Source organism: Bidens hawaiensis, unplaced genomic scaffold (genome assembly GCF_021521415.1).
Source record: "Bidens hawaiensis isolate Kalapana, Puna unplaced genomic scaffold, B.hawaiensis_p1.1 tig00036884_1, whole genome shotgun sequence".
In the NCBI taxonomy this organism is placed as follows: Eukaryota; Viridiplantae; Streptophyta; class Magnoliopsida; order Asterales; family Asteraceae; genus Bidens; species Bidens hawaiensis.
In genome coordinates, this window is record NW_027496449.1 from 12,455 (window position 1) to 84,543 (window position 72,089).

Consider the following 72,089-nt stretch of genomic DNA (forward strand, 5'->3'; position numbering starts at 1 on the left):
TTAGAGTCGGGTCACGAAATTTCACAGAGATGATCTACACATGAAAATATGAGATCTGTGAATTTTTGGTAATTTTTGGATAAAATATGAATATTTGGTGAATTTAATGCTCGGTTTTGGCCAAAAATAGTGAAAAATAGCAAAACATGATGAAAAATTCCGGAAAATTTAAGATAAGCTTTTTATAACATATAAAAGTCACCCACAAAATTTGAGCTCAGTTGGAAAAGTCTAAGTAGGCTTTTCGGTGAAACGAGTTCTAGGGCTTTCTAGCTCGGTTTTGGGTGAAAATGGCTTGAAAAATAAGTTTTAAATTCTGGAAAAATTCCAGAAAGTTATGAGGATGATAGAGATCATCCCAGAAAAATTTGGGAATTTTCTAAAGTGTTTTGGTATTTTTGATATATTTAGTATTTTAATAAGATTTAAAAATAGATAAATAAATGTAAATATAGGAAAATAAATCTGGGAAAATTCCAGAAAGTTATGAGGATGATAAAGATCATCCCAGAAAAATTTGGGAATTTTCTAAAGTGTTTTGGTATTTTTGATATATTTAGTATTTTAATAAGATTTAAAAATAGATAAATAAATGTAAATATAGGAAAATAAATCTGGGAAAATTCCAGAAAGTTATGAGGATGATAAAGATCATCCCAGAAAAATTTGGGAATTTTCTAAAGTGTTTTGGTATTTTTGATATATTTAGTATTTTAATAAGATTTAAAAATAGATAAATAAATGTAAATATAGGAAAATAAATCTGGGAAAATTCCAGAAAGTTATGAGGATGATAAAGATCATCCCAGAAAAATTTGGGAATTTTCTAAAGTGTTTTGGTATTTTTGATATATTTAGTATTTTAATAAGATTTAAAAATAGATAAATAAATGTAAATATAAGAAAATAAATCTGGAAAATTTTTACAAAATTCCTTACTGTCAAATTAAGTTTTGTGCAAAATTTCAAGACCCGAGACTAATCGGGTAATTATTTGTGCTAAAAAGAACATAAAAACAAGTTTTTAAAGCTTAAAACGTGTAAACCGGCAAAGTTCGCATAAGCGAGCTGACTGGTACATGAAAACTCTAAAAATGGACTATTTCATAAATCTAAGTAAATTAAGTAAAAATAAATCATCCGAAAATAATTCGGATGATTTGGGTAATTTTACCCGATTTTACCGTTTCCGGCACCGAAATATCGGGAACGGGCCCCACGGCCAAACGGGGTGTCAAACCGAGCTATAATTTCATCACCTTAACTAAATTGACTGTCAAACTCTAAGCAATGTCACAATCTTAGTCCTTAGAAGTGTCACGGGGTTAACATAGTCCCCGAATCGAGTACAGTACTGGGTTAACAATGTTCCCAGATGTACCGATTGATACGTATTTAAGTTATGGGAATTATATAGTAACGACTAGATATTATATTACAGATCCAGGCACGTAGCTGTTCCTTATATTACTCACCGACTCACAGAAAGGTGAGTTTTCACGAGCCCCTTTTAATGAATTGTTTTAATTATATTTTCCCGGGGCGGAAAACATGTCTTATTTAAAGTATTTAAGTACATACCGATCGTATGGAAATACTTGTACATTTATATATATATGGACTGATGCACAGAATATATAAAATGTTTATCATGTATTATTGATCTGGGGTAACATAGTTCCCAGGGGTTATTATTGTTCTGGGGTAACATAGTTCCCAGGGGTTATTATTGTTCTGGGGTAACATAGTTCCCAGGGGTTATATTGTTCTGGGGTAACATAGTTCCCAGGGGTTATTATTGTTCTGGGGTAACATAGTTCCCAGGGGTTATTATTGTTCTGGGGTAACATAGTTCCCAGGGGTTATTATTGTTCTGGGGTAACATAGTTCCCAGAAAGTTAATGGAAATGTTCTGGGGTAACATAGTTCCCAGCATGATTATATTGCTAATAAATGGTTATTAAAATGATTTGTCAGTGTTTATTTAAATTAGTGAAACTCACCAACTATTCGTAGTTGACCCGTCTTCTTTACATGTTTTCTAGGTATGCCCAAGTTGGATTGATTAAAGTGTGCTTAACTATCTGTGCTACCTGTTGGAAGCTCGCTGCTCTATGTTTTGTAATGAATTTATTAATGTCTTATCGGTAAAATATGTGTGTAACACCTAGACAGTAACGAAACTCGCAACAATGTAATATGTTATAAATTAATGTAGTGGTATTTCCTTTATAAGCAATGCTGTTGATATCAGATGTGTCTGTTGCATCCCGTGTACGTTTCCGCTGCGGTTACGGGGTGTTACAATTAAGCAGCCGGATTAGTTTGAGGGATACCCGAAAACTGACCTGGGGGCATTTCTTCTAAACGACGATCAATATCACCAACAGTCCTTTGAATATCGAGAATAGAAGATTGTTGATTCTTGAAGAGAAAATCGTGTTCGACAAAATTTTTCTGTGTAACTTGATCTCTCTCCAAGATTTGCTTCATCATCTCTTCCAAACGCCCAATTCCACCGTTCGAATCCTGCACATTATGTTGAACATTAGTACCATCGGTGTTATTATTATTATTATAATACCGACCTTGTCCTTGATTATAAGAGTTTTGAAATCCGGGTGGTGCACCCGACGGACGCTAATTAGCATTATTCTGATTCGGGTTCTTGTAAGTGTTCCAACTCTGATTATTGTTATTATAATTGTTGGGAAACCTAGTATGACCATCAACAAAATCGACCTGTTGATTCATCACCGGGCACTCCAACATACCATGTCCACCCCTACAAAACTCACACCTGTCCACCTTGGCCTTAAGTTCCTTCACCTCTCGGGTTAGTGTTTCCAAAGCAGTAACCACACTAGTATCTAGATTAACCTGGTGTACACCTCTAGCGGGCGATGATGTACCAGTGACGGGAGTGGAATTCCCGCGATGTGGCTCTTTGGCATAATCGGATTGAGCAAAGCTCTCAAACATCTCGTTACATTCTGTGACATTCTTCTTTGCCACTAAACTTCTTCCTGCGGCGGTGTCGAACCGAACTTGGGTTTCGTAGTTCAACCCATTGTAAAATTTCTCCACGAGAGCCCATGGTGTGAGACCATTCTGTGAGAAACGAGCTAGCATGTTCTGAAAACGCTCCCAAGCATGACAATATTTCTCCCCCGGCTCCATGTGAAACGAGTGAATCTGATCACGAAGAATAGTCGCTTTAGCCGGTGGGTAGTATCTCTTGATAAATGCAGAACGTAGTGCTTCCCAAGTGGTGAACGTGCCAGGTGGCTGCGTGTCAAGCCAAGTAGTTGCTTTACCTGGAAGTGAAAACGAAAACAGATGTAAGAAAATAGCATCTTCGGTAGCACCTTGTAAATTAAAAGTTTTAAGAACACAGTAAAGTCGGTTAATGTGAGCCGGTGCATCCTCGTCATCACGCCCTGTGAACTGATTAGTCTGAACGATGTTGTTCATGACGTATGACGGACTCTGCCATGAGTTGGGATTGTCGATCTGGGGAACAATGATGCATGACTGGTTTCCGGTTAAGCCATCGAAGGCTTGAGCAGCAATTGTTCTATCGTCGGCCATTGGAACTTCTGGTTGACTTCTAGGACTTTCAGGTGGTGAACTGTGCGTAGATGAATTTTGTGACGAACTAGCCTCAGACTTCAATGGAAAAAATTCAAGATCAGCCAGTGGTGGTCCTTGCGAACAAAGATGTGGCATAAACCTGAAAAACGCAAAAGACCAAGTGAGTAGACTCGAAAACTTAAAAATAAATAAAAATAAACTAAAACTTAAATTAGACTCCTACGACTCAAACAAAAATAAACAAATAGCACGAATATAGCAAATAAATCCAATTAAAACTAAATAACGCAATTGCCAAGAGTCCCCGGCAACGGCGCCAAAAACTTGATGTGGTTAAAACAGTCAATTAAATATTAACTAAATTAAACAAGTAATAAAAACTAGACCTAAGACTCAACTACACAAAACACCGGCAAGTGAACCGATCAATTGTACTAAAGCTAAGTAAGTCCGGTACATCGAACCCACAGGACTCTATAAATTACGTTAATTAGCTAATTAGACTCGACTTACGACACGACTATTTATTATTAATTTTTAAGGGGTTTTTTAAACTAAAATTAAACTAAGAAATTAAATGAACGAGTAAACTAGAAATAAGCAATAAAACACAAGATCGAAACCAATCAGAGAAGGAATATACCTAGGTAAGAATCCCATGCATCAACAATCATCAAGCAATGGACAAATAACATGATATGGAAACCGATTTCTAAACGTATTCATCTAACAAACCCTAAAGGACTCTCAATTGCATCAAGTAAAATCCTAAAGAATAGTTATTAGATTATTAAGCAATTAGATATATTGATTTCCTTACAGTTATCAATTAGGGTTAATTAATAGTATCTAAAGCAAACAATCTTACGAAACACTAAGCCCTAGATAACTTGATAAACTAAACACAACATCATGAACAAGGATCAACACAATAAGCAAGAATATTGTCACTAATATATCCTAGCATGCGATTGACCAAGACACATGAACAACTCCTCACCTTACAGCTATTGGAATTCAGCAGAACATTTAAAACCCTAACCAACTATCAACAAGATTCTATGATCTAATGGGCCCATTCAATCACAATAATCAAAACACCAAGTAATGATTAAACATAAACCTGAATCTAAAGAACACAATAAAGAGATATAAGATCTATGTGAAGCAATAGTTAATAATTAATCAAGATAAAAAATACTCATATGCATCATGAAAGCAAAATCAAGTCTTTTACTATTAATAAAACGAAACCATAATCAAAACATTAGTCCAAAGCAAGAATCAAGTCAAAAACATGTTCATCAAACCTAGGTAGACATGAAGTCTAGCCTAGAATCATTATTAAAAACAATCCCAAACAAAGAAAAAAAGGAGATTCATGATAAATAACAAGAACGAAGAAAGTAGAGCGATAAAACCCTTAAGACTCCTTTCTTGTTCGATTGAATGAAAGCTCCTTGATCTCTAATGATTCCTAGCTTCAAAACCTTCACAAACTTGCTCTTTCTCTTTCAAATCGGCTGCCCAAGAGTCTCTCCCCGTCTAGGTTTGCAATAGTATATATATATATATATAAACGAGCTGGTTTTTAAAATTTGCAAAATATGGCTAACCAGTGGCTCTAGGCGCCGCGCGACCGGGCCTGGCCATCCCGTCGCACGGCGCGGCTTGCTTTAGGTAGGGGCTACGAATTTTTGTTATTAATTGTTTCTTAATTTGGTTAAATATCTTTCTCGAACTCCAAGTAACGCTTAGAACCTTCTAGACCTTATTTTCCCTGACTTTCAAACCACCATCTACATGCAAACAAATCAAAACACTAAGTGGAATAATCATGTAATCATTAACGAGCAAAACGAACTTAAACCTCTTATGAAATGACAGAAACAATTAGATTTAACGTGCAAGACACCAAAAGATAAAAAACACGATAAATATCAAATACTTGACTCAAAAACCTTAATTAATAAAAGATAAACGAAACATGAACTAAACGGAACTCAAAACATTAAATAAACATAACTTTACAAGGGATTCGAGATGTATAAATACATGTATATCAAAGACATTAACATAAACCAGGGGAGTAATACGTTCTTTTATTTTATTATTTGCTTTTGTTTCTAGTTATATATTTATTTAATTATTTTTTTTTTATTTTTTTTTCGTTTCCTAATGCTCATCGAGGACGATTCGTCGTTCTAAGTGTGGGGATGGGTTTTATTTTACTTAGTTGTAGAAAAAAATATTTAAAAATAATAAAAAAAATTTAATAATAACATTTTTCACTCTTTCGCTCAAGTTTGAGGGACATATACTTGTATATGTTTGGTTCTGTTATCTACTTGTAGACATACGATTGGGATACTTTTTTATTGAATTATACACCTAGTTAGCTCGTACTTAATATTTAAAATTGATGTTGAAGCTTATTTGAATTAATATAGTATAAGTACTACTATGTAATATTAATTATAAACAGGTGTTTAAATGAATTCTAACAATTATTAATTTGGTTTGTTCAAGGTGTTGGAGTTAGAAAGATTGGTGGGGGCTCATCATTATAAAAGAAAAGGAAGAAAAATGGGAGGAGTCAGGGGCTACTAAACTAATTTGTTGGACTCTATTATTTTGTATGAAGGCCACGTGACAATGGTCTGGGAGTTTGAACCGACTTTCACAAAACAAATAAAAAGGACAAGAACCTTACAAGTCTACAACGATTGGGAGGAAGAATAATATATATTTTAGGCCAAGGTGAATATTATTATTGACGGCGGAAGGTTAAAAAGAGGAATATATTTGATTTGGTGTGGAGACTTTGGAGCAACAGTGGCATACATCAACGAGATTATATATATATATATATATATATATATATATATATATATATATATATATATATATATATATATATATATATATATATATATTCTTCTCATTATTGAGTTTGGTGGTTGGGTTTATTGAAAGACAAAGCAGCGGAAAGGTTTTTGTTGGCAGAATATTATTTCAATTCTTGAGGGAAGGTCACGAGGAATTATTAGATGAAAAACACGGCATGTGACGCATGGAATTGATTGGAGCAGAGCACCAACAAGTTCAAGTATTCATCAAATCAGTTAATTATCTGGTTGGACTTCTCTTTATTTCTTTATATAAACTCATTTATATTTGTTTTATACTTGAATATGAGTAGCTAAACTTATTAGAATTACCTATGTTTGGTTGATTGACAATGTGTTGATGATCGTTTTGGGTTGATTAACGAACATATAATTGATTTTCTATTGCCAAGTTATTTAATCTTTAATATTGAATTACCCCTTATTCCCTAGGTTTGTTAGGATTATAAGCCTTAGAGGAATTTGCAATTTTGATAGGGACCAAGTAACGAATCATTAGGGTACTTAGAAAATCAACCGTGCTTTATCATTCTTTCTAGACGTTTTTAGGGGTCTTTAGTAAAACTGACCATGGGGACCTATTTTCCCTTTTCATTGTCTAGTTAGATTATCTTTAGAACCCGGTTTTATATGTTCGTTGTCAACCAAGCGTCGTTGATAGTCGTTAAGATACCTTACCTAGGTGGTTCCCCTTCATAGTATTTGAGAGCTCCGTTGGTGTCGTTAAGTCTCATTAAGTTTTCTCGTTATTTTCATTAAGATAAGTTAAGTTAGTTAAAATTAATTAAAATATAAAAAAATTTATAAAATCAATTAAATATTATTAGGTAGGACTTGGATTAGGGTTTATAATCTGAGCCGTTCTCATGTGTTTTCGAGTTCGATGTCCGGACTTTCCTGATCTTTGCTATACGCGACCGGTACACTTCCGTTTGTGTGAACTAGGATAGGTTGTTTGGTTTTTTAAAGCTTAGTTGCGATTCGTGTTTAATTTATATATATATATATATATATATATATATATATTCGCACATCAGTATTTAAATAAATATGCATTGAATTATATAAATATAATATAAGTAAATAAATGTTTAACAAATTTTAATATATGTGATAATATTGCTTAAATAATTATACTGCAAAATATACTTATAATCATTTAAAATAAATAATAATATGTAATTATACATAATATCAACAAATAATTTATTCTAAATCTTTTAACGACAATTACCGGACAATTAACGGTGTGAGCGTATTTAACAGTATAAAAATACATGTGTATATAAATATACACACACACGTAAACGAAAGCTTTTAACGAGATTTTGACAAAAGACATAACTTAATGTTGTTGGTTTAACAATATAAAGTTTATTTTGTATTTATTATTAATTATAAATGAATTAATAACCCATTAAAACATTATAATAACTTAAAAATAAATAAAAGAACAAAACAGGGTGTAAAGGGACTCGAACCCGGGTGGTGGCTGATGTTGTGTGCACGGTGTGTTTAAAAGTTGGATGATGGTTTTAGTTTCCGCACAAGATCGTTCTTTAAATTTATAAAAGTGATTTCTAAGACTAAATACGCACAAAATAGGCAAGTGCACCTATCATATATGTAGAATAATATTGGTAAGAACCAAGTATCAGTTCGTGGACACAAATATTTCTAATAATAAATCTTCATTTTAATTTAATTGGAGAAGATAATCATTTGATTTTTAAACTTTAAAAAAAAGATATATATATATATATATATATATATATATATATATATATATAGGTGAACAAGAAGAGAAATTCTAAACGAGTAAATCAACTATATGAAGGTTACCATCTAAGATCAAGAATTCACTCAATTCTTCCTTGATGATTATAAAGTAAATATGTGATAAACTTTCTTTAATAATGTATAATAGAATAGTCACTCATTTCTAAGTGAACATACCCTATGACATAAAAGAAAGTAGCATGCATAACTTCATGTCTACCACAAGAATGTCAATTTAAATAAGCAAGTAGTTTTAGTAAAGTATAAAGATTAGGATTGAGTTTGATTTCTCAAATACCAATTCTAACAACTTCGGGTGGTTATAGTTTAGTCACACAACCTCCCTTCGGTTGATTTAAGTGGGTTATAATTACACATTCCTTTAACATATGATTTCTTTAACTAGTATGATAACCTAAGCAATCATGTTAACAATGTTATTTCAAAATTACCAAAACTAGAGAAATAGACCATAGCTTATATCTCATCATTTCTAAGTAAAATATAAGGATCCATGTTTTATCATAGATAAGTTATCATGATATTCTTTTTACCATTTCTAGTCTCCAAGAACTTGAGTGAATCATGAATGATTGTTAATCATCAACCTTGATTTGTTGAGTTAAAGTGATAAAACATTTTTTATCAAAGGATAATTGCAAAATAACGATGTACTTTACTAAAACTAAATCACATATTCAATATAATTATCAAGTAAAACAAAGATTCTTCATAGAAATTAGATGGTAAATGGAGTTTTAACTCATAATGAGCATGGTTACGAACATCAAAGGAGATAAAGATAAAAACACATGATTAAACTAGAACAATCTAACCACATATGGATGAATCTTTCTTCTTCAATGGTGATGGATGATGATGATGTAACCTCCAAGCCTTCAAACTCTCCACAAGATCTTTAATATGAGTGTAAAGTGGGTATTTTTATAAGTGAAACCCATATAGAACTCTCTTCAAGCACACCCCATTATATTTTCTTTTTTCTTTTCTGAAAGGTCATGACCACGGCCCCATGTTCTCTGAAGCACGACCTCGTGTCCAGCTGTCCACTATTTTGTCTTTTCTTGCAAATTTTTGTCTTTACTTACACAGGAAAGCATGGGGGCGTGTTCCATGAAGCATGGGAATGTGTTTTGCTGTTTTCTTGGGTTTTTCTTTGCCTTTTCATTCGTTTCTTCTTTGGAGGCTTGGATTCACCTGAAAATACATTTTAGCATGATAAATAGTTATTTGAACTATATTACCTAATAGAAGTTGTAGTTTTTAGAGATTATTTTATGCTAAAAAGATATATATTTTTATATACATTAATGGTTGGCTCACAAGCCTTGGACACACACACAAACAACTGTACTAACAAGTCAGTTGGTTAAAGTATAAAAACGAATCTTGATTACAATACCTGTTAAAACCCCCAAACTGATAATAAACCCTAGAATCAAAATCAATTAATCCCTTTTATGTTTGTTCAATTAACCATAGGGTTATTGTAATGCAAATTACAACGAATATTCTACACAGTTTAATTACCTTGATTGATGATGAAATCATAACAAACGCCGAGATGAACAACCGTGACCAAACGCGAAGAGATTAGATAATTTACATGTTGTTATAAGCCAATTAAGCATAGTGTTTTGATTCTCTAGGTCTAGAAGACGGTGTATGCCAATTTAATTGTGTTATTATGATATGTATATTGCAATTCAAGAAAATGTATATGACGTTTTGGTTAATATTGTTAATCCGTATCTCATTGATCTAGTTTTCCCAATTCGTTAAGTCGGTGTATTTGTTTAGGCATTATAGGTGATTTACAATGATCAATTCCATATATAACGCGATGATTAATGTTCAAGAAACAATATGGGTATACGGGTTACGGGTCTGGGTTAATAGGTCCGGGTTAATGGGTTTGGTTATAATATTTTATAAAAATTGCATATTAGTCCTTAAATTTATGTTTGCATACAAATTGGGTTAAAATACCTTTAAGGGCGGTATTTGTATATTATTCAAAGTTAAAATATTAAAATATTAATAAAATAAAGAAAAAGAAAGTATAATTAAATAATATAAATATTTTGTTAATTAATTTACCCGAAAACGAAAATTGTTTGAGTAAATATATAAACGAAGATTTCGAGTTATTACAAACATGAGATCCATGACTTTGCTAAATTACATTTCCTGCAATAATACGACTAACTGAACCATTTTACAGGTTAGTAAAATATAAGCTTATAACCTTATACCTTGCACACATCAAAATATTTATGTTTAACTCATTTTGATGCCTCTTTACTTGTTACAAGATAAAAATAAATAATATATCTAGTTGTGTATAACTAGCAAGAAATATTCCATAAATTGCAATAAACTATAATACTTTTTGACCAAAAATTCCTATTAAGAATAAGGGTGTTTTATATGAGATGAATTTCATTCACATTAAAATGTTTTAACATATTCTAAATGAAGTTTGATTGATATAAAATATAATTATACAAATGCTCGACCCGCATACCATCTCTTTATTAGACACGACGCAATAAACAACATGATATTATTGATTTAATATTAAAATATTCAAGACATTGATCGAATACATCATATTCATATCTCTTTCCAAGCCTTCTCCAAAGGACCTGCAAAATATCCATTGACTCTGAATAACTTTTGTCATCATCACTTCCATTTGAGTTTCTGGTCTAATTGGCAGCAAGCTTGCAAATTCTTCATTGACGAGACAGCTTAGGCTTCGCGTGATCTTATGAAGAACACGTAAAATACGTTTATAAGGATTCTTAAATAGCTTGAGTGTCGTTTATTTGCTTTACACCATTTGAAATCTCCATCTGGAATTCATTTCAAGGACGAATTGGTATAACAAGTTAATAAAGTGTACAAATTTTATCACTTAAACAAAATTAGATTCGATTTCATTAAAGTCCTAGATTACATTTATTCCTAAAATCACATAAAATATAAACAAGAAAATAAAAGCAAAGAAATAAAAACAACAAATTAAAAACCTTAGCATGGTTGGTCCTAGTACTAGGTTATAAAGTTTTTAAGAATTTTTTTCTTAACTTATCCCTAAAAAGTAAAAGTAAAAAGAAAAACTAAACATGCTAATTTTTTGTCGGAGTCGATAGCTTGACTCACGGTTATGTCAGTTTAATTCATGGGATAAAGGTGGAGTACCTCCATTGCGGTTTCTACAGCTTCTCCTAAGTAAAGTTTATGTCAGTGAACGTTTACCTTATACTATGTCCATCTTTTTGAACTAGTTCAACGGTTCCAAACTCAAAAACTTCATTAACTATGAAAGGTCCAGACGATCTAGACTTCATTTTTTTAGAAAATAAACTAAGTCGAGGGTTATATAGAAGTACCTGGTCTCCCGATTTAATTTTTTATTCACATTTTATACGTGCATTGTGAATTCTTTTCGTCCTTTCTTTGTAGATCCTTGAATTGTCATAAGCTTGTGCCCTCAGTTCGTCTAGCTAGTTCAGCTTCATGAATATGTTCTTCCCAGCGGATTGCAAATCAAGGTTGACAGTTTTAAGTGCTCAATATGCTTTGTGTTCGAGATCGAATTGAAGATAACATGCCTTTCCATACACCAATTTGAATGGTGTTGTGCCTATACGAGTTTTTTAAGCGGAAAGGAAAGCCCACAGTACGTCGTCTAATTTCTCCGACCAATCTCTGCGTTTATGTCTTACAGTTTTTTCCTTTGTTTGTTCATTTGATACCCTGATTGGTGACTTTCACCTGACCACCTGTTTGTGGGTTATAATGTGTAGCGAGTCGATGATGCACTCCATATCTTGTTAATACTTTCTCCATTTGCGCATTACAGAAATGTGTTCCTCGATAGCTTATCAATGCCTTGGGGATACCGAAATAAGAGAATAATTTCTTCATAAATTTGACCATCATCCAAGCATCATTATTTGGTAAAGCTTGATCTTCAACCCATTTAGATACATAATCTACTACAACTAGGATGTAATGATGACCAAATTGTAAGGCCCTACTTTAGCGTTGAATTTAAAACACAGTTTTAAATATCATAGTGAATTAAAACTTTTTGCGGAATATAAAACTTCAACCATATATTACATAATCATGATTCAAATCTTTTCATAACAATAAAAATCTTGTCAACATAATATAAAAAGCCATATTAGAACATCATAACATTCTTCTAAAGATGTCAGCCTCTTCAATCTAATGTCATGTGTCTTCACTCAAGCTAGTTGCCCTAACCTATTCACCTGTGTGCATACTAAAAGTCAGCTACGTTGAGTGAGTTCTAGTTAATCAAGCAACATACATTCATACACATACTTACATATAAGCATCCGAAGACACATATTATATACTTAACCTGTTATCCTTCCTTCGTACTTACATATAGTCCTTTTTACATGCATACATTCATTCATACATTCATACTTTCATACTACATGCATAACTATCTTTACCATTTCAGATATTTGTAGGGTTTGATCCCTCCTATCTCAGATATTATTAGGGTCTGGTCCTTTCTTTCCATACAACTATTAATATATTTCATTATACACACACACACATATACATGTACTATCATACATACTCTTAATCTTTCCATACCATTAATTAAACATTCACATAACATACACTTACTACTTAAGGTAAGTGTATTAACTAATCACATCGAGTATGCACACAGCCCCGAAAACATAACAAGGAAATGGGGCTAGAAACTCACCTGTGTCCTTTTCTTCTCCGAGTTAACGGTAATACCCTTCCTTAGTTGTGCATGGCTAACTGTGTAATAATTATAAATATCAATTAGCTATCTCTAACTATATCATACTTGTAGGTTAGTAAAATCCCTAACTAACAGGGTTCAGGGGGCAGCGCCCCTACCAGCGGGGTCTAGGTGTGGGAACCCCTAGCAGGGTTCAAGGGGTAGAGCCCCTGGCTGGGGTCTAGCTGCCAGGTCATCTTGGAAAAGTTTTATTTTCATTAATAGGTCTTTACTAAAAATCCATCAGAAAACTGAAGTTTGAACCAATCGAATCGAACCACAATTCTAATCGATTCGAATCAAGGATTCTAATCAAATAAAATCACAATTCTAATTTAGTCAAATCACTGATTCTAATCGAATCGAATCAAATCACTGATTCTTCTCGAATCGAATACTAGTTCTAATCGAATCAAATTGTTGATTCTAATCGAATCGAATACTGGTTCTAATCGAATCGAATCACTGATTCTAATCGAATTGAATGCTGGTTCTAATCTAATTGAGTCATCTTAATCGAATCGAACGAAAATTCCAATCGAATCGAATTACTCATTCGATTCGATTCGTTAGTTGATTCGATTTGTTTACTTTTCATTTGAATCGAGTTCCTCAAGGGCTCGATTCAAATCTGGTTTCCATTACCATAACTTTCCAGCCTTTCCTTTCAACTCGTTTTACCCGTCTTGCATAAGAAACGAGCCTTGGAGTATAAACATATTGTTTCCTTGCACTAACCCGGTCCAAACGTTACCCTTTTGGGCCAGTTTCGACTCACACATGCTTTTTCATAACCAAATTTATATTTTTCTTTCATACTGAAGCCTGATTTGTCCTAATATCGAGCCCTAGGGAAAACCATTCTTAAAAACTCAACCTTTAAACCTAAGCATACGTTTGGTTTGGTTCAGATCAGGATCAACACACGTATCTGGTGTCGATGTGTATGATTGAACACAGACCCTAACTTTTCTTTCAGCTCGTATCAAAGTCCGGATGAAGTGAGAGCTTTTGAGTGTGTGTAGGAGGCTGGATGAATGAAATGAGGGTTTTGGGTTTTAGGGAGGTTTAAGGGTCTTTATATACCCTTAGCCCATGGACCTAAGGCGCATCACCATCCCTTATTCCATCTTTTATTGTCCAATCTTACACTCTATAATTTTATTTAACTTAACTAGATAATAACACACCATTAAGTAAACGAAAGTCTTATATTTATTATTATCAAAAGTAGGATGTTACACAAATGATATTGGAAATGGTCCCATAAAGTCCATTCCCCAAACGTAAAATATTTAGCAAACATGGATTGGTTTTTTGCAGCATTTCATCTCGTGATGAGATGTTGCTAGCACATTAGCATGCATCGCACAAGTGGCCCATTTCATGTGTGTCTCAGTAAATAGTAGGCCAATAGAAGCCAGCGTCAAATACTTTCTTTGTTGTTGCCTATGCTCCATGATGACCTCCTACTGGTCCATTATGACATTGTTTCAGGATATTGTGTGCTTCTTCTCCATACACGCATCTTCAAATGATATGATCAACCCTTATGCAGAATAAGTAAGGATCCTCCCAAAAGTAATACTTTATATATTAGAGAAGAATTTCTTCCTCTGCTGATAGGTCATTCCTTTGAGAACGATTCTGTTGGCTTTGTAATTTGCCATGTCAGCGAACCAAGAATGACATTCTTTACAAGTTTGGATATGCATAAGAAATTCGTGGGGAAATTTGTCGTTTACCTTGAACCCCGCCATTTCTTATGAAGCTGGACATTCTAGACGAGAAAGATGATCAGCTGCAACATTTCCAGCACCATTTTTGTCCTTGATTTCGATGTTGAATTCTTGTAGAAGCAAATCCATCGGATCAGACGTTGTTTAGCATCATTTTTGATGAACAAGTACTTGACCGCCGCATCATCGGTGTAGACGATGGTTTTTGAAAGGAAGTTTGATTTCAAAGTTTAGAAGAATTTGGGGTGGTGCAACGCTATTGCCATAGCCATCTAGTGTTGGCTTTCCATATTGGATCATGTTTAGCTCGTTGTTTAGTACCACCATCATAGGTTCCTCTTGGTTCTCATCGGTTGTTGTATCTCCTTACGGTTAGTCCTTAACTCCTTCAGAACTCGAACCCTGGCAAGTGTAACATCCGACCCCTCGCACCACCAATATTGTCCGCTCTGCCCACGAAGAGCTCACAGATTTGTTTTTGGTTGCCCGGATGGAGACTTCCCAGGAGGTCACCCATCCTAGTACAACTTCCACCTAAGCACGCATAACTATGGAGTTTTCATGTGCTCCACAGCCAACTAAGCCCAAAACGCGTTGTTGATTGAAGAGGCAGGACATTTACTTATGAACCAAGGATCTCTCTTGTCCACGGCCGATGTGGGATTTTCCTAAGAGTGGGACGATGTTGTGTTTGCCAAGGGTGTTACAGACAACCCCCCTTTGGACTCATCGTCCTCGATGAGGCGTCTCCCATCATCCCGAACGGCACAAGAGTGACTCTGATACTACCTGTAACATCCCGGCCTCTCATACCACCAATATTGTCCGCTTTGCCCCTGATGGGTTGCCCATCCGGGAACTCACGGCTTTGTTTTTGGTTGCCCAGGTTGAGACTTCCCAGGTGGTATCATATTTTGTACGCATTTGCAGGTTATAGATTGGATTGCTTATCGAACTGAAGCTCACGTAGAGATGACCTTAGGATGTTAAACATAAACAAGAATAGTTGGTTTTGTATTGTAATTTTCTCTATTTTTGTTGCACTTAAATGTTCGTTGACAATTAATAAATTAATTAGATATTGTCGCTTTACAATTGCATGATAGTACCTTGTGAGTTGTGGCAATCAGTTCGCGCCCCCGCATTTTCGCCGTAGGTTGGGGTGTGACAGCAAGCCAGGGTCATCCCTCATATCTCTCATATAAATTGGTGATAGTGAGGTTTGAACATCCTACCTCTTACTAGTAAAATGAGTGCTCTACCATTGAGCCATATCCAATTTATAAATGTAACTTTAATTAAACACGGATCCAAAAAATTAGGAGTTAGTAACCATCACAAATTACCATAGTTAATAAAAAATTAAAAGACTAAAATATCCTTGTGTATTTTAGTTGTTCTATGTCACATGTCATGATTTAGTGCTTCCTAGGCTTTTAAGGAATACTTCATTTTTTATTATAACCTTCCTCTCTCTCTCTCTCTCTCTCTCTATATATATATATATATATATATATATATATATATATATATATATACTGCATAATAAATAAAGGTTCTTAATGACACATGACATCACACAAGATACATTCTTACAAAATTTTCCCACCTCTCTCTCTTATTAAATACATTTCCCTTTTTATTAATATTTTATATTTAACTTTTTTTCCCTTCTTAATCAATTATTTTCTCTTTCTTATAATCATTTTTTAATTTAAAACTTTAATACAAACGTAGATATATTATTTAGTTTTATATAAATATGTTATATTAGTTATTAATATTAAGCTTTTATAAATAACAAATTCTCACGTTGATTTAGATAAAATAATTAATTTCAAATAAAAATTTTTAACTTTATGTTTGTGTTGCAATGAAAATTAATAAAAGCTAAAGTCAATCACTATAAATGCTTTGATTTGTTTTTGAGACAACATGTTAACGCATGGTAGGTTATGTGTTTCATTATCTAAAGTTGAAATAGAAAACAAAGCGAAACTACTAATTTTGATATGTAGGTTAAAATTACAAATATTGTATACAAAAAATATTTAGAGATTTGTGAATTTTCAACAACTTTTTATTTCCATATTGTGTAATATGTAATTTATTCTATCATATATTATATTTTTATATCATTTGAACATATTTACATTGTGTTATTATCTAAACAAATTTATTTATTCTAACTCGTGTTTTACACGAGTCTTAATGTCATATGCCATTACACATGAGTGATCTTTACAAATTTTTTTCATTTCTCTCATGTTAAATATATATTTCTTTTTCTTAATAATAGTTTTATATTTTATTCTTTTTTTTCTTTTCAATCTATAATTATTGAGTGAACTTCAGTTTTCGTCCATATGGTTTGTCGAAATCTACGGTTTTAGTCCAATAATTTTCCCTCATCTCTCTCATATTAATTATGTTGATCCTTACAAAATTTTCCCTCATCTCTCTCGTATTAACTACATTTCTCTTTTTAATATTTCATTTTCCATTTTTAATAATTCCACCTAATTTAAAAGAATTAATACCATCATAAATATGTTAATTTGTTTAATATAAAATGTATTGCATTAGTTATTAATATTAGATTTTTTATAAGTAACCAATACGAAACGGGTGGTTTATTTAACCGATTAAAGTATCAAACATTGTTCATGTCAAAAGAGTTTAAGATTATAATGAGTTTTGGTCCACGAGTTGGTTTAAAAAAGTTTCCATTTACAACTAAGTTTTGATATAGAAAATAAAAAGAAATAATTTATGATTTATGAATTTCTAACAACTTTTTATTTCCAAATTGCATAATATGTAATTTATTTTACTGTATAATATATCTTTATATATGTGATACATTTTTTTTTTGTATTTCACATTATGTTATTATTTAAGAAAAATTACTTATTCTAACCCGTGTGCTACACGGGTAATTAACCTAGTATATATATATATATATATATACACTAGTTTGATTCTCCCGTGTTACGGGAGTTTATTTAAAGTTTTGTTTTTAATCGTTTTGTTATTTTATAATGATTTATCTTATTTCTAGCGTAGTTTGTTTTAATTTAATACATATATATTAGTTTGTTATTATATTTTTTAACGTTTGTGTTTTATCAGTTGAGATGTTTAAGTTTTTTAGATTTTTAACGAACAAACATAAACGAACACGAGCATGTTGATTTTTTTAAATGTACAAACATGAACACAAATATTTGTCTAATGAAAAAAAAGAGGCGTTGATGTAGTTGACGATGGTGGGTGCTATCGGAAGTTTAACCGAATATGGAGATGATAGACCGGCAACGAAGAACATGTAAAGCATTAAATTAAATTAGGGTTTGATAATGAAAGTGTCAATAAATGAGATCTTATAACCCATTTGAGGGCTATTAGAGTTTGGTAAAACACATAACATGTGAAAATTATTCTTTGATAATTAAGGAAAATCTCACAAATTAATGAGATGTTATAACCCGTTTAAGGGTTATCCGGGTTTGGTGAGACCCATGACCCGTGAAAATTATTGTTTGGTTATAAAATATTTTACAAATAGATGAGATGTTATAACCCATTTAAAGACTATCCGGGTTTGGCGAGACCCATACCCGCGAATTCGGGTCAAATACATGAGAAGCCTCCATTTATAAATCAAGCAATCTTGTGGCTCTAGAGAATGGGGGGAACAACCTGAGAGCGACACCTAGGATTTTATGGTAGGCAATTATATAGATAGTTAGATATATATAAATATATATATATAACCATATATATAGGGTTATTGTAAAAATAGATAGTTTTCTAAGAAGCATAAGAATAAATATAGGTCATCAGATCTATGCATCAATGGTTGAGATTGAAAGTGGTTTAAAAACCACATAGTGTCTTAATTTTGAACACTTATAATGTTTTCAAAAGGGTAGAATGGTCTTTACTCAAGATTAATAGTTAATTGCAATATGTGTATATCAGATTTTAAATCCAAATTTTAACTTTAAAATGAAATAAGAAACAATAAAAACAAATTAAAACACACTGAATAAAAAAAACTTTTGTTAATCCTGATTTTAATACAAACGGTGAACTAAAACATAAAAAATATTTTTTTATCTAGATTTTAATATAAACTATGAAATAAAACACAATAAGCTAAAACAAACACAACGTTTAAGAACTAAAACATAGTATCAATAAATTAAAACACAATAATCATAAACTATGAACTTATTCATAATCCATATGAACTAAGACACAATAACAATAAATCAAAACACAGTGATCTTATCCATAATCCTTATGAACTAAAACACCATATATAATCCATAAGAACTAAAACACTTTTCTTGAAAGCTATGAACTAAAACACTATGATTGCTATCTTTCTCCTGTGTTGATTGCCTTTGATGCTTAATCAGTTGATTCAATATAGTCTTCATTTATTATAAAAAAAATTCAAATAAAGCTTTATAAATATGACGGTGAGAAATAAACCAGATACCTATAACAGGGAGAATGTTTATCACGACTTCCAAATCATCATAATCATGAGTTGATTTTTGAAAATCATTCTTAAAATTGTGGAAAAGTTTTAAAAAAAAATTAATATATTTTGAAACCGAAAAACCTACTTGCTTCTTTGTAGCCGTAAATCTCCAGATCTAGAGAGAAAAAAAAAACAAATATGATAATTCAAGTTGTTTAGGCGTATACTTCAACGGTTTATCAATTGATTTTTGGAAACCAATTTAAAAAGTGCAATTATGATCCACAAAAATAGGGTATATTAGTAACTGATTTATTTATTTAAAAGACCAAAACACCCTTTTCTTTAATTTAATTAAATTACTAAAAGGAATTATGTGATTGGTTCTTATCATTATTAAGAAGTAGTTTATTTTTTATTTAAAACTTTTTCTATATATATATATATATAATTAGGATCATGTGAGAACTATTTTGAAATTGAGAACTTTGAGAACCATTTTAGACCATAAAAAACACTCTTATTAATAAAAAATAAAAAAAATTATTAAACAAAAAAAAAACTCGAAACTAAAAAAAGTAAAAAAACCAAAAATGTTTATTTTTCATCCCGGTTTTATAAAAAAAATTAAAAAAATATCCGTTTAACAAAATTATACACATATATAATACTTATTTTTTAAATTTTATACACGTTTTTTTATACACATATGTACAATTTAAGGTAAATGATAATGTACATATGTGTACATTACGTAACTAGATATTAAATGAAATTATACACATGTGTATAATACAAAGTATTTTTTTTATGAAACCGAAAAGAAATAAAAGAATTTTCGTTTTTTTACTTTTTAAAAATTTTTGTTTTTTTCGTTTTATGATTTTTTAAATATTTTTTTAGATGTTTTTTTTGTAGCTTAAAATGGTTCTTAAAGTTCTCAATTTACAAAGAGTTCTCTTAGGATATATATATAAATGAAAACCCAAAAATCCTAGATGTCGCGATATGGTCGCTCCCCCTTTTTTGTAGTCACTAGATTTGTTTGATTTTTAAACTGAGGCTTCTTATGCAATTGACTCACATTCACGGGTATGGATCTTATCAAACCCAAATATTTCTTAAACGGGTTATAACATCTCATTAAATTAAAAACTAATCTCACCAAATATTTGATTTAAAAATCCTATAAAGTAGGGATATACCCAAAATTAATACCTGGTTTATTTAAAAAAAAGTTATATATTATTTATAATTATAAAACCAATTTTATAGTAAAAAAAATAAACGGGTCTTGTGTCTCATCAAACTCATATAGCTTTTAAACCGGGTTATAACATCTCATATATTTATAAAATAATTTATCATCAAACCATAAGTATATTATTAACTTTTATACAATAAAAAATAAAAATGCAAAAATAAATAAATATTATAAACAGATAAGATAAAACAACCCCCGTAATACGGAGGATAAAAACTAGTGTGTGTGTGTATGTGTATATATATATATAGAAAATGGTTCAAATAAAAAGAAGTAGTTTCCTAGGATTTGTAAGAACCAATAAGATTTTGACATTTGGCATTAAAACCTATGGTGAAAGATTAATTCTAGGAAACTATGTCGATTATAATGATGAAAGAGTAATTCTAGAAAACTATGACGGTTTTTGGTAATTTTAAATCTCAATCATTGATTGATATGATCCAATGGCTATGATTTATTCTTAGTCTTCCTAAAAAACTACTTGTTTTTAGGATAACACTCCCCTATATATATATATATATATATATATATATATATTCTTTATATTGATTGGGTTCTAGTGTTGAATTTTGTCTCTTTTATTCGAGCTTATACATTTGTGTTTTTTTTTGAAAGTTGAGGGTCTCTCTATATTTCTATATTGCAATATTTTTATTCATTGGGATAGAGAGATGATTTGTTTTCATCTCACCCTCCTAAGACCCTGTAAATAGCTCTACTATTTGTGAGATTTTTAATGAATATGATTGTTGTTGTTTCTGACTTCTTAATTTATTTACTATATGGATATAGAATGAGTTTTCTATATATTGATATCTCCGGTTTCAGCCTAGTAAATTAAAAAAATTAATTGTTGCAATATTTAATTAAAAAAGATGTTATTTTGGAGTAATCTAAAATAGGCATATGTTAAATTCATTGGAAATTTTATATTTTGTTTTAAATTTATGAAATCAGATAAGCCATAAATAATAAATAATGACGATAAAAGTAAAAAAATGAAATTAATGAACTTTCAAATTGACTTTTGAACTCGTTTTTATTTAACTCACCAAAACGAAACGTATTTGACAAACTCCAAAACACTTTGGTGATCAAGAAATATGACTCTAAAACTTGATACTGTTGTCTCTACCATAAACACGGTATATATAGCAAGCTTATACAAGTTGAGCCACAATTAACTAATTCCATAATAATTATCTAACACGCATCTTATCATAGCTCAAATAGGATTATAAGACTATCTCCACTGGGGGAGAAAAAAGAAGCTTTTACATACTCTTGATGATATAGATTGATGACATGGATGCGAGAGAGATGAGAGAGAGCGTGAAAAAATCCCTTAGCTAAGGGCTTAAAAAAAGAGAAGAAAATGATGTTTGTGAGTGGAGATGAAGGACCCACATGATAATGGCATGTTGCAAATGAAAGCTATTGAGGTTGTGCAGCTGATGTGGCATTAGGCACGTGGTAATGGCACCTTGTATTTTGGATAGTCTAAGATAACTATCCACAAACTAATAAATTAATTATTAATGTTTATTGATTAACTTACACACCAAACAATCGAGTCTCCTAGTCGGTCCATGCTTCTAGCCAAAACTGACTAAGAATTCCCAACATCATTTTCGGCATTCCTTCTTTCAAGTTCAGCCTGTCTAGTTAGGTTCTCCTCATGGCATTTTTGGAATAGTCTCATAAGATTGAAAGGATTTGAGTAGCTGCCCATATATAAAACACACATAATTAGTTATTCGAAAATTTGATTTTACTCTAAATAGTTATTCGAAAGCTACCTTGTTCGAAAGGGCATCTGGCAGGGTCTTCACCAAAATATAAGGCCAACCCATCAGCAGATTTACCCTGTAATGTAAACAATTAATATGGATTATAATGTTAATCCAAAAGGCAACTTTCTTACAAATTATAATAAAAGAAAATCATCTGTGAAAGGAACTTAAGAGCCTATTTTATAATCTTATAATGGTAAAATGTATTGAGATTTACCACGACACAATAGTAACTTGTAACATTTGTCATTTCGGCCTCGGCATGCTTAATGAACTGCTTCAATGTCTGACAACGTCATGGAAGGAATGAAAAAAACACAATGTAATGATATATTATCATGTAGTCTTTATAGCAAGTTTACTTACCGTGTGAAAACTTGCAGATATAGGGCCGTCGTTTGCACACGCGTCTAGTTCTTGCTTCACTTTTCTTAGTCCAATGCTAAGGGCCAGCATTTCTTCTGCTAAAGTCTTCAATTGTATCTGCAATTTAACGCATTCATAAGTCATCTACTAACAAGTCTATGCAAAAAACAGATTAGTTTAAACCTTTGTTGCAGCTTCTAGGCTAACAAGATCATCTGGGAATTCTAAAAGAGCTGGTGATTTGTTGGCAAGAAGCTGTACAATATAAAAATGTTTATTTAGTATGAATCGTAAATAGAAATTGTTAACTATTAGGGGCTGTTGTACCTTGCAGAGATAATGCATTAAGGTCATCCTGCTGTTTGAAGCGCGTGTATCTGTCAATTTCAAAAGACTATCCAACTTGAAACCAACTGCTGCACCTGCAGATTCCGGATCACATTAGATAAATACGTATGATCTATCACTTAAGACGGATTTAGTGATGTTATTACCTCTAGAAGCTCCTGGATATAATGTATTCCCCAAATATAATATTTTCTTCATAACTTCCTTAAATTTGACAGACTTACAGACCTGATAAACCAACAACAGAACTCGATCAGGTACAAATTATAAAAAAAATAGGATCATAGCATTAGTTTATAACAATGTAACACCTCGTCACACGCAGCTTTTACAGTATTTAAATTATTCTTGAATTCTGCAAGCTGATAAGAAGTCGGATTGAGATAAAATATAAAGGACCAGAACATGTAAGAATTAGCAGGCACATCACAAACCTGAGAATTAAACTGAAATATGAACAAAAATATATTTAACTTTGCCTCTATACGTGGCACCTTCATTAGCTCCATAAAAGACTGCAATACAGTTAAATTCTTGGGTGTTAGAAGGCATGATCATATAACCAAAACTATTAAATAAATTTTCATTTGTGATAATAAAAGACTAAGGGGGTGTTTGGGATTCCTTATTTTACTTCCTTATAGCTTTTCATTAAGTTAATAAGTTATAAAAGTGTAACTTATGGAACTTAACATAAGCAATCTCAAACACCTTATTACTTCTCAAAAAGTTTATAAGTTATAAGTTGGTGAAAATAAGCAATCTCAAACACCCCCTAAATTACAATCTTTTTCCTTTAAACATAGCCAAATTATGAATTGGCTCCTTTAAAGTGTTCATTTACACTCGTTGTCGTTTATATAGCAAAGTGCCTCCTATTTAGTCATTTAACTTAACGTCCATTAAATTAACGAGTTAAGTGGCAGCATGTGCTAGCTCATGTAAGAATAGTTACCTTGAGTTGCTCCATCTCTTCTTTTGTAGGACAGAATTTGAGAATAGTTTCTACTTGTTCAGCATCTAAAAGTGTGTCATCTATAGCCAAAATTGCTTCCTAATTATCCATATTCAGAGGAATTTGTAATTATCATTAAACCTCATGCAAATTTAAAGTAATTATCCAAATTGAGAGATACCCACACTTACCACCATACCAGGAGGTGGCATTTTAACCTTTGTAAGCATGATATCCGTGATACTGGCCCTCAGATAAATACAAGCATGCAAATTGCATATATAATTTTGACTAGCAACATTCATTATTGTTACAACAAATTATATATATATACCTTTGTCTTCGCGGTGACTCACTTAAGCATTTTGGACACTCACAACCGCTACAACAAGATCGATCCTCTGGGGCTCTGTTATGAATAAGTGCCTTGAATTCTGATACATCAAGTTCTGGCGGACTAGAATTCAATAGCATAACATCATCAATATTGAAAGTTAATCTTGAAACGGTTCATTAAGAAAGTTGAAGGGGCTAAGTGAAAGAATTTTAGTAAAGTTTATTTTGGTACGTTTATTTAGTATGGTAAAAATAAACTAGTTATTTAGTTTCCTAGAATGAGTTGTCTTGTTTTGCAAGTTGTTAGTTTAGTATAAATAGATGGTTAGGGTTTATGTAATTTGTAAAAGTCAATAATTATAATAAAACAGAGAAATAGTCGATCTTGGTTGAGATCAAATATTGTGTTCTTGGGCTTGATTTCCAACAATCAATAGTAGTTAGAATACATGGTATACATACATGCATGCATGCATTGCAATTTAAAGAAATAAAACTATGATTTTGACTAGCAAGATTGATTAGAATGAAACAAGAAAATATAGAAAGAAACCAAAGACGAATGATGGTTACCTTCGTCTTTGTAGTTCCTCCCACAAGCTTCCTCCAGGTGTTGGCGGTGGGGGAGGTGCACGTGAACCTCCAGGTGATGGCCATGGGGGAGGTGCACATCCTAGCGGTGGTGGTGGGGGGATGCACCTCCTGGAAGCGGCGGGGGTGGGAGAGGTGCACACAATCCTCCAGGTGGTGGCGGTGGGGGAGGTGCAGGTGCACCTCCACTAAATGGCTGCACCTCCACTAAATGGTGGGGCTTCATACATTGGAGTTAATTTCAAAATTAGACAAGGGATGCAAATTTTGGATGTGAAATTAATGTGCGTGTAGGAGATCCACCAACAATTAATGTTGAAATTTATCAACCAGAATTTCAATTTCTCTTTTAAACTTCATCCACCAATATAATTAACAGAATACATGCTAAAAAAGGAAGTTTAGTGATGAGGTGGGGTTTAATCCTCTTATATAACGTACCAAGTAGGGCTGTTCAAAAAGCTCGCGGCTCGTGGTTCGCTCGAAAAAAGCTCGGCTTGAAAAAAGCTCGAACAAAAACGGCTCGGCTCGGCTCGGTTTCGAATCGAGCCTAGCCCGAGCCATGGTCGACTCGGCTCGTGGCTCGGTGGTTATATATATATAATTAATAATGTATATATATGTATATATTAATTATTATATATTTATCTCTTATATATGGACTTGATTTGAACATCTATCTATTTGGCTAAATTTTTTTTGCATATGGTTTATTAAATTAAATATTATATATGTTAAGTTAAGCTATTAAGTTTAAAATTTGCATTATTTTTTTGCATTTCGAGCCAATTCGAATTGAGCCGAGCTGGCTCGTTTTAAAACCGAGCCGAACTCGAGCTCAGGTTTTCAGCTCGATTTTGAATTCGAGCTCGAGCCGAGCCAACTGGATCAAAATTTGAGCCGAGCCCGAGACAGCTCTGGTTCGAGCTCAACTCGGCTCGTGAACACCCCTAGTACCAAGGCTTGTTTTAAACCACATCTTAACATTTATTAACTAAACATTATATCTACAATACTCAAGACTTGAGAACACCCATTAAAGTGTTTTCAAGTGGCATCTTTAAAAGATGTGTATGGTATAATATTTTCAGTGGTTCGTTAACAAAAGGGGATCCCACCATTCTCACATGGGGGCTGGGTGGTAAGGTGGTTATGGTGTAAAATAGGAGGTCAAGAGTTCAATTCATGTAAAGTATAACATTTAGCCGTTCAAAAATCCAAAGCAGACTCCCGGGGAGATTTACATAGTTAAATCATAATATGTATCGATTAAACAATTTGGGACAAAACTACATTAGACCCGATTAGGATGATGAGCATGAAACCATACATTATACATGGTTGTCTCAATGTTCTTGATCGAAGGTCTAAATCGAACTAAAATGTTGAGGCAATTTTCAAAAACTCTATGATATGGCCCCTCCTCTGTTACCCGAGTTTGAGACCGGCAATAATAAACTAATAAGTTTGTAGTTGGCGGAGTTAAAATATTTATTTTTTTAATTATTATTTTTGTGTGTATATATATTTAAATGAAATTTACTCTTCTTGTTTTATTTGATATAAACTGTTTAATTAGACTTTCATAATCAATTAATAATAAAGTTTATAAAAAAAACTTTTTTCAAAAGACATATAAGCAAGTCTTAAATAATCAGAAAAAATAATTAAGAACAAAATTAACAAGTTAAAATATACATTCTTATAACTGTGTTCATTTTTATTCAATATTAAGGATATTCAATTTTGGTTTTCATGATTTCATTTTATATAAAATTGGTCATTTAAAACTAAATGAAAATAACGCAATAATTGTGCGTATAATTATATAATCAGTAAGTTATTTTAACATGAATAAAACTATAATAGTAAAGATATATATAATAAGAAACATAATCAAATACATTTTATTCTTAACATGAAAACAGTGAGAACCAATTTGTTGTTATTTTTATGTTTATTTTTATAGGTGTTTGTTGTTATTTTTTGTTCGTATTTGCTAGTTTTCGATTATGAGACGATAAGTATTTCCTGATTTATATTTTGTTATTATTATTAGATTTTTTTCTTTTGCTATTATAAGTATTTGTTGGTATTTGCTGTTATTATTTTGTTCTTGATTTTTATTATTTTGTTGTATTTTTTAGGTTTTTTTATTTGTTATTATAAATCATGTTTATGTAGATTGGTATTGTAGTTGGTATTGTTTCTTACGTTCTCATTTTTTTATAAATTATTATTATTTCCTACGTTCTCATGTTAAGATTAAAATGCACATGAACCTTCCCCTATATAATAATATGTTTAATTATTAAGGATGATATGCATGATCCATGACATGAGCCTTTCCTATTAATTTGTGGCCCATCAATAAGTATTAATATACAATAAAGGCCCATTTCAAAAACCGAGATACATAACCTATATTTTGATGAAGGCCCTAAAATTTGAAGGCCTAAAGCAAATGTATTGCCAATATTCTATATTAGTTTTAGGATTGTGTATGTCTTTATATTTTCTTAGAATTGATGTAATACGTACCTTAGTACATTTATTTTGTATCATGTTATGTAAACTTGGAGAAATTGGGAACCCTATATAAAGGGACACTTAACCCATTTCTCCAACAATCTTTGTGAAAAAACCCTTTGCAAAATATACTTTCCATATACTAAAAACTCTCACTTCCTCCCTCCCTTTCCTAGCTCACGGCCACCATTCCTACACCACAAGATCCGAGATCTCGGTCCTTGCTAGTTGTTCCCACCAACTAGTAGAGAGGTTGATCCAAGACAACTGGTTCTTAGTTTGTTGTGTTGTTTGATCCGGTCACGGGACCTGCAATTGGTATCAGAGATTTCGGGCTCTACTAGTTGTAAATCTTGGGTCACAACCTTGGATTTTGGTCTTGTGTGTGTGAAAAGACGGATTTTCAAGAAAATAAGTGGGTTCGTGTTCATAAGTTCTTAAAATTTTCAAGAAAATAAAGTTTGTTTATCTTCAAAAATGATAAAGTTTGGTTGAAAAGTTGATTTTTTGGAGCTTGAATTCTCAAAGTTGGTGTTTGTGTTGGTACATGTGAAAGAATACTTCAGAAATTGTGATAATCATGCAAATGGGTATGTTTGAGAAATGTTTTGGAAAGTTGGTTGGTGACATTCTTCTTTTAGTTTAAAGAAAATTCGAATACATTTGGATTGGTCGAATACTTTATCCAGACTCGATTACAACTCACTAACTCGAATACACTGATTTCACTCGATTACAAAGCTTTGATTCTCATACAATCATTCTCATTTGATTACAAGTGTGAAAATCGATTAGAAAGCATGTTCGATTCCATTTGGCCCATTCGAATACACTTGGGCCACTCGAATACACTTGGGTCACTCGCATACACTTGGGCCATTCGATTACAACTTCCCGATTCGCATACAAAGCCTCATTCGATTACACTTGCCCACTCGCATACAAAGTTCATTCGATTACATAAGTCTCATTCGCTTACATCTCTCCTGTTCGATTACAATCTTGATTCGATTACAAGTGCACCACTCGAATACAATCATTGACTCGCATACTTTCATTCCATTCGCATACATTGTCCCAATTCGAATACACTGTTCCCACTCGCATACAACTCTCTGTTTCGATTACAATACCTCAATTCAAATAGAATTGTTAAATTCGAATACATCTTTGTTGTCCATTTTTCTAAGTCAATTGTATTTTAATCAAAACTGATTTAAATACATTTTCATTAGATTACATTACACTTAGTTTTTAAGCAGTTTTTGTTTCAAGAGTATTTTTACAAAAAAAAAAGTAATTTGGCAGGAAATTTTTTCTTGAACGAATTTTTTCCTGAATACTCCTCATAAGTGAGACTTCATTCTTGAAAATTTTGGCGAAAATATTTATTTTTGGATATATTTCGGTGATTTTTGGCAGGAAAATCGGAAAAAAAATTTCTTAAACGAAATTTTGCGGGGATATTCCTAATGTATTGGGTACTCTTCCCTTAAATTTTGTTGACATATTTTCCGGCCGACTGTTTACGCGTTTCGGCTAGCCGAGGGGGAGAAAACGAGTAATTTAAGGAGGAGTTTATTAGTGATACATGTCTTGCAATTCTAAGCTTGAAGGAAGTCTCAACATGAGGGAAGGCCAAAAGGACATGTTAAAAGAAGAATTCAACATGTTTAAACATACTTAAGAAGAATAGGTTGCCTCTCTCGTCAACAGATTTGAGTCACTCGTTACTAAATTGAGAAGTGCCGGTATCACAAATAAATTGTCTGAGATTAACATGAAGTTGTTGCATTCACTGCCTTAAACATGGAACAACAGTGTGATTACCATCAGGAGAACGACAAACCTGGATACCTTAACACTCTCAGAGTTGACTTCTACCATCAAGTTTTGGTGCAAAGAAAATAAAGATGAGACAAGTGTTGTGGGTGTAAGCAGTCAAGCAAGTCCTATCATCCCCAAGTGTGCTGTAGGTGGAAGTAGTCAAGCTAGCACCTCGTCAAGCTCCACTGATGGGATTCCTACACCTGCCTCACTCATTTCCTAGGTACACAAACTTTGCACAAAAGATTGTATTGATAAAGTTTTTCACTATAGAAACCACAATGCTAAAATTCTAGAACAAATAGATAGCATTAAAGTTCAGAATGAAGATCTTAAAAAGGCTGCAAAGATTTACACTACTAGGATTAACAATCATGGTAATGATATGACAAAAGTTAGGGAAAAGGTCACTGTTGCCACAAATTTAGCCCAACGTCATGAAAATCATGTAATTGAACTAAACGCTAAAATTTCCAAATTAGAGATTGAGTTAACCGAATAGAAAATTGCCATAGAAAACTTTGAGTTAGTTTCCGAAAAGCTGAACAAACTAATTGGGTCACAAATGGAGTTAAGAATAAAGACATGAATAAGCTATGATAGTTCTACAGTTTCACCTCCTTTTAATGTTAACTATACAAGTTTTCCTCACTTTAGTTTTAACTCACCACCATAGGAATAAATGGTCTATGGTATTGGTCATGTGCCAATTTCAAAGACATTTGTTCCTGCTGCTCCCAAGACTGTTGATTCAGTTGTTCCTTCAGATAGTCCCAATGGTAGTTCATCTTCTTCAGTAGTTTGTGTAAAAAGAAAGTGGGTCGGTGAAAAGGCCTGTTGAGGTGAACATAACTAGTTGTTCATCATCAAGTTGTGAGACTGAGGATAATTCAACTAAAAGAAAAGTGTTTGAAAATGACAATCAACCGAGTACTTCATGTAAATACGTGCCACCAAATAAAATATCATTTTCACAAACAACTAATCAATCACAAAATCCTCAGTCATACAACTGTTTTGATAACAACTACTATGGTAATTATCAACAAAATTTTGTTGATCCATATTACACTAATGTTTTTGATGATCGGGGTCAATCATCATATGTGTTTTATAATCATGTTCCTTTTCACGGATCACCTTTCCCACCACACCAACCATTTTATAGTTCTGATGAGTTTTATTGTGCTCCTAGGAGAAAATGTTGTTTTGTTTGTGGTCATTCTTCTCACCTTTCAAGACATTGCAAACACTGGTTCAAGCAACAACTTGATATTCAAAGGCGGCTTAGTCAGTCCCCGAAAGGTGCTTTTAGTAGCCCAGATTCAATGACTGATCAACCCGATAGCGAAGCCAGTGAAGTGGATGTAAGATCCAAAGTCAATAAAGTAAAACTCAAGAGAAAACCATTTTCTAAAACTAGAAAGGATAAAATCAAAAAGGATCCTAAGACTGAAAACTCTGAGGATTCACCAAAAACAGTTTTAAAATTCAGAAAACAAAAGTCCAAAATTGTCAAAAACCAAGGAACAAGTTTGTGCTTGGACTCCTAAGGACTATTCTTCAAGCGATGAGTCGCCAAGAAATAATTGTTTTCAAGAAATAAAATCAAGTTTTGTCGATTTATTGCCGACTTTCCCGAGACAACTAAGTCTCGGGAACCCAAGTCTATTTAAACGCTTAGTGTATGTAGGGTCAATCAGGGAGGACTATCAAGGGTATTCGGTACTTATATAGTGGTTGCACCCTAAATATGATGGAAGACGAACCATTGCTATTTGATGCTAAACCATTCGATGGCGGATTCGAGTCTTTCATAAGCGACATGGGAGAACTACAAGGAAAGGGAAGTGTTTCATACTTTGTGCTTCAACAATGCCAACCTTGTTCAAATGGATCAACCATAACTTGTCGAGCCTTTCTCAAGTGATGGATCAAGCATCAACTGCTGGGTTTCGGTATGAATCTCTTCAACTTTGTTATATGATGTGATAATACATGTTTAGGATAGTCAATCTGACAACAGCTTTTTTGACCTTTTCACTAAAGCCATTGTTTTATTTTGATTAAAACAGCTTATCTATCTTTTTGTATATAAAATTATAAATATTTTTCAAACATGTCACAATTTTAGAGAGAGAAATGAGTTAAGTATAACTCACCAAAAAGATTTTACCTTCGTTAAGAAAAACAAAATTGAGTCAATTGACTAACCAAAAATATTTTATATTATTAACTTATTTAAAAAAATCAGGAAAAGATTCAAAAATATATTCTCTCATTTAGAGGGAGCTCTTGCTTAGAGGGAGTCGGATAATTAAAAATTATAAAATCTTGAGAAATCGATCCGACCTTTGGAAAATGATAAGAAAGTGTCTTTAGTGATCCTAGCACATGAAAAGAGTAGATCAAAAGCCAACAAGATCATTGCTTGATGTGTAGATAGGCTTGACAAACGAATAAGTGTCATAGTGATATAAACTTAAATACTCGCCTATGTTAGTGGTTACACTCTTATGAAGCGGTTGCCGACTCCAAGTAAGTCATATTGATGAAGGCAAAAATCCTAATAGTCAGTCATACACGAGCCCGTTAGTGATTGGTCACAAAATGAAAACTTATTTCTTGCTTTAGATTCTAATACTGAAAAATCAAAAATTATTAAAGCAGAAAAACTGCAAAATGCTTAAAAATATTCAAATCAACAACAAAAATGTTGATAATTTATCAAACAAAAGGGGTATATTAAAACTATGTGACGTGGGGCAAACAAGTAAGACCTAAACACTTTATATGAAGGCTTGTAAGTCCGGATGGCATGTAAGTCCATGGTTCAACCTTTAATATTGTTTGAAAGAAAAATTTTGCAAAAAGTCTTTATAAGCTCAAATGTTTTGATCAATCATTAGGGGGTCGGAGTCAATTCGTGGTGATACTGATGAACATAAACTATGCCTGAGGTATGATGGAGTTTGTAATTTGTCGGATTAAAGGGGGACCACATAAGTATTGCGCCTAATTCATACCTTAACGTATCACGGTGACATCAAAATACTTGTTAAGTTTAAAGTGGACAAAATATATATACAATCGACTTTGGGTTCTTGGCATAATAATATCCAAATAGAAGTGTGATCTAGAACATTATCGATCAATGTGATTCCATGTTGTGATCTTTCTCGCAAAAATATTAAAGTCATTAGAAAATTATGTAAATATTATTGTTATATAATATTAAATTCATCTTTACGCCTATCTTTTTCATTTTTCTTGATTTATTTTATGTTTCAACTTCAAAATATTATGTGTGTGTGTATATATATATATTAGAAATATTATAATATATGAAAAATCCAAAAAGATTTTAAGTTTTTATGTATTTGTACATATTTTGTTAAACCTTTGTTTTATTCAAAATCATGTGTTTTGTTGTCAAGGCCGTTTATGCAAAGTTCGTTGGAAACCTGGGACTTAAATAAATCATTTACAAGTTGAGGACTGAAATTGATATTTTATGAAAAGTCAAAATAAAATAAAATTTCAGAGTTATTCTGTAAATACTTCAAACCAATGGCATGTTTTGAAAAAGAAAATTCTTCTTTGACCCTCGATGGGTCTGTGAACGAATCTTATTCGCTCTAAGTTTTGTGTAGATCAAGATCAAGTGTCGTGGGCTGCAGAGACTGAAGTTGCCGATGCTGAAGCGCTTAAAAGAAAACGAGAACGTGACAGTTGACGGTTAAACCTAAAAAATAGTTGATCGTGTCTGAAGATCAGTCGAAGGACAAAGCAAAGAAACAAGTCGGCACAAGAAAGTCAACAAAAGAAAATTAGATGTCGAGCCTCCCGCATTTGATGTTTCTAAAATTTGTTGCTGCCGATTCTTCCCAGGAAATAAGAGTGAAGTTCAAGTCTTCAAGATCGGAAAATAAAGAATAGTCAAGATCCAATCTCGTTCAAGCTCTTGGATCAAGACAAGTACTAGATTTTGAGAAATAAAGACGAAGCAAGGAACTTGATGAAGGCTTCTGGACATACTCAATCCTAGAGGGAGATTGTAGGGCCAATATTCTATATTAGTTTTAGGATTGTGTATGTCTTTACATTTTCTTAGAGTCGGTGTAATACGTACATCAGTATGTTTATTTTGTATCATGTTATGTAAACTTGGAGAAATGGGGGACCCTATATAAAGGGTCACTTAGCCAATTTCTCCAACAACCTTTGTGAAAAACCCTTTGCAAAATATACTTTCCATATACTTAAAACTCTCTCTTCCTCCATCCCTCTCCTAGATCACGGCCACCATTCATACACCACAAGATCCGAGAGCTCAGTCCTTGCTAGTTTTTTTCGCCAACTAGTAGAGAGGTTGATCCAAGACAACTAGTTTTTAGTTTGTTGTGTTGTTTGGTCCGGTCATGAGACCTACAGCAAATCCTTATTTGGCTGGCCCACGGGCCATGCCTGACATTTTATCTAATTATGTAGTTCAAAATTATGTCCATTATTTTGAAATGCCTATGAGTTTTCCTCTTTATGGTTAGGACTGGTTACACTACAATGTATTCTTGTCTCACGATCGTTGTACTACACTCATTCTTTATTCACCGAATGATTAAACTCTTATCGAATTAGTTTATGCAGTCTTCCATGTCCCTTTCATTCGAGAGTAAATTAGCAACATGTCCCTTTCATTCGAGAGTAAATTAACAGGGGTTGATTAAACCATACCATATAGTGTTTCTTAACCCTACCACACACTTACATGAAGTGAATTTACTTTGTTTTATTTTCATGTATGTACTAAGGGTTTGTTGGACACACTGAATTAAAAACGCAGCAACACGATAAATAGTTTTATGAGAACTCCCAACGACTTTTCTCTTGTATATTAATAGAGAGCAAAACATTTTAATCACACTTTACAATTACCCTAGACCATCTATTTGTACTAGAGAACTATATTTATTATACTCAAATACTTATCTCAATTGTAATCTAATACTAACATTATCTCTTCTAATTAAATCAAACTAGATAACTAACACATTAAAATACTAATAATTAAATAAGACAGATGTACAGAAAATTGTCCTTCATATTTGTACCCAATTTCAGCGTTTGTCCTTTATCTTTAAAATCGACTTAATTTGTACTTATACGCTTTTAAATGCTACAACTTTTGTCCTTTGGCCCTATCCCAATTAATTTTATCGTTAAACATGGTCATGTGTCTTACGAGGGAAAATTGGTCTTTATACCTACTTATTTAAAAACATTCAAAGAATCAAACTAAAAGAATATATAAAACTCTATGCATAAAAAATACAGAAAAAATATTTTAACTCCATTTCTCTCTTTCTTCAACATCGTTCACCACCTTCCCTAAACCATCGGCCAACCACCAACCAGGCAAACACACCAAAAACCTCCCTCGTTACCTCACCAACCAGTCAAACACACCAAAAACCTCCCTCGTTACCTCACAATACATATCACATCATATGCCAATATGATGGATTGTGATGTCATCTCCGGCGGCTCTCATCAGATGTAATAACTTTAAAAACAAGTTTATGCGAGGATCACACTTACTGATTTGAATATGTTGCAGCTGTTAATGGCAGACCGATGACCTATGATGTATAAGAATTTATACATCTTTTCAGCACTAAAATATCTCTATATAAACGTAATTTTGACAAATATATTAGAATAAATAAGCACTAATGTTTATAATCTCTTTCTATTGGTAAATATAGCCCTAAAGAATAAAACTAGCTGATATACGAAGAAAAACTGAGATAAACGGTGAAACATACTCAGCACACCCCATGGTGAATCAAGGCATGGTCATGTCTAGAGTTTACGAAGTAAAGACAAAACTCAGGAAGACAAAACATGGTCATGTTAACCTAAACACACCCATGTTATTAAGAATAAGAGGAAAATACAAAATAGAAAGTTATGAAGCTTAACACGGTCGTGCCTTCCCAAAATACGCCCCTGTATTCAGTATAAGAGAAAATGACAAATTTTGGATTGTAGTGGACTCACCATGGTCGTACCTTGATTAACACAGTAGTGCCTTCCCTTGTTGTACGACCTAATGATGAGCATTAAATGCTACTTGACAAAAAAAGTCACCATGGTCGTGTTTTGCTTAGCACGGCCGTGTTTTGGGCACTTGATCAGCGTATAATTTGAATTCATCCCCATCATTCAAAACACCTTCCAACCTTATTTACTCCACTTCAACCACCTCTTTTCACCACCATTAATAAGGGAATTATCCCATCCATCCAACCCTTAAAGATTAAGGACATTAAGCTCTTTGAAGAGGTCACTAGCATCAAATATTGGTCATTCAAATTAATCAGATTGTTTTAATTTGATCATGTTTTTATATATCACTTTGATGATTAACATTATGTTTATTATTGGCTAAACTTTCATATTATCATCTTGGTTTATAATGAATGTTAATTAAACTTTAGTAATGTTAGTTAAACATGTGATCGGTTTTTAATAAGTAATGGTTATGTTGCAATTATCACTTGATGAGAAATGTTAAATAACTCTTAAAAGATACCCCAAGTGCCAAGCTTGACGATAAGCCGAGAAATTGCTAGTATTGTGAGGCCTTGGCGAGCCTTAAAATACACACAAAGTTCCGAGCTTGAAGATAAGTCGGGGACCTTCCACTCTTGTAAGGGATTGGTTATTAAATTAAGAATCTTCAAATGTTCCGCCAAGTTCCGAGCTTGATGATAAGTCGATGAATCGGCATTCTTTTGAGGGTTTGGTTGGGGAAAAATATGAATCCTTATATTGACATGGACCAAGTGGAATGTTAGTAGTAATTAACCGGTTTAGAATGGGAATCATCAACAATGTTTGTGAAAGCGGATTGTTAATATTCATCCACTAAAATCGGTTAACTGCTCGTTAAGTGAGTGTGTAACATAACCTAGTTATTACATGACTTCTATAATTGTCCTAGAGTTGTGTGGATTAAGATTTGGTATTCAAGGTTAATCCTTTACGACTCAACTAATCTTAATTGATATTTTATGAATAATACAAAGATTATTTTTACTAAAGTATCAAGGACAATTCACTTAGTAATTTAAGGGATTGTCTCATCTTCAAAGTGAGTTATTTTACAAATATTTATCATAAACCACTCGCTTACATAAAATGATGTTTTAGTGGAGATCATGAAGTTACGCATATCTTTTTCTTTATTATTATGGAATAACATGATTTAGGAATAAGGTGCTATTCTCACTTTTAATTACCATAGCAAGCTCATATCACATGTTTACTAATTCGTTGTTAAACCAAAGTTAAGAGGAGTTTGGACCAAGATGATACACTTTTATCTTTGATCTTCCATCTAAAATTATAAAAGCATAAAAAGATTATCTTCTGATTTATGTTTTTAATTTCATTTTCGAAAACTTTCCTGTTAAACCAAAGCCAATATGATATTCACTTCCGGTTAAAATAAATACAACAATTTAGTAGTAAAAATCAAACAAGTGTGTTCATAGATTGATACTTGGTACTTACATATACTATACTACATGTATGATAGGTACACTTGCCTATTTGTATGTGGTTTAGTTAAGATAATAATTATTTTTATAAATTAAAAACTAGACATTGTGTAAACATAACTTTTGAAAACTTAACACCTTTTTTATACCTATCCACACTGCATCAACCTACCTCCTTAACCTATTGTTTGTTGCTTCATTCGTCGGAATTAAATGCTTCGATTAGGTTTTTTAGCCATAAATTTTATCGGATTGGTATCGTAAAGTCATCAGATTCACTGCTAATAAATTGTAAATTTAGGGACTAGAGCTTGAATGTTTGTTTTAGATTTGAAGTTCCAAAACTGCACTCAAAAGTGACGGCGGCGCTGCTAGGGTTCCGATGGATTCTGCCACGGTAACAGCGATGACATCGAGGGTTTGGTTCTCCGGCAACTAGAAGTACCGATTCATGGCGATTGAGCTATGATTTAGGTCCGATCTATTCTTGAGGGTTTGTGTTTATATTGGGAATATATGTAAATGTTACAATTAAGAATGAACTATATGTAAATTAGTTTATTAATGGTAAATTTGTCATTTAGTTAGTTAAATTAAATGAAATAGGGAGATATGTAATTTATGTGGTTTAGAGAGGGGAGATATGTAATTATATGTTTAACATTGAGGAAATATGTAATGTGAGAAATTAGGGAGGAGATATATATAATGCCAAAAAAATAATAAATTATATATTTGGAGGTTCATTATTACATCTCTAAATCTTTTATCTATTTAGAATATAGAATATAGGATATTGGATTGATTTAGATAGTTTTAACATCTTAAATATATATAAACGAAACCTTTAAAAGCTACTGGTTGCTCTCTAACTTTTTAAATCGGGTTATAAGATCTCATTTATTTGTGAAACCCTTTCAGAATTCCTATGTATACTATTAAATTTCTTAAAATAAACAAAATAAAATCCAAAAAATATATAAATATTATAAAAAAATAATGTAAAACAACCACCGAAATATAGGGATAAAAACAATTTTTCTATAATTTTTCTCTAAATTTTAATACTTATATAATTGAGAGTCCAACGGGAGTGGAGTTAATCGTAACTTATAGTGATTAGAGCATTCCCGGTCCATTCCCTACCATATATATCATATAATTACACTAAAATTCACTGTATTTTCTCTCTCCTGTTTAATTAAATAATATTTTTTTATACCTTTATCATTATCTTTTCTCTCTATTTCACTCACAACTACTTTTAAAAAATATTGAAATATTATATAGTATGAACGTGAAACCCAAAATTTAACTTTTTCATATAACATTTTCTCTCTCATCTACTCACAACTACTCATCTATAATATATATAAACGAAGATTCAAAAATCCTAGGTGTCGCGATGTGGTCGCTCCCCCCTTTTTTGGAGTCACCAGATTTGCTTGATTTTTAAATGGAGGTTTCTCATCATTTGACCCGAATTTATGGGTATGGATCTTACCAAACCCAGATATTCCTTAAACGGGTTATAACATCTCATTAAATAAAAAATTATTCTCACCAAATTATTGATGTAAAAATCCTATAAAATAGGATATACTAAAATTAATATCTTATTTATTTTAAAAAAGATATATATTATTTAAATTAAAAAACCAATTCTATAGTAAAAATAAACGGGTCTTGGGTCTCATCAAACCATAGTATATTATTAACTTTCATAAATATTATTTATAATTAAAAAAAAACAATTTTATAGTAAAAAAATAAACAGGTCTTGGGTCTCATCAAAAGCATATAGCTTTTAAACCGGGTTATAATATCTCATGTGAAACAATTTATCATCAAACCATAAGTATATTATTAACTTTGATACAATAAAAAAATATAAATTCAAAAAATATATAAATATTAAAACAAACAATATAAAACAACCCCGTAATACGGGAGATAAAAACTAGTAACCAATATACCATATGATTTACAAAACCCCCTCACACAAATATATAGAATAGGCTGAGAATGCTCTTAGGGGTATTTTTTTGGTTTAATGTAGACACACGAATTATTAGTTTATTGTTTAATTAATAAGTAATAAGGAAATCAATAAGCTCCGGTTCACGAAACCAAAACCTTTAATCTTGAAATCAATTACTTCAATCTAACTTCACATATATGCTGACAACATTCTTTCCTTGAATTGCAAGTAGCTTAAAGATGTTATAATTCTAATCAAGAAAATTAGTTAAATGGACAATAACAAATAGAGCATAAACAATAAAGAAAAATTAAACAGGGCATGTATTTAAATATAACTTTGTCTTCTTTTTGTTGGAAAGTTTGTGATATGTTATTCGGAAAAGTAAAAGATAAGTAAATCACAAAATAATAAAATAGATCCACTGATTTCGTGGATTTCTGAAAAAGAATCACATTCCAGCTTTTTCCTTGTTATAAGTAACATCAAGGCTGTTATCTTAATCTTAAAGAGGTAATTGAAAAGAAAAATATGATGAAAGTACTTGAACACGAGCATCCAATGAAATTTATTAACTATGCGATGGGTGTGTAAGACCAATCACGGGGATGCCATATTATATGTGTGGGGCCAATGAAGATGAGAGTTGCAACTTTGCTCTTCATGAATGGTGTACTCGACTGCCAAGAAAAATAGACAACCACCCATGTCACCCACAACATACCCTCATTTTAACGTCAAACTTTCCAAGAATGTTTTTCCACATATTTAACTGTGGGGTTTGTCTCTTACCTTGTAATGGATATGATTATGGTTGCATTAGGTGTAGCTACTATGTTGACGTTACTTGTGGATTTGTACCTAGAAAAATCACACATAAATCTCACCCGGATCATCTTCTTTCATTAGTTAAGGTGAATTTCTCACTTAAAAAATGTCTTATGTGTCTCTTAACCGTACATTTCGAGCAATATTTGTGTGGAAGTTATCGGTGGAATTTCTGTTGCGACGCTTGTGATGTATATATACATCTAGAGTGTGCCTTGTTGTTGCCTAAGTCAATCAGGCACCCTTATGATATACATCCCATGAATTTGAGTTACCTCCCAATTGAAAATCATAAAAGTGAATACTTTTGTGAAATTTGCGAGCACAAATTGAATCCTCATTCTTGTTTCTATCATTGTGATGCGTGTGCTCAGTCGATGCATTCGGCTTGTGCTCCTTTAATACTTCGGTGCGAAACATAGACACATTCCGATTATATATAAAAGTAACATTTATAGGTTTTCTAATGTGAAGTTTGGGAGCATATATAAGAATGATGATCACCCACATCCTCTCTCATTTTCCCAGGGGATTGAGAGTGATGGTGAATGCAATATGTGTGGTCGGAAACTACACTACCGGATGATACTTAAGTGTCTCAAGTGTGGGTTTGCAATTCATTACTACTGTTGTAGACACTTGAACAGTCAAGTCCCAGATCGATAATCAAACACGATATAAACAAATAGCTCTTGTTTATTAATCATAAAATCTAACACAAAAAACTGATTACAACTCTCAAACCCTAACTCGGTTTGACTCTTGATGAACCCTAACTCGGTTACATCCCGTGTTTGTCTCTAGATGAACCCTAACTCGGTTGCACCTCACACCACACAATCTGTAATGTCTAACCATGACATTTATATAGGACTAAACTAACTTGTTATCAAAGACATTACCTATAATAATTACAATACAATTAGGAAACATAACCACTATGACTGACTTGTCAATATTGGTCCCTCAAGTTCACCGACTTGTGACTTAGAGTCCGAAATTACTTTCAACAATCACCCCCTAATTTATGACTCGAAATAGGTGGCTCTTCAACTCCGAGCATGTCTCTTTTTCCCTGTTTGATTTGACCCATGAACTTGACCTTCTCGGTTTTCACAACCATATCGGTCTTGATCTCCCTGAAACTTTTCTTGATCCATAGATGTGTTCTTCGGCTCCCCCGAACTCGACTACCTCTGTGACCATGTCCCCGACCATTCACTCGGTCGTATGAAAACGCATAACCACTCCTTTGGCTGCAATCCCGGTCATCTAATCGAACGAACATCAATCTTTATTGATTTTCTTTTGTTCCAGAATCAAAACACGAGCACATCTTTCAAATCAAACCTTGGTTAAAAACATAACTCGTTTAACCTTGATCATGACTTTGATCAAACACCGTAAACACGTCTTGATCACAAAATCTCAGCCCGTCAACGACCCTTGTCTCGATTGCGAACCCTTGCCTTGATTATTCAATCACAGCCACAAATACCTCTAAAAAATTGAACCGTTGCAAAACCAACTTGTTTCACGGATAGCTCAAATCTTATGCAAAAAACTTTAATTGCAAAAAGTATATTCTATATTTTCTTTCTTTCGTAGCCTGTGCAAATATAAATTGATGTCCACAAACAATTCTTGACTTTTATTGCCTTCCTTCTTTATTTAGTACAGTTGCGAAAATTGGAGATCTCACGCGGTAACGTAAATCCCGTCTCTCTTGCTAAACCTTATCAGAGGAAGCCTTTATTCTCCTACCGCTACCGCTAGACAGGGTGAGCCGCCACCACAGGTCTCCACGATTTAGAAACCCAACTTGGTTCCGATATGCGCCAGTGACAGATTCTCCTCAAGCCACTACTCGCCGCTGACCGATTATCAATTTCTTGAACTTGGCTCTGATACCAATTCAAGTCCCAGATCGATAATCAAACACGATATAAACAAATAACTCTTGTTTATTAATCAGAAAATCTAACACAAAAAACTGATTACAACTCTCAAACCCTAACTCGGTTTGACTCTTGATGAACCCTAACTCGGTTACATCCCGTGTTTGTCTCTAGATGAACCCTAACTCGGTTGCACCTCACACCACACAATTTGTAATGTCTAACCACAGTGGCGGATCCATAAATTTTTTTTAGGTGGTTCCCTCTTAATTTATAAGGTGGTTCCTACGCGTCTTCTATATATCCGTACACTATTATTTCGAAACTCGGGTGGTTCCGGGGAACCACCGTTTGTATGCTGGATCCGCCCCTGTCTAACCATGACATGTTTATATAGGACTAACCTAACTTGCTATCAAAGACATTACCTATAATAATTACAATACAATTATGAAACATAACCACTATGACTAACTTGTCAATATTGGTCCTTCAAGTTCACCAACTTGTGACTTAGAGTCCGAAATTAGTTCCAACAAACAGAACTTGAAGTTTGTTGTTTCTTTCCCACATGCTTCAAAACCTGAGTTGTCTATTTATTCAATTTCACTGTGCATATACGTATAACATCACTATTTTCATATGTACTTCTTTCTTTTATGTATAAATAATGTAATAAATACTTGGGTTTGGCCGTGTACCTATTATAGCAGAGAGACCGGTAATCGCTATAGAGATCCTTGTTAGATCTCGTCGTTTTCCGTGTAAGGTGTATGTTAACGATGGTGTCTATGAATGCTTTGGAGAGTACGGCTAATTTTGAGAGAGAGAACTTTTGTTAATTTAATTCTTGAAATGTTTTAAAATACCAATTTGCCCATAATGATAAAAATTAACTGAGTTAGGGCCAAAGACAACAGGTGCGGTATTTAGAAACGTAAAGTACAAATTAAGTCGATTTTGAAGATAAATGACAATCATTGAAATTGGATACAAACATAAATGACAATATCTGTAATTTGATCATTAATTAAACTAAACTTGCACTAATCCATTCAACTTTCTTTTAACTCGTTTCAAGATTAACATTTAACAGGGTCGTCATCCGTCAAAATACATTCATATAATACATTACATGGTTTTCAAGAAAATTTTGAAAGTATGGACCCTAAAATTTTGACTTAATATAAATCAAATACTGGAAAATGTCAGGTTATTACAATCTGGAAAAGAAATACTGTAAAACTATAAATATGATTATGAGTAGCAAGATTCATATATTTTTTACAAAAAATAAAAAATAAAAAATTGAATGAAACAAGTAAATACAGAAACCAAATAAGAATGATGCCTGCCTTTGTATCTTTAGTTCCTCCCACAAGCTTCCTTGCAAAGCCCTAGTTATCTCATCCCAGTGCAATGGCTTTAAGTTAGATTTTATACACTCCAGGTCCTCCACACCACGCCCTCTACCCGGTCGCCACCTAGTCGACCAGGTGGAGATGGAGGGCCACCTGGAGCCACGTCCACGTGCTCCAGGTGGTGGTGGAGATCCTACTGGTCCTCCAAGTAATGGAGGAGGAGCACGTGCTCCAGGCGTGGGGGAGGTGTTGGTGCATGACCACCAAGCGGCGGAGGTGGTGCATTGGAGATTGAGGGCGGGGTAGGCAAGCATCAACTACTTGGAGGTGTCGGTGGAGTTGAATCAGGTGAGGATGGTAGTGAAAAAGTTGGAGTAGCAGGCAGAGACGGTGGTGACACAACATATGCATATCCTTCTTGGCTTTCTTTTCTTTTAAGTTCATCGCGTTCGAGGTTCTCCTTATGACATTTTTGGAATAGTCTCACAAAATTAAAAAGGATCTGAGTAGCTGCACAACCAATAAGCATGCACACGGGTCGGAAATGATTGTGTTTAGACTCATTCATGATGTTACTCTATATAACTATATGCAAGGTACCTTGTTCAAAAGTGCAACGGTCAGGGTCTTCACCAAAATATAGAGCCAATGCATGCTGACCCTTACTCTGTGACAGCGAGATAACACGAATCTCATATTAAAAAACAACTTACACTATTTTCAATCAATTTCTGTTTCAGAGAACACACATTTAAGATTCGACATTTTAAGGGCCTGGCCCGTTACTGGTTTAAGGGGTTGAAAGTATGTTCCCCAAAATAGAAACTGACTTAAAGTATGTTTCTTTTCCCTTCAATGTGCCTTAAATTTAAGAGACGTACCACAGCGGTATAGTGATTTGTAACACTTGTTAATTCCTCTTCGGCATGGTCAATGAAGCCCTTCAATGTCTAACAATGCAACAAAACCTTAATCAGAATTTTGTAGTCCTAAACATGGAAACATAGTTCTAAAAGTCCCAGGTTTAGGCCTGCATAAGCGTCCCACTAGCCTTAAGCATCGCAAATTCTTTGATTCGCAGCATATAAGTAAATCAACACATTTCAAAAAATTTCATTGACCGACAATTGACCCATTAACTCTTGCTTAACGTCTTGAAGAACACTGCTTCGAATTTAATAAAGGTGTCATTTTTTACCCGTTTATTTATGAATGAGTCAACTTGGGTGTGCTTAATCTCAAACGGGTCAAATTAACAAAAAAAAAACATAATATTCATGGTTTACCTACCACGAGAAAACCTGCAGATACAGGGCCATCATTTGCTGATGCATCAAGTTCTTGCTTGAGTTTTTTCATTCCATTGCTAAGGGCTACCATTTGTTCTTCTAAACCTTTCAATTCTATCTGCATGTTAAAAAAGCCTTTGATGCACAATCGATGATAATAAATTGTATGTAAAATTAATTTAAAAATCAAACCTTTGATGCAGCTTCTAAGCTTGCAAGATCCTCATGAAAATCTAAAAGACCTGGTGACTTGTTGGTAAGAAGCTGTACAAGTGAAAAGAAATGTAAAACTGGTTCAGCAACTTATTTACAAAGTTCGTGTTTGGGTTACACAAAATCAACTGTCCGGTAGGGATGGGCACAAAACCGAAATAACCGAACCCACTAAAAAAACAACCATTTGGTTTCAAGTTTTTTAAAAAACCGATGATTCATTTTGGATTTGCTATCAACCAAAAACTGAAAAAACCAAACTGACCAATTGGAACCAAACTGAACCGTAAAAACCGATTTGGAGTAAAATTATAAGAAACTAATAAAAGATTTGGCCCAAAAATCTTAGCTCAAAGGTGTAATAATCAACTAATTATAACTTACGTCCACGTTTCAGGACGAAACTCATTATAACTAATTATAAGCCCAAATTGTCCTGGTTAATTCTTTTTTTTCTGAGAAAAGGAACACTGTAACTAGCAACATAAGAGGCTGTGATCATACCTTGCAGAGATAATGCATTAAAGTCGCACTGCTGTCTGATGCTCGTGTATCAGTCAATTTCAAAAGAGTATCCAACTTGAAACCAATTGCAGCACCTGCAATTATTTGATAACATGAACAAACATATATTATTAAATACATATGATCTTTTTTCTTAACACGGGTTTAGTGATGTTATTACCTCTAGCAGTTCCTTGATTTAATGTGTTCCCCAAATACAATATTCTCTTCATAACTTCCTTCAATTTCACGGACTGCCTAATCTAATAGACCAACAACATAACTGAATTTGTAAACTAAACAAATATAAAAGCATTATCAATAAACTAGGAGCACCTCATTACATGTAGACTTTACAATGTTTAGACAATTTCTTAACTCTGCAAGCTGAAACAATGGCTACAGTGAGATGATCATAAAATGAACAACAATCAGAACATGAACCGCAAACCTGAGAATGAAATTGAATTGTGAACATCAAAGCATCGAACTTTGACTCAATACGTGGCACCTTCATTAGCTCCAGGAAATACTACAAGATAATTCACTAAAAATGTAATAAATGGATTAAAAAATAAATAAAAATGAGTAAATAAAAATCTTATTATTTTGATACTCACCTGTTCGCATTGACCCAGTCTATCCTGATCACCTGTGTAGTTCTGAACAGTCACGATGCAGAAGATCAATACATAAATAAAAGAATCAGCTTTTTTACCAACAAAAATACTTCAAATAAAAAAAACATCTAATAAATTACGGATTCACCTTGAGTATCTCCATCTCTTCTTTCGTAGGACAAATTTTGAGAAGATTTTCTACTTGATCTATGATCGAGTCATCCATATCCAAAATCGCATCCTGCAAATGCATATGCAAAACTTCAATCATAATATAACACTTTAAAAGATGGGTGCGTCTACAAGTGACAATATCAAACATTTCACACGTCTAACAGAGAAACCGAACTAAATGCAAAACAAATTAGAACTGATATCTATTATATACACTTACAACAACATAGGGAAGCCGTAGCTTAACATCTGAAAGCATGAATTCCGTGATATCTGCCCTCACTGGATCAATCTACAATAAGAAGTAGAAACTTTCAAGTAAGCACGCGTTGTCGATGACTTTATTGTTGACTATATTACATTACCAGTTGAACTTTTTCAGGTATTGAACTAAAAGCCCTTCTCTTCTCCGCCTCTTTCGAACAAGCTGTCTTTGGGGACGTATTGGCGAAGAGTTGCTCCAGTTCTGATATATCAATATCCGGTGGCGGCCTAGAATTAATTCAAAGTTGAATATCATTATTAGTAAGAATGTGTGTGTGTATGAATGTATTTATGTAGATAAGTACCTCTGAGGCTGCAACTCCTCCCACAAGCTTCCTTCTAATGCCTTATTTACTTTGTTCCAATGCAATGGCTTTAAGCTGCGTCTTACGACTGCTGTGGTTCCTACACGTTCAGGTGATGTAACAGGTGTAGGTGGAGGTGTACGCATAGGTGTAGGATCATCATCCAACGGTAGCGGTGCTTCATCCTTTGGTGGTGGTGGTGAATCTGAGCGTGGAGCCTCAGCTTGAGCTTGTGACTGACTTGAAGAAGGAGCATCTACTGATTTTAATCAACAATCATAATCAGGCATATATCATATAGAATAATAATAATAATAATAATAATAATAATAATAATAATAATAATAATAATAATAATAATATTAATGAAAATTGGATTTTAATGATCCAAACGATCACCAATATATAGGCCGATAATAAATCATACTTAGTTACTTACGAAAGATAATCCTAACTTTCGGTTTTGTAGCCAAGAGCAATCCCGGTCAAGGGTCAGCGAAAACAAGTTAGGGCTTTAGGCCTCCAAATCCAAAAAAACATTATATATAGATATATAATAATAGGTAAAGTAAACTCAAAGTAATGTATTGGCGTTTGTTTGCTACTAAAGCATAGGTCTTGAGTTCAAAACTTGTAATAAGCAAAAAAAAAATAATAATAATCTTATCAATTGTCATGAAAAGGTCCCAAAATCTTATTTTGATTTATGTCTCCACATTCGTTGAGCCGGCCCTGATCCCAGTAGCATGATTATCATAGATTATAAATCAAATGTGACATAAGTGTAATATCTTTGATGATTACGCAAAGCTCTTGGCAACAAAAGTTCAATGTAAATATGGATTGTTATCGGCCGGCCAATAGTTAGGATTATCAAATTTGAATTTCCTAATAATATGTATAAGAATATATATAACAACATTGGCATAATAATAATGATAATGATAATGATAATGATAATTAAGGTGCGTGCGTGCGTACCGAAAACCCTTTCGGGTGAGTTTTTATCAGGGTTGTTGTCGCGGCGTTTACTGTAAAGGAAGCTTCTGAACATGGCCATATAATAATGTATGGAAATGAATCTGCCAATTCTCAAAATGCACCAGCTCAATGAGAAGATGAAGAATAATACAATTGCGGAAGCAATGTTGGAATGAAAAGTAGGGTTTATATATATTGCAATGATGGAGGTAGGTATAACGATTATGAACTCGGAGAATGAATTCAAGGAGATATTGATAGGGTTTTGTGGCAAACCATAACATGCATGCGAATTTGACGATCTGATTATGAAAACGTTGGAATTGATCGATTCTGGAAAATTATTATTATTATTATTGCACGTGGAGTCCAGGCACGGAGAAGAAGAAGAAGAAGAAGAAAATTATATTTTCGGGTAGTTTCAAATTTTCCTTCCTAAAATCATGCTGCCTCGCTCATTTTTTATTTATTCTTTTTAATCATCTTAATCAAACTAAAAATAATGACAAAAAAATTAGTTTAGGTTTTTATTTTAGTTTGATTAATTTCCGTCCTTGTAGTTTCATTTCACTTGAAATTAAACCCGAATTTATTAATCTAGTTAAGTTTGGTCGTTAACCCATTTGCCTACCTCTCACGAGACGACCAGTTTTGTTATTTTCTCCTCAAATAAACCTTAGTCTTAATTCGCAAGCCCCATCACGTGAGGGGTGGGGTGTATTTGGGGGAAAAAGGAACAAAACTGTCCCTCATATGAAGGGCACACTGATGGGTTTAACGGCCAGACTTAACGAGATTAGGGAATTCGGGTTTAATTGCAAGTGAAATGAAATCATAGGAAAGAAAATTACAAATTTGAAACTACTTGACTATAACTGCATATTTGGACAACCCAGAGTGACGAAAACCGCAGTTCACTGAAATAAGTATTACAATAAAGAAAGAGTGAAAAGACATGTCTACCTCTAACTTAACGATTAAATTTGACGGGGTTAGTGATTTGAATGTAATTGGAAAGAACTGGAAAACGTGGAGGGTCTATATGTAAAATTAACCTTTTGAACTAAATATGCATTATTTGTCAAACCACAAGGACAAAAATGACACTATACTCTTTTAGTTAAATATATATGTTTCATAGAGTGGCTGCCTCGGACACATCGTGTTCGTTATGCGAAGAAGAAAGGGAATTACCCAAACATACCCTCTCTTGTTATGTTGCATCGGTTATTCGGCAATTTGTTAGTAGTTGTTGTGGGATACCGCCAACTTATGCATTTGAGCTTTGGGATCCTCTCAACATTAGTGGTGCCAAGGAACCAAGCGACAAGCAATCCATTCTGTAATTCTCACGGCTTGTTAGTGTTTATGGAATAAGAGAAACATGGCTCTCTTTGATAATAAACAAAACAGGACTTAGTTAACCATTTAAAGGAGGAAATCCAAACTTGTGGGTGTGGATTGGAAGGCGTGGTGTTCGTTTACTCTTTGAATGTAATAAATTTATAGATGAAAATGTAATAGGTGTGTATTATGATGTGTATGATGTTCTAATCTAGCTTCTTACCAGTCTAGTTGGTTTTCAAATAAAATTGTCATTCCAAAAAAAATTAAATATATGATGTTTAGGAACATTTTTAATATTTTCTAGTTATAATATCCAGTGATAACTAATAATCAATAGCAAGATAGTAATACAAAGATCCATAATTGTAACTAGTATTATATCGCTAACTTTGAAAGTAGTTAAAAAATGACATTTTTTATTACTATTAAATTTTTAATTGCAGATTTACCACGTAGACCTTAGTAGTTATAATAGTCTATTTTTAAACGGCGACTTTCTTGTATTTAGGCTACTGCACTTTTTGAATTTTGAGAGCTCTAATGCCTCAACTCTGGTCAGACTATGTTGTCTTAACCGGGCTCACGCTGGCTTCAGAGTTTGGCTTGGGTGTTCTCCTGGAAAACCATAACGCTGACTACCACTTGATGCCGTTGTACCACCACAAGACCAAAACTCTCTGGCGTAACACACGGTGGGACGAAAACTCGGGTGAGCTCAGGGTTCGAACTAACAGCCTTTGCACAAGGCCTAATTCAACACCCAAATATAATACAAGTGGGATTCAAACTTTAGTCTTCATCGGAGAACCCAAGCCACCACTATACCACAAACGAAGGATGGTTATAACAGTCCATGATTATAAGTTATTTAATAACAATCCACTATTATACTTTTTCATAAAAGTTGCAATGTTACATATTTCTTATTATTCCGATAATTATCTAATATCTATGGAAGGTCTTTGAGCTGATAGAAACACATGGATTTAGAATCTTGGTTTTCATGGTAATTCATAATTTATACAACTTTAGGTTCTAATCTTCTATTCTATTAAAATTCAATATCCTCGAAATACTTAAATTTAAATCTTATATAGTTATATACCTTCATCTCATTGTAAAATACACGTAATTTAGAAAACTACTAACATCCAAAATACAAAAACCAACACTTTACATACATATATATGATCAACAAATACTACATCAATGAGCACAAGCGTCAAGAAACCTCAACACTACCTCAGCATGTTCTGTCACCTTAACATCCGTGGCAGTCGTGTCCAAAACCAGCTTTGGCACCTCACCCACATCATAATCAGCGCGCCCCTTGTAACCCTCCAACAGCCTCTCCAAATCCTGCCATGTGGCCGGCTTATGCCAGCTCCCATCACACCCATCTTTCCCCCTATTCTCAAGCCTACGTCGCCACTCAGCCTCGTCCTTAGGCTTGCACTCAACCACCACCAGTTGAGTGCCTTCAAAAGACTCAGCTAACTTAACCAGCCGGTCCAAGTGGCCCCGGCTGGAAAGAGGCGAGTCGATGACGACACTAAGGCCAAGACTCAGTTGAGTCTTGACCATTTGCCATATTACTTCATAAGAAAGTTGGTTAAGGAGGGTTTGGATATTAGTGGTATTGGATTCTAGTTGTGACTCGATTGGGAATGTCGAGTCACGCACGTCGTCTTTGTCGATGAGTGGGCACCCTAGTGATGCGGCTATGAACCGGGCAAGTGTGGTTTTGCCCGAGCCAGGGTGCCCTTTCATGGCTACTATGACTCGTTGTGGTCTAGCTTCTTCTCGGTCCATGATTTAAGTAAGTTTGTTGAGATGAAGTGATACCTGAGTTTTATATATAAAGTCACTTTTGGTTGTAGATTTATATATAAAATATCTATGTTTTTTCTAGTGTTTAGATAAGGTAAAATGAGACTTGGATCGTAAATTTTGTGCACTTCTGGATAAGGGCGAGAAAGAGACACTTGTGTTTGTTGTTGTTGATGATAAGTTTTGCCACGTCTGCATGTCACAAGACGATGATGACTGGGATTCTTAGTTTTTACAAAAATGGTCCTTGTTATATGGGATCATTTGCATAATTAGCCCTCAACTCTCACTTTTAACATTTACATGTCTGCATTCTAGACATGAACAAGGTCAAAAGGTCTTGGTTTGACTTAACATAGTAAACTAAACTCGAACTCAACGCGATAGCTTGACGATTTTTTTTCTAGTAGGCTTAATGTTACGTGTCATCTTTCAAGGTCTCCTGTGGCCTCTCGATTGTGTTAAGTACAAGTTGTACCATTTTGTTTATTGATATGGGTCATTGGTTTTGTCATGTCAGGGACACATAACAGGGAAGCCTCATGTTAACTATAGTTCCATTTACTAGTTGATCAAATGATTGCTAAAATTGAGGCAAAGGCGTACTTAGAACAAATCGTATAAGAGCTGACAGAATCTCTGAGGTATAAGATGTTAGGCGCTAAAAGCAAGAACGTTAAAGTTAAACACAATTCAGATGGTTTTGAGTTATAGAATAGCCAAGTTGAAGAACGAAACTACCATAAGAGTCCATAACTATGGTCAGCAAGCTGGTCTTGAATGTCATCTGGCCAGTGTAAGCTGCATTTTACCATCTTCATAGTTTAGCAAGATATTAGTGGGACCCGTGAGTATCCCGGTAACAGGTTATTAAAAGAAAAAGAAAAACAAGCTTGTTTCAACCTCAAAGGAGTAGCAAGCAGCAGTACATACACGAGACCACGAAAGCTCTAGTAATTTCACGTCGAGTAACACGATCTAAAACACGACATGAATATAATCAAATTTTGGGTAGTCATGTCTTACATGTTTAATAAATGGGCCGTGTTCAGATTGACCTATTTAATTAAACGGGCTGTGCTCAGGCTAAGATGTATAACTCCTTTTATTAAATATAGACCCACCAACTTGATTAATTAAACAAGTCAACCCGCCAACCCGTTTAATTAAACACGTCGCCTGTCACTCGTAAAACCAACTTATTACAACCCACCAACCCAATTAACACATTTACAACTTGCTTCCTACCCGTCAACCTATTTGACACAGTTAGATAAATGGGCCAAATGGGACGTGTTTTGGCACAAATAAAGATATTGGGTCGATAAATGGGTCAACCTGCCAACCCAACACAATTGCCACCCCTGGTTTTGACTCTTTCTCTGACTAAATGACAAAACACGGTAAAAGAAATTCAAATCACAATAAGATCAAGTAAAAGCACCAAGTGTGCCGAGACAGAAATCATACGAAACGCAGATGTTAAACTTCTAGTATATTAGAGTAGAAAACTTTATGCTGCTGATGAACAAGAGTTTACGATAAGAAACATAATCTTGGTTTTAAGAAAAGCGAGGCGTTTAAATCTTGAAAACCGACCACACTACTTCATTTTGAAGGTTTTATGCATTAGAAATACATTACAGGCGGTTTCATTCATTTAAAAGTTTTTAGCCCGTTCAACTAATATGACGCATTCCTTAATTCAGCTAAAATAATTGGTTTACATGTAAGGAGAATTAAATGTTTACCTTATACTTCATGTCCCTCGAATCATGTCCCTCGAATATGACAATTTTCATGGGACAAGAAACACACATTTTGCCTTCTTTTCTACAGTGCCTGAGAATGTCTGCGCATATGAAAGAACAACAATTCAAAAATCACATAAAAACTAATCCAGTTAACCAGCCTACTTTAGGCTTGAAAAAAGCCATCAACGTTACAAAATAACTTACATAAGGTAGCAATCTAAGAATACCGGTTGTTAGCCGTCACACATCCAAGGGCAAGAAACAATAAAAGAAAAGTGTTGCATGTTTTTCCATTTTACTATTGCGCATGATCCATCCAACTACTTCCCGGAACCTTAACCAAACCCTTTTCATGTATACACTTTCTTAATCTCTTAGCATCATCCCACCTACCAGCACTGGCGTATATATTAGCAAGAAGTGAACCATAACCGCTGCTATCAGCTTCCAGTTCAAAGCAATGTTTAGCTGCAATTTCACCCAACTCAACGTTATTATGTGTGCTACAAGCAAGAAGCAGTGCACCCCAAACACCACCGTGTGGTTGCATTGGCATACTCTTTATCAAGTTATGGGCCTCTTCTAACCGCCCTGCCCGGCCCAAAACTTCAACCATGAGACTATAATGGTCAGGTGTGGGCACAAGCCTGTATTTTTTCATGGAGTTGAAGCAATAGTAGCTTTCTTCAACCATACCAATGTGACTCAATGCGGTTAATAGTCCTGAAAATGTGACTAAATTAGGGTGGATTTTGGACTCCATCATTTCATCAAACAGTTTAATAGCAATCTGTTCTTTCCCATTAATGGCACAGCCCAAGATCATGGCGGTATAAGCAACAACATCTTTGTTCTGCAACTTGTGAAATAGCTCAAAAGCTTTATCAATGGAACCACATTTTGCATATAAGTCGACAAAGGCAGTACGTAAGTGATCATCCATTGTAATGCGCGTTTGATTCATGTAATGCTCGTGAATCCATGATCCAAAACTTAAGTCTCCGAGCTGGGAACACGCGGAGATCACGGTAGCTAACGTCATTTTGTCGGGTTGAATATTTACATTTGGTTTAAGCATTTCATCAAACAGTTGGAGCGCTTCTTTCGGTCGACTGTTTTTAGTATAACAAGCAATCATAGCATTATACAACAAATGATCCTTCACACGCATCTCATCAAACAGCTCACGCGCAGACACAACGTCTCCACGTTTCGAGTACCCGCCAATCATCGTAATGCACGAAATACTATTTCTTCGTGGCATCAAGTCGTAAAACTTCCGCGCTAAATCCAGTTTCCCACACTCAACATAACCGCTAACCATAGCATTCCACGAACTCTGATTTCTCTCCGGCATTTCTCCGAATAACTTTACCGCCTTCTCCATATCCCCGGTTCTCAAATACCCGGAAACCATCGAGTTCCACGAAACCACATCCTTCACCCGCATACCCGAAAACAACGCTTCCGCGGTTACCAAATCTCCCGATCTCAAATACCCATCAATCATCGAGTTCCACGACACCACATTTCGTTCAGACATTTCATCAAACACCTGGTGTGCATACCCAACACCCCCAATTTTATTATAAAACCCAACCAAAGCAGTTTCGACATAAACATCCTTACACAACCCATACTTAATCACCTGCCCATGAACCATAATCCCCATAACCCCACCAATTCCATTACCAAGTCTCCCACAGGCCTTCAAAGCAGATGCAACTGCAAATCTTGATAAAAGTTTAAGCCTTTGCAGGTGTGAATACAGAGCAAGTGCTTGTTGAAACTTGGTGTGGTTGCAGAAGTGGCGTATGGCGGATGTGGTTGAATCCACATCTGGGTGTTTTGTATGGTGGATGATTAATTGGAGGTAGTAGTGATTGGTGGTTTGAGAGGTTATGAGATGGTGGATTATTAATCTGTCGAGGTGATTAAGGCCGTGAATGAGGATGATTCCGTGAAGTTGGTTTAGTTGTTTGGTGGTTAAAGAGTGGTTGGTTAACAAGGTGGTTAGTTTTTGAACCAGCATTTGTTATTGTTCTTCATGTGGTCATGTCCTGCAGAGTATTTGAGAAGACTATAAACATGTTTTAAGTTTACACATTTTCTTACAACTCACTAAAAAGTTTATAATATGATTATCACTCGTTAACTCGTTTGACACGGTTAGATAAATAGGTTAAATTTGACGTGTTCGATTACAAGAATTTAGGTATGCGAGTTAATGCTCGTGTTTTTCTCACAAGTAACATGTTTGTGTTCGGGTTAAAGGTTTACTAATCAACCCGACACGCTTGGTAGTTCACGACTTCTAGCTTCTTGTTTTACCAAACTCTAGATGGTAAATAAACGAGGTCCCAAAACTTCAATGCGTTTAAAAAAAACACAAAGAAAATTAGACCTACGCTCTGCAGCGAGTTTTATTTCCTGTTGTAGTGTATATTATGTCCGAAAATCTCAGTTGCTCTCCCTAAAATTTTAATTTACCCCCCGATTGCACTTTAGTAGAGATGAGCATTTTCGGTACTGAACTGATATTAAATCGGTATCAAGTTTTGAGTTTTCGGTACATGTATGGTACGGGTATTTTCGGAATTTTGCAAGAAATATCGGTACTATACTGATACCAAGCCGGTACCGAACCAAACATTTCGTTGCCGGTACCAAATATTTTCAATATTCAGGATCAGTATTGATACCATCCGGTGCTCATTCCTAGACATTAAGCTTTGACCTTCGACCCACTAGGCTATATATTTAAGCTAACAACCCAAGTTGATTTAACATTTTGATAAAACAAACATCCTTAAGTCTTAAGTCTCACTGAATCAGACATGTACCTTAAGTCTCACTGAATCAGACCCGAACCATTAAGAAATCCATTCAGACCCTAACAAACAACCCCTTACTCCAAAAATGTGTATCCTAGAAGCCACTATTTAATGTATTGAAATTAGACTTTCCACCTTCTGTTTTCAAATGTTTCAACTTTTCGATATGTGTTACACACTGATTAATGTTACAAAACCTGAAGTCACCAACGTTAGACCATGAGTAGTGGTAAATCTCATCTATGGATGGTATGCAACATATGACGTACGCGTCTCAAATGAGGCTTTATGCAAAAAGTGGTGTAGTTGTATAAAGCAACATAACCCTCTTTCAATCATTACACAATTATTATTTTTTTAGTAAATTTATATTGGCACGTAGATAAAAATAAGCATGTCTCAACGGTATAATGAAATTTTGTAAAACCCTATATTTTAAAAGTTATAAAAGAAAACTAAATGCAAGTAATATTAGTTATAATAATTAAATATTAAAGATAAAAGAATAACTAAGTTTGGTTGTCAAAAGACGGATTTCGATCAAAACTTGCCGGTAAAGACGATTTAGAACACTTTTAATGGCTCAAACAAAACCCGTATGTAAAGACGTATTTGGTTCAATACCCGTCTCCGTCAACAAAGTTTAAATGAATCTTTTGGAAATATTTAAAGAACAAAGACATTTTGTGACTCTCTCTTTCCAAAAAAAAATACATTTTTAGAATTTTCCCTAAATATTAAAATAAGTTTAGATGAATTAAAACTTTGTCCAATAAGTCAATAACAAACAAAATGACGAAGAGATAAAATCGTATATACGTACTCTTCCATTCCATTGTTATAGTAGTTGAGACAGCTGGCCGGCCGGCCGACGACCTTCACTAAGCGGCGATACTACACAAAACAGCAGGAAGGAAACTTGCTTTGGTTGCATCGGAACCAAACAAACCTTAAATCGAAAACGTTTACTCCCATGCCATTGCTTCTCCTATTTCACTGCTTTTATTCACATCTCTTAAACAAACAAACAAATATATGCATTCACAAATGGGAGAGGTTGACACAGATCCAATCAAATCCGTTAAGGCATCGGTTTCTCATTTTGGTGAAACATGTATTCACAACAAAGCGCAGTCTAGTACCGAAGAAGATGTAAGTTTCTAACTCAGGTTTATCTTGAGGGGCTTAAATATGAGCTCGAGCTTGGCTCATAATTTAAAAAAATTATAAAGCTCCTGACTCGTGAAGTCAACGAGCAAGCTTACCCTGGCACAGGCTAGCCTCGTACACAAATGAACCGATTTCGAGCAAACTTGTTTCGATCAAACAAGCCTCGAATCTCGAGCTTAATAAATGGCCCTAATTGAAACACATCAAAAATTTGTGTGACCTTAACACAACTCGTTTATCTAAACGAGTCAAACAGGTTGTAAATATGTTATAATCATGTTGTAATAAACAAAGTGGTCAAGTTGTCTTTACAAAAGTTTTATTATAATTTTAGATGGATTAATGGGTCAACCAAGTTAAACTAGGCAACCCGTTATATCAAGTTTTGGAGCGGTTTTATTTTGGTCCCCATACGTATTGTAACTGTTTTAAAATTCATTAAATAGTAACCAAGTTTTATAACGTGTTGCAATCAAACTTTTAACAGGAATGTGAGAATGAGAAAGGTCTTGATGTTATACTACAAGACTTGGCCAACTGTAAATTTCAACTTGAAGCCATGGATGCTGCCTACAAACAAGCCCTTCTCAACCAACACTGAAGGGGTATGCACCCGCCTTAACATCGAGCGGGGCGGGTCAACCCACAAGATATAGACAAGAGGCTTGAAATCAGGATGTCATGAAGACACAAAGCCAAAACCTATGCGCAAGCGCATGAAACATCTGCGCGTGGCGCATATCACATACGCGCAAGCGCATGAAACATCTGTGAGAATAAAGAGAAGACCTTGCGCATCCCCGGGATAGGCGCATAAAGGCCGCGCGTAAGCGACACACAACAAATGAGACAATAGTCTAATCCAAATCAGGATAAGGACAACCATGATTGTACTCATCAGGCAACCTTCCAGAAGGTATCTTTTAAGGAATAAAGAATATGCTGATGTTGACAGCTGCCAATGAAGGGTAGACAACTCAGCAAAGCCCATGTGCCACCACGTGATGGCACATGGGTCAGGTGAAATACCTTGGTCAGAGGGTAATCAATGAAAAAGCACCAGGTGTCCTAAGTACACGTGGCGCGAAGCAATAAGAGGAGGCCAAAAAGGCCCTAATTGGGTCTGAGCCCAATCATTAGAAACCCTAATAGTATAAATACCACACCACCTCCACAGCTGGAGGCAGGCAAGAAAATATACTCTAAGTCCTTTACTCATTTTCACATCTTGATTATCTTCTCCTACAATACCTGATTCTCACGCCGGAGGGTTACCCCAAAGAGGACCCCTCTATCCCTTTCTGAGGGGTAAGCTCACGGTGATGTTCGTTTTGTAGGTCGAAGAACTCGTATCTCGGAAAACCATCGGTGGTATAGCACACTCATACCCGAGGAACGTTGATCGTATACAAGTAAGTCGATACACGCTTCTTCAAACACCACCACGAAACAACCGTTGACGGACTCAAAACGTTACTAAACAACTCTTAATTCGAAAAAGACATGTACATTAACGAATGCAAAGAGGCAAAAACCCGTGTTTCAGAACTCGAATCCAATATCCAAGAAATGGCTGATGAGTTGACCAAGTCAAAGTCAACTGAAACCGAGGTTCGTGTGCTTCAAAACCAACTCGTGGAAGCCATAAATGAAAAACTCGAAGCCATGAAACAAATGGAGGAAATGGAAACTCAAGTGAAGTACATTGAGTTGTTAGAGAGCGAGTTGACTCAGTTAAAACAGGAACTCAAACTCAAGGAGGAAAGTGAGTCGACTCAGTTAGAAACATTGAGAAGCAAATTAGATGAGATTCGTGAGAAAGAGAACGACGCACAAGTCGAAATAGCGTTATTGAAAGCTGATATTCATAAAGAGAGGTTAAAAACGGCGGCTGCAGAGACAGCCGAGTTAAAAGCAAAAGGTGAAAAGTCGGCTGCTTATTTTGCTCTTCAACAAATGGCTATTGAAACCGACGAACTAAAAAAAGAAAACCAAAAATTAAAATCCGAACATGAAGAAATCGAATTTCAAGATTCAATTTCCGAGATCACAATTTCATCAGAAGAATATGACATATTGGTGAAGAAAGCGGAAGAAGCTAAAGTTGAACCAGAATTGGAGTCCAAAACTCACGAAGAAATTGAAATTTTGAAAAAAGATTTGGAGAGTGCGATGGCACGAGTGAGTGAATTTAGGACACGGGCAGAACAGGCGACTACACGGGCGGAAGTGGCAGAGCAGTCAAAGGCCGCTCTCGAGGAGGAAATAAAGGGGTGGAAAGAACAGAAGCAAAGGCGGAAGGCAGCATTAGCCGCCCTTAGGGCAGAATCGATGTCGAGATCGAGTCGTAGTTTAGAGTATGATGATAATACTAAAACATACATGCCATTAGGCAAATTTCTAAAAATGAAGATATAGTTGAAAACATAAAGTTTCTAAAAGGAGAATTATAAATATATATTGTATAATAAATAAAGGTTTTTAAATGTCACTTGTTATCACACTAAAGTGTTTCTTATAAAAGTTTCTCACGTCCCTCTTATATTAATTACATTCCTCTTTCTTATTAATTGCTTTACATTTATTTTTTTTTTCTATTTAATTTATCATTTTCTCTTTTTAATATTTTTTTGATTTAAGTAATTTAATACAAGCATATATATATATATATATATATATATTATTTTGTTTATATAAATATATTGCAATAGTTATTAATATTAAGCTTTTAAAAGTAGCCAGTTTCATGTTGATTTTGAATAATTATTTTAAAAATTAAAGTTTTAAATATATTATATTAGTTAACAATATTAATGTTTTACCAGAAATAATATAATCGGATGAGGAACAACTTTATTTTAAAATTAAAATTTTTTAATAAATTTTAACTTATTAAATATATATAATTATTTACTAAATTACAAGTATTTTTCTTTCAAACTATTAAAAGATAAATTTACCATTTATGTATTCTAAGTGTTTATGTTAATTTAAACGAGTGGGTTTCTTTAACCGATTAAAGCATCAAACATGGTTCATGTCAAAAACAGTCTATAATTAGAATGAGTTTCGGTCCACGGGTTGGTTTAAAGGAGTATCCATTTACAACTTCTTTTTCTTACTTGACTATTTAATCACTTATCATTTATGTTAAGTTCATCGTCTAAAAAATCCACAAAAAAATATAAACACTAGACTACATGTTTTTAGTTTTTCAGGTAGATAAGACAAATTCATACATTAGGAATGCAAATGTTAGACTTGCGCACACTATTAATCACATGATAAATTGATTTTGTATATCTCTTAATTTTTGAAGATTTCAAAAATATAGGTTTCTTTAGTGAACGAGTAATACTTGAACCAAAAAACGAGTTTGTTCAAGAAACTAATAACCATTTGCTATCCATGTTTTCAAGAGATGAAAAATATTACCATTGTTCAGATGGTATTTGTTAGAAATAAAAATATATGTTACAAGAAAGTATTATTTTTCTAATGTTTTAAATAACTTCAAAATCTAAAATCTAAGGTTGTCAAGTCATAAGTTTAGGGTTTAGGGTTCGGGTTTAGGGTTTTAGGTTTTCGAGTTTCGGGTTTATTTTGTAAAAGATAAAGAGGTAAAATAAGGATATTATAAGACATTATAAATATTTACAATATTAATACTAAAAAAACAAATTAATAGTAATACTTGATAGTTTTTAATTTGATATATGTAGTGAAGACTATTAAGTGAAAAAATGTTGTAGGGACTAATATGTATATAAATAATGTTAAGGTAATTGTAATTTATTTAATAAGTTAAAGGGGGTGTATATTTAGTAAAATGTTGTAAGGGGTACGTTTAGCAGCACCCATTAAAAAATAAGAAGTAAATTCATTATTGCAACTTTTAAAGTTTAAAATACTTACCAAATATAAAAGTTTTTATCTTTACCATTATGCCCATACAATTAATTAAAAGAAAATTTTTGATTGGTTGAAATGACTTCTCGCAATAAAATGACTTCTCTCCTGAACTTAAACCGATATCTATATACGCATTTTATTTATAAGTTGGGAGAGTTGCATTGCTCATATTCACAAACTTCTCACTAGAAGATGTATCACTTGCATTCAGCCTTAGCGTGGTGAAGACAGATGTAGCAACTTACAGATACTCCTAGAAATACAAGATGTATCACTCGCATTCAGAAACTACTCACTAAAATAAACAACCCCTTTGAAAGTTAGTTTTTCAGTCCCCGATAATGTGAAGGCGTGTCCTTAAATTGTAACATTTGTCTTTATGATGCTAAGGCTGTATGGAAGCAGGAGAATCTGCGCCTCTTGTGAGAGCACGTACTCGATTTGCCAGCGTGACGAGATCATATTGCTCGACTTCAATACCTACTTGAATAATGAACAAGTTAGGTATTTCCTAAATATGGTATGGATAAGAGTGGCCAATGACTTTTAAATTTTGGTCAAGCCACATACACTTTTTGGCTTCCCAAAATGTGACTGACATATATACATTGTTTGTGAAGTTCTATATGTTGCTCTCTCTGATATAATAACGTTCAAATGTTGTAATTTCTATTATATCACGGAGAGCATCATATGGAACTTCACAAACGAAGTATACATGGCGCTTAGATTTTGGAAATCCCAAAGATATATACAGCTTAGAAACCATATTAAAGTCGTTAACCACTCTTATGCATATCATGTTTTGGAAATCCCAAACTAGTTCAACCTTCAAGTATGCCTTGAAGTCGAGGGATATTATCTCTACACGTTGGGATAGAGAGTGGGTTTTGTCACCAGAGGCGCGGACACTCTTGCGTCCTTTTAGCCTAAGCGTCTTGATGAAAAATGTGGCAACTTCAAGAAACGCCTTTACATTATCGAACATGAAAAACTCACTTTCAACAGGGTTATTGCTTCTAGTGAGTAGCTTGTAAAAGCTAGCGACATATCTTATATGTCGATTATTTGGAGAATCAAATACGACGCGTCTAATTGATGGTTACCTACAAGTATGTAGGTTACACCATCAATGGTAATATGAGCAACGACAAGCCCACTTATCATGCCAATTTTGTTGGCATTGGTGCAAGAAAGAAAGAATTTAAACAATGCATTAAACGAACCGTTATATGATTCGTTGATTTTTATTAAACAAGTTCTAGTACAAAATAGAATGCCACAAAAAAGTCCACGTTAAATTGTATAAGAATGTTTGTGAATAATGATAGCTATATAAGCATTTTATATATAAGGTGGGAGAGTTGTACCACTCGTATATATTCACAGTGCCGGCCTAACTTTTTTAGTGGCCTAAAACGAACAAAAATTCAGGGCCTTACTTTTTTAAATCGAGTTTTAGACATTTAAAATTTTATTCATTCTACATTTTTTTGAACAACTTTATTCACTCAACTTGACATTTAACTAAATGAATAAGTTTAATATAAATTCAAAATAGTTTCATTTTTAACTAGACACTATATTTTATTTTATAACACAAGCTAGTAGATAACAACGTTAAATTTGCTTTTAAAAGATACCAACAAAAACGCGAGTGTGCTGAAATACGATATGAAAGTAACTTGATTGGAAGATAATGAAAAAACAACGTGGGCAACACCAAACATATTTGATACTTTCGACATGGATATTTTTACAATTATAATGTTCATATGTCATATTTATCTTAAGAAAAACGAGTGTTATAAATAATACAATTTAATCTTAACTTGAACAGTTTTGACTGTTGGGAAGCTATTGAATTAAATTTTATTTTAATAAATTAAATATAGTTAAAAGTAATAGAAAGTATTAAGTTGATGCTTATTATGGGGAAAAATGGGGAAAAAAAGAGAAAATATTGGATTTCATATTTGGAATCATGGACTGTTGTTTCCCCTAATTTGATTTCTTATTTAAGATCCAAAAAAAAACAAAATACAAGTGATTTCTTATAAATACCACACCACCTCCACAGCTGGAGGCAGGCAAGAAAATATACTCTAAGTCCTTTACTCATTTTCACATCTTGATTATCTTCTCCTACAATACCTGATTCTCACGCCGGAGGGTTACCCCAAAGAGGACCCCTCTGTCCCTTTCTGAGGGGTAAGCTCACGGTGCTGTTTGTTTTGTAGGTCGAAGAACTCGTATCTCGGAAAACCATCGGTGGTATAGCACACTCATACCCGAGGAACGTTGATCGTATACAAGTAAGTCGATACACGCTTCTTCATTGGCGCCATCACCTGTTACAACGGCAAAAAAACTAATATTTCATCAATTTTCTCTTCACCATGGTTTCCGGTGTTCGAAACAATGATCAAGTTCTGGAGGATAATGAGCTTGAGGATGTTAATGAAGGACATCAGGTTCTGAGGGCGCCGCGTGACACTGCGCGCACCACCAGTAACCATCCCTTCAACACAACACCTCATAGTCAAACTGAAACTCCCCCAGACGATCTCACGTTCCAAAATCTGACTGGTGCAAAACAAAAAGGACCAATGGGCCCGGAAGTTGAAACCAATGACCCTAAAGAATGGCTCATAAACGAACAACGGCGTTTAATGGACAAATACAATGAGTTGGTAAAACACAAAAAGTTAGCCGATTTAACACAAAGGCTCGCATTTGATAAACAAACCATTCAGGGAACAACAAAAAAGACGCGCGCGCTGGAAGACGGTCATTCTGTTCACACCGAACAAGCTGATGTTAGTGATGAGGAAGAGGTGCACAGCATGAAGAAGACGCGAGATACTCATGCAGGAGGTTCAAAGCTTCGCGCACACATGCACATAGCACCAGGAGCCAAAGCTGATATGGATTTATACACACCATACAACCCACAAGCGAAAGAGCAAGTGGACGTAACCACACCATATAGGCCAGCCATCTTGGTAAAACATTCAAAATTCGCTGAGCACATCGCGAAGGCTCCCATTCAACACAAAACCAAGATGCGTTTAGGCAAGTACGATGGTACAACAGATCCAGATGATTTCTTACAAGGTTTTTATAACACTGGAAACTTAGAAAGCTGGACGATGCCAACATGGTGTCACATGTTTGCTCGCTGCCTCACGGGCGCAGCGCGTGTCTGGTTCGAAAGCTTGCCAACAGGACAAATCGATGGGTTCGAAGAGCTATTGGAAAAGTTCCAGGCTCACTTTGTACAGCAGCGCAGACACACGCGCGACCCCGATGACATCATGCACTGCGTACGCAGGAATGATGAAACCATTGAAGACTACATAACTCGTTTCAATCAGGAATCTCTTGCAATTGGAGGCATCACTGAACAACTCTTGCGCGTGGCCTTTATACAAGGTGCGCGCAGTGATCAACTCCGCAGAGCTCTCGTGAGCAGAGAAGGCATGCCAACCACTTGGGCTAAGCTTATGGAAGCATCGCGAGTCTTCGCGCGAAATGAAAAACAAATTGCCCAAGACAGAGCAAGAGATAAAGGGCATCAAACAGAAGCACCACGCAACAATGAAAAGAGGCGCAAACAAAACTCCGTATGGTCCAGGTTGCAACAAACCAATTATTCTCCTACAGAAAAGCAAGTGCAACAAAGTTAACCCCAACTCCAAAAAGACATTCTTAATCGCGGAGAAGGTGACAAGAAGGAAGGCGGCAGAGAGCCTAACAGACCTCTACCAAGAATATGGACTCCCATCACCAAAACGCCTTCGCAAGTGTTAAGCACAGAGAATGTCCAGTTTAAAAACCCCAGGCCATTACTCCATAAGGGACCACCGAACAGTGGCAAATATTGTGAGTTTCACAAATCCACAGGGCACAACACTGATGCATGCCATCATTTGAAGGATGCGATCGAAAAAGATGTGAAATCAGGCAAGTTGGCTCACCTGGTAAAAAATCCAAGACCAGAGAACGAACAACCAGACGGAGCCTCAGCCAGTAAAAAATTCAAAAGAATCTGTGTAGCTGAAGGAAGAAGGCAAGGGCAAAGATCGAGGAAGAGAAGCGCGCAAATCCAAGGGGATTGGCGCGAGCAACAAGTAATCTTTCCAAGAATCAGAGGATGTCCGTCTATCAGCAGCCCTCTAGTCATCACTGCACACATCGCTCATTATGAGGTGTCAAGAGTCCTGGTGAACACCGGTAGTGAGTCAGACATCATGTATGAGCAATGTTTCAGGAAGTTGGATCCAGAAGACCAAGCAAGGCTTGAAGTTGTGAGTGCACCAATCTCGGGTGTCTCAGACGAAATCATTCACCCCCTAGGTCAGATACAATTCGAACTAACTATGGGGGATGAGAAGCACAAGCGAGCTGAAATTGTCAACTTCCTGGTCTTGCCCACCACTTCATGCCATAGTATGATCTTGGGCAGAGGAACGATTGCCCAATTCAACGCCATACCGTCACCAGCACATGGCGCGTTGGGGTTCCCAACACCAACAGGAGTAACATTTGTGTACCGAGATCACTTATGCGCAGTAATAAGTATACCTCGAGAGAGGAGAATGAAGCTTCCAGTGGCAAACAACGCGCCAGAGGAATGGATTCTCAACCCAAAATTCCCAGAACAAACAATCACAATCGGGGCTACGATATCAGATGACACAAGAGTGAGAATGAAAAGATTGCTCACAACGTATATGTCAGTCTTCGCGTGGCAACATTCTGATATGACAGGGGTTCCGCGAGACCTGGCGCAACACTCTCTCAACACATTCAAGTCCGTGGAGCCAATTGCTCAAAAGAAAAGAGTCATGGGAGACGAGAAGACAAAGGCCATGAATGAGCAAGTAGAGGATCTACTGCGCGCGAATATCATTCGCCCAATACGATATCAAACATGGGTAGCCAATCCGGTGATGGTAAAGAAGAGCAATGGGTCATGGAGAATGTGCATTGATTTCAAGGACCTCAACAAGGCGTGTCCAAAAGATTGTTACCCCCTCCCAAACATTGACATGAAGGTGGACTCTGTGGTGCCGTTTAAGCTCAAATGTTTCCTGGATGCCTATAAGGGCTATCACCAAATTCAAATGGCACCACAGGATGAAGACAAGACTGCTTTCAGAACTGACAAGGGTATTTTCTGTTACACAAAAATGCCCTTTGGTTTGAAGAATGCGGGAGCCACTTACCAAAGACTCATGGATGCAATCTTCAACGAGCAGATTGGAAAAAACTTAGAAGTTTACGTAGATGATTTGGTGATTAAAAGCATGGAGGAAAAACAAATGCTCAAAGACATCGAAGAAACCCTTCGGCGCCTAAAGGAAGTAAACAAGAAGCTCAACCCGAGCAAATGCACATTCGGTGTTGAAGAAGGGAAATTTTTCGGCGTATTGGTCACCAAGGATGGTTTCAAGGTGAACCCAGAGAAGGTGGAGGCTATCCTTGGCATGCCTTCACCATCCACCATGAAGGAAGTTCAAAAGTTGAATGGTAGATTGGTATCAATTAACAGGTTCCTAGCAAACCATGCAAGCAAATCTACCCCATTCATTAACACACTGAGAAATTGCTTAAAGAAAAGCCAATTCAAGTGGACGCCTGAGGCCGAGCAAGCTTTCAGTGAGATAAAAGAATGTCTGATAAATCTGCCTGCGCTCACAGCTCCACTACCTGGTGAAACTTTAACATTGTACCTGTCAGCAGGAGAGCGCGCCATTGGCGCAGTATTATTGGTGGATCGCAAGGGAATCCAAACACCAATTTATTATGTAAGTCGGGTGCTGACAGATCCTGAGACGCGCTACACCATCATAGAAAAGTTAGTTTTATCACTAACGCATGCGTCGCGCAAGCTTCACAGATATTTCAACGGTCATCCTATTGAAGTCCTGACTGATTACAACATCCAGCAAGCCTTGCGACGTCCCGCGCTCTCAGGAAGGCTGACAAAATGGGCGCTGGAATTAGGGGAACACACGATCACCTATAAGCCTCGTCCAGCAATCAAGGGACAAGTCTTAGCTGATTTCATCGCAGAAATCCCTGAAGGAAAAGTCGAAGAGGCTTAGCGCGAAGTAGACCCTCCGCAAGCCAATAATGAAGAAAACGTTTGGAGATTATTCACTGATGGAGCTTCAAACAACGAAGGGTCCGGCGCAGGCCTCAAACTGGTGGATCCAGAAAATCATGAGTATACTTACGCAATCAGGTTGGATTTCAAGCGCACCAACAATGAAGCTGAGTATGAAGCCCTGCTGGCTGGTTTGCGCATCGCGCACAAGTTCGGAGTTAAAAAGCTAGAGGCTCATGTAGATTCATACCTGGTAGCAGCACAAGTCAATGGCCTTTATGATGCCAAGGAGAACACCATGCCTCTGTATCTAGAGCAGGCGAAGAAACTCACCGAACATTTTGACTTTTTCAGAATCATACACATTCCGCGCAGTGAAAATAAGTCTGCCGACGCGCTAAGCAAGATGGCATCAACCAGCTTCGATCATTTTGGCAAAGATGTCAGGGTGGAAGTAATGAGCAACCCGTCAGTGGGAGCGAAGTCTGTTCTTGTAATTCATACAACACCTTCATCATGGATAACTCCAATAATGGAATTCTTGAAGGAGGGAAAAGTACCAGACGATCGCGCACAGGCGAGGAAGATAAGACACAAGTCGCAGAACTACGAAATGCTCGATGGCACGTTATATCGACGCTCTTATCTTGGACCACTCATGAAATGCCTAGACGCTGAGGAAGCAAGCTATGTGATCAGAGAGATACACGAAGGAATCTGTGGAATACATGCTGGCCCGCGCATGGTGGTCGCCAAGGCAATGAACGCAGGTTACTATTGGCCAGGCATGTACTTGGACGCGTTAAAAGAGATCCAAAAATGCAAAGCGTGTCAGAGCTATGCGCCAAATACCATGCGGCCAAAGAACAACTTGATTCCGGTAACCTCTGCATGGCCTTTCCACAAGTTGGCAATCGATATTGTGGGTCCCTTATCATAAGCGCCAGGGCGAGTAAAGTTTTTGGTAGTGGCAGTAGACTATTTCACAAAATGGGTTGAAGCCAAGCCACTGGCAAAAATTACAGCCGAGGCAATGAAGCAATTTATTTGGAGCCACATCGTATGCCGTTTTGGCATGCCCATGGAAATCGTGAGCGACAATGGCAAACAATTCACTGACAGGAAGATATCCAGTTGGTTCAAGGAATTGCACATCAATCAGGTCTTCACTTCAGTATACCACCCTCAAGGGAATGGTCAAGTGGAACGCGCGAACCAAAGCTTGCTGAATGGGCTGAAGAAAAGGTTGGAGGGAGAGTCCCACGCATGGGTCGAGGAGTTACCTAATGTCCTGTGGGCGCACAGGACATTAAGCAAAACCAGTAATGGCGAGTCCCCCTTCAGCCTAACCTATGGAACGGAGGCTATGATTCCAGCAGAGATTGGATGCCCATCCTATAGAGTGCTCATGATGAGTAAGACGGATAACGAGCAAGAAAGGAGGTTGGATCTCAATTTGCTTGAGGGACGCAGAGAGGCGGCTATCATCAATTAAGCCAAATACAAGAAAAAGCTAGAAAAATACTACAATCAGCGCATGAAAGAATGCCACTTCAAGAAGAATGATTTTGTCCTTCGGAACAATGAAGCTAGTCGCGCAATACCCCCGGGAAAGATGTCTCCCAACTGGGAGGGACCTTATCAAGTCTCGGAAGAATTGGGAAAAGGCGCATACGCTTTAAAAGATTTAAATGGAAAGAAGATCCCGCGCACATGGAACGCAGCACAACTTAGAAAATGTTTCATGTAAAAGTTGTCAAGTTTGTAATCAAGGCTTTTTAAGCCATTATGAATAATGATGCGCTCTATATGCGTTCTATTACCTTTTGCATACATGTTTCACACTTCCCTTTATTAATTTTGAGCAATATGACAACATTGTATTGACATCAAACTAAAAATAAAACGAAGTAAAGCATACATGCGCGAGCTTCAAGCTCAGACGCATTAACGAGTTTTAACTCTAAAACGTCAGGGCCTTAGCCCAATAATATGAGCCTTAGCTCAAATTACTCATAGCATTCATCCTACGTATTGCGCAGCTGGACCATAAAAATACCTAAGCACAACTAAGGCAAAGCACATTCCAAAGCATAGTTGTTAAGGTCTCAGGTCGGGGCCGCGCATAGGATCATAATGGATATAGGCAGAGTAACACATACTGACACGTAAAGACTAAAAAACTCATTCATAATTCCCTATAATAAATGCACGATAACGTCGCGCGAAAGAGGAATAATGAAATGCCAAGGCACGTGTCAGCATATTCAGAATATCGCAAAATAACTTGAAATATGACAACTGTTAAGGATTAAGTAAAAATAATTTCCTTACAACCTTGTTCAAGTTTCAATGTGTAAGCATACCTTATATTCAACAAGCACATACATGCAATATAAAGAGATGAATTGGGAATGCGCAAGATGCGAATAAGGGAAAAACAAAATTTCATTCCGAAACATAGAAGTTTACAAATTTACAAATGATGAGGTAGAAACTACAAACAAAAAAAAAAGAAGGGTTTTCAATTCTCTATGTTAATATCAGCCTCTTCATCCTCCTCATCATTATTTCCTCCCTCAGCATCTGGCGCAACCCGCTCCTCGTCATCTCCAAACGTACCATAATCAAGCTGTTCGTCTTGAATATAGTCGTCTTCTGTCATGATAGCGTCAAGAGTAGGTCCTTTGGCCACGCCAGAGCCGCTGGCAGAGGTAGCGTTGCCCGCGCCCTCATCACTGCCACCAGTCCCTTCACATTCATCAAGTAATTTCTTTAAAGCGCCAAGATCGGGCTGGTCAGCAAGCGCGGCTATCTGCAAGTCACAAGGAACGGTATAAGTACAAAAGATTATGAAAACAAGTCAAGTAAACTTATTAAGGTTAAAATACCTGCTCAATGATGGGAATTGGAGTATTCAAGTACTTCTCCCCCACCTCAGCCATGTCAGCGCAGACAGCGTCGAGCTGATAAGGGTAGTCGGATGGATTCTTCTTTAGCATGCCATATTCATAACCATCCTTAAACCCCTCAGCCCGACCCACCAAGCGCGACGCCGCATTACAGTCCATCACAAGGGTCTGGAACTCGTCTGAATATTTCATGGCATAAGCGCAACGAGTCACACCCTGTGAAATCAGCCAATGACGATCCTACGCAAGAGAAGAGAAAGACGTCTCAAAAGCAGGAATCTGAGAGTTTAACAACTCAACAGTTTCTTTGGCTTGCTTCAGCTCTTCCTTTTCGGACGCCGCCGCCGCCAATGCCTCTTTCTTCTCTGCTTGCGCAGCAACAAGCTCTTCTTTCAGGCGCGCAACCTCACTTTCCAACAAAGATTTTTCAGTATTAACCTGCGCAATAGTTCGGTCATGCGCCTCCACTACCAACTCCAGGTCACGTGCTTGACGCGCGTGCTTTGCTGCATCTGCCTCTGCCACTTGCAGTTTCTCTCGCGCAGCTTGCAGCTCAAGCCCGCGCTTCACAAAAGCAGCGTTGGAACTTGCCCGGTTCTCGCTAAGTTCTGCTTGGAGTTTCTCAGCTTTCTCTCGAGCATCAGAAAGATTCCAAGCAGAAACCTTAGCCTCTTGCTTGGCCTCCGCAAGGGCATCACGTACCTTTATATAATCATTGCGAAGCTCTTGGGAGGCAGCAAAAAACGCAGACCCAGCAAAAAGGTGGTCATTAAGCAAATCCACGCGAGCGCGGTCCTCTTGAAACCTCCTTTCAGCTGGAGGAACAGCGTGAGCCCAAAAGTCTTCACATACGCCCAAGGATTGGAATGAGCTTTCTTCAGTGATACTCCAGCTCGGGCGGTATATGTGATCGGCTCCCTACAAACACAAAGCAACGCAAAGAAACGTTTTAGTTATCTAAACACTAACTTGGAAGTCTGCACAGCGGAGCAAAATAAACTTATACCTGAAGAGAACCGGCAGGAAGATTAGTGCCAGCTGATGAGCTCCTGCCTGCCCCATGAGAAGAAGGCTGCGCCACGAAATCGCGTGGCGCTGTAGGGCTTACGCGGCCACCATCAGAATTTTCAAAATCAACCTCCTCATCATCCTCTATAACAGGTCTCTTCTCCTGCGACTTGGAAGAATCAAAAATAGTCTCACGAGGAGGGTTGCGCGCAGGAGGAGCTGAGGGAGGTCTTGACGCTGTTAGAGTAGCGCGAAATATAGTCTCCTGCTCCTTAGTGATCCCAATAAGGGGAGATTCAGTACTTGTTGGAGCAGGAGCAGAACTAACGGCGCCAGCGCTAGCAGTGCCACCAGCAGCTTGTGTGCCAGCTATAATTCCTATGAAAAAACCAACAAGGAGAAATGATTCATGACTTGAACTAAAGGAAAAAATCAGACAATCAAAGCGCAATAAATACCTTGGCGCACCGCAGTCCACGAATTAAGCATCGCCATGAAGTCCATTTTCCCCCTTTTTGAGGGCAAAACAGAGGACTTCAAAACAACCTTCGGCATAGCCTTGGCACCTTGCTGCGCCTGAGGTTGAGCCACCAACGTTGCCGGCTCTACAAATATTTGAGTGAAAGCTTCATTAATAACTCTATCGGAATCACGTTCATAAAACCACAAAATATAAACAAAGTATACCTGTTGGAGAAGACGAAACAGCAGGCGCAGCACCGCTTCCCTTGTCCGCCGCGCGCAGAGATGAGGTGGCAGCACCATACCTCGTGTGGACTGGAGGACTGCCCACACCTTGAGGCAAAGAAGACGAGGAAAACTTGGAAGTAAAACCCTTGGTTTTCTCAAGTCCCTTCACTTGAGTAGGAGGAAGATTCTGGGCAACAGAGGCATCATCTTTTTTCTGTTTTTTACTGGCCCCTGCGCCAGTCTTGCCTTTAGCCTTGCGCTTGAGTTTTTGCGCTTCAGCTTCTTCGTCCTCCCCTTCCTCTTCCACAGGCTCCAACCCATAATTAGCGAGCGCATCTACAATACGCGCAACAGAAATGTTAAAACCAAATTTGGTATTCTAAGGGCCTAAACACAAATACAAGGGCTTACCAGGCGCATCGCTGTCAAAGCAAAATTCTAAGTCAACAGGGATGAACATATCATCGAAGCGATCAGGGAAAGCAACTTCCATAGCGTTCAGGGCGACAGAGCCACCTTCTGTATGCTCGTCATAGGCGGCGTGGATGTATTCCTTACTTTCTGCATAAAACAAGACAAGTGATATCAGCAAAACGAATTATTCTCGCAAAATTAATGCAATGAACAAACAACCCACCTGAGCCATCAACATGGATGACAGGCTCAGTCTCGCTGTCAGTCCACCTCTTGCTCATACCAACCCCCACCAACGCTTCCTCGCAAATATTTTTGGCGGGGGATGGTTCAGCAGTTAATTTTTTAACCCACGTGCCTGTTGGGTTCTTAAGGACATTGTCATCCGCGGGCGCAGAAGTGATCGCGCGCATAGTCATGTGGATTGGAATAACACCAGCTTTGACGTAGAAAAACTTCTCAGTCCAGTCATGAAGGCTCTTAAAAGTGACAGTAGAGCATTTAACCTTCTGACTGCGCGGAGTAAACGAAAACCAAGAATCTTGAACCTTTGGTTTATAGAAATATTGAAAGCGGCGAGGAGTAGGCTCTTCGCGCTGAGCTTTGCACATAAACTCAAAATGAGTCATGCGCAACAACCCAAAAGGGTGAACTTGGGATATGTGAATCCCATAAAATTGAAGGAGCGCACCTATAAACCTTGTCATCGGAAGACGAAGGTTACAGTGAGTAAGAAAATGAGAATATAAAGAGATATAGCCGGC

At 35.4% G+C, this 72,089-nt stretch overlaps 2 protein-coding genes and 1 pseudogene across 3 annotated transcripts; all 3 read right to left on the reverse strand.

The window, feature by feature from the left end:
• Positions 1-22,387: 22,387 nt before the first annotated feature.
• LOC143588916 (formin-like protein 17) lies at positions 22,388-25,226 on the reverse strand. Its single transcript, XM_077069809.1, has 11 exons — positions 25,144-25,226; positions 24,408-24,530; positions 24,265-24,322; positions 24,074-24,172; positions 23,430-23,564; positions 23,265-23,346; positions 23,098-23,192; positions 22,954-23,025; positions 22,771-22,887; positions 22,622-22,690; positions 22,388-22,477 (listed from the first exon to the last, which is right to left on the reverse strand). Exons 1-11 carry the CDS (start codon positions 25,224-25,226, stop codon positions 22,388-22,390), a joined length of 1,023 nt encoding a protein of 340 aa, XP_076925924.1.
• An 18,076-nt stretch (positions 25,227-43,302) lies between these two features.
• Positions 43,303-47,418, reverse strand: LOC143588913 (putative formin-like protein 15b). Its single transcript, XM_077069805.1, has 15 exons — positions 47,340-47,418; positions 46,359-46,617; positions 46,155-46,281; positions 46,010-46,081; positions 45,764-45,856; positions 45,616-45,657; positions 45,375-45,527; positions 45,177-45,258; positions 44,996-45,090; positions 44,471-44,542; positions 44,280-44,396; positions 43,871-43,939; positions 43,703-43,720; positions 43,590-43,656; positions 43,303-43,499 (listed from the first exon to the last, which is right to left on the reverse strand). The coding sequence occupies exons 1-15, from the start codon at positions 47,416-47,418 to the stop codon at positions 43,303-43,305; spliced, it is 1,542 nt and encodes a 513-aa protein (XP_076925920.1).
• Positions 47,419-52,294: 4,876 nt separating this feature from the next.
• LOC143588912 (pentatricopeptide repeat-containing protein At4g22760 pseudogene) lies at positions 52,295-54,483 on the reverse strand (annotated as a pseudogene). Its single transcript, XR_013145183.1, has 2 exons — positions 52,475-54,483; positions 52,295-52,368 (listed from the first exon to the last, which is right to left on the reverse strand). The product of XR_013145183.1 is annotated as a pentatricopeptide repeat-containing protein At4g22760 pseudogene (transcript).
• Between the last annotated feature and the right edge of the window lie 17,606 nt (positions 54,484-72,089).

What these genes read in the sequence shown, in the direction of transcription:
- LOC143588916 (XM_077069809.1), bottom strand. Translation starts at nt 25,226, where the DNA reads ATGAAGCCCCACCATTTAGTGGAGGTGCAGCCATTTAGTGGAGGTGCA. An exon ending in TAAAAGCTGCGTGTGACGAG is followed by an intron (nt 23,347 to 23,429) that starts GTGTTACATTGT and finishes TTGGTTTATCAG; the next exon opens with GTCTGTAAGTCTGTCAAATT. An exon ending in ATATCCAGGAGCTTCTAGAG is followed by an intron (nt 23,193 to 23,264) that starts GTAATAACATCA and finishes CGGAATCTGCAG; the next exon opens with GTGCAGCAGTTGGTTTCAAG.
- LOC143588913 (XM_077069805.1), bottom strand. Translation starts at nt 47,418, where the DNA reads ATGGCCATGTTCAGAAGCTTCCTTTACAGTAAACGCCGCGACAACAAC. An exon ending in AAATCAAGGAACTGCTAGAG is followed by an intron (nt 45,091 to 45,176) that starts GTAATAACATCA and finishes AAATAATTGCAG; the next exon opens with GTGCTGCAATTGGTTTCAAG. An exon ending in CCGTTGCACTTTTGAACAAG is followed by an intron (nt 43,500 to 43,589) that starts GTACCTTGCATA and finishes TTGGTTGTGCAG; the next exon opens with CTACTCAGATCCTTTTTAAT.